Source organism: Blennius ocellaris (assembly GCF_963422515.1).
Source record: "Blennius ocellaris genome assembly, chromosome: 8".
In the NCBI taxonomy this organism is placed as follows: Eukaryota; Metazoa; Chordata; class Actinopteri; order Blenniiformes; family Blenniidae; genus Blennius; species Blennius ocellaris.
In genome coordinates, this window is record NC_137657.1 from 13,974,690 (window position 1) to 14,035,637 (window position 60,948).

At 41.7% G+C, this 60,948-nt stretch overlaps 1 protein-coding gene across 2 annotated transcripts; it reads left to right on the plus strand.

The window, feature by feature from the left end:
* Positions 1-13,578: 13,578 nt before the first annotated feature.
* On the plus strand, positions 13,579-60,723 carry grik5 (glutamate receptor, ionotropic, kainate 5; the record flags this gene model as incomplete). Of its 2 annotated transcripts, none has more annotated exons than XM_080500671.1 (19): positions 13,579-13,705; positions 15,430-15,594; positions 20,062-20,159; positions 21,466-21,631; positions 28,729-28,907; positions 30,019-30,072; positions 30,889-31,047; positions 31,455-31,607; positions 35,439-35,543; positions 38,316-38,423; positions 43,230-43,433; positions 44,372-44,485; positions 45,075-45,184; positions 45,431-45,604; positions 48,329-48,494; positions 50,198-50,423; positions 55,419-55,547; positions 58,533-58,699; positions 60,097-60,723. In XM_080500671.1, the coding sequence occupies exons 1-19, from the start codon at positions 13,594-13,596 to the stop codon at positions 60,721-60,723; spliced, it is 3,216 nt and encodes a 1,071-aa protein (XP_080356797.1). In that variant the 5' UTR covers positions 13,579-13,593. The 2 variants fall into 2 exon arrangements, with proteins under 2 accessions (XP_080356797.1, XP_080356798.1); XM_080500672.1 differs by having other exon boundaries at positions 58,533-58,654.
* Between the last annotated feature and the right edge of the window lie 225 nt (positions 60,724-60,948).

Consider the following 60,948-nt stretch of genomic DNA (forward strand, 5'->3'; position numbering starts at 1 on the left):
GACGTGTTCAAGAAGTACTCAGGAAAGGTTGTTGCTGATGTACCAAATGTAAGATTTAAGTGAAGCTGACTGGTGCCAGCTTAAGGTCAACATTGATGGGCTCAACTCCTGTTTGCAGGGGCTTTTCCCAGCATGCATTTGCTCGTGTCGTAATTTTTAATTCCATGACTCTCTCTTCTGCTTTATTCTACTCAGAGTCAAGGAGTGTGTCTCTGTAGTCCAATCAGTGCACACACACACCTATTGGTCATTTTATTAAATAAATACAAAAACAACATACGTGTATATATTGGTATATAAGTGCATTTATTATATATACATGATACGTGAGCTACGCCCTTGTGGGGTAAATACTACTATATGACACGAGTTCCCTTCATAATGTTGTCATGACTTACTTACTTACACACACGTAAGCTCAGCGTTATCTCAGGTCTGCTACGGTAAAATCGGGCCTGTGTGGTGTTACGTATTTCACCCATTTTCCATGTATGTGTAGTTGATATACGATGGCCCCTCCTCCTTCTTATAAATGTCCGTTGTGATGTCAATCCACGTATTTACAGTGCGCCCTGCCTGTGAAACCAGATTTCATGAGAGCCTTTTTGCCTGCCTCCAGCAAAGTATTTAACAAGTATATTTGCTTTCCGACCAGCCGTCAGGCCTGAATGCAAAAAGAAATGTTTTGCAACGCAGAGACACGGGAGGGTTGTGAAATGAGTATTATTATTATTATTATTATTATTATTATTATTATTATTATTATTATTATTATTATTATTATTATTATTATTATTATTATTATTATTATTATTATTATTATTATTATCATTATTGTTATCATCATCAGAATCAGAATCAGATAATGCTTTTTAAAGATATAAAAGATGACGAGTTCCATCTGTATCTTGGTTTTTTCATTTCCAGGTTATTAAATTAAAACTTCCTACTGTACCTTTAAACACTGTTATCGTTCTAGTGTTTCATTTGAAGGTCATCACCCTGTCTGATCTGTTCAATATTAAATCTAATCTCTGCTTTTCAACTAAATGTGTCTATGTGACATTTAACACGTTACACGTTTTTTAAAATTTTATTTAATATTGTCTCACTGACTCTGAATGTCTTTCATAACACCTGCAGCGATCATCCAACGTCGAGATGATTCAAGTCTTGTTCATTTATTACAAATCCATGCACACCTTCCTTTTTCTCTGAAGCGGAGAAAGAAGGAAATTCTCAACAATTTCTCTGTAAAATCGCTCAAAAAAAAGAGCTGGTAGAAATAATCTGAAGGCATGATGTAAGAGTCTGTGGTTTTTCACCAGGATTTTAACCCCGGCCTTCTATCATAATACCTTCCAGTTTAGCTCTACAGGACCGCATGATGGTTCTTCCCCTGAATCAGAAACTGTGGCTTGGCCCACATAAACTGGTCTTTGCAGATTTACTTTGCATAGATGCAAGTGAATCCTTTTCTGATGTTGAACCAAGTCTGAGAAGTGCAGTCAGAGAGAATTTGTCTCTTGCCCGGGGCAGCTGAAAACAAACCAAATTTGAGCATGCTGCTTTCTGCAGAGCAAATTAGTACAGACGAAAACACAAACCAGAAGCCCCACATGCAAACTTGAATCAAAAGAGCACTTTCACACCCTTCAGTTGTCTCTTCAACTTCATGGTTTTGCCTCGCTGCTCCTTGTTTACCCCCCCCCCCCCACCGCACACACACACACACACACACACACTCCAGGTTTCTCTCTATCAGCACTGATAGTGTGATGGCTCCTCCTGATCTCACATGACCAGTTTTAGATCGTGGTTGTGGGAGACAACATTACGCAACAACCTCAGTGGACACGCAACATGTCCTCGTCGAGGAGTGTGCACGCCCGAGTCATTTTCAGTGTGCACACTTGTTCCCAGTCACGTAACAGTCTTTCTGTTTCTGCCTCTCACTACTAGAGCTCAGTCTAACACACACACACACACACACACACACACACACACACACACACACACACACACACACACACACACACACACACACACACACACACACACACACACACACACACACTGCAGTCATGATGAAGCCTCGCTTCACATGACCACTGAGCTCTGACTCCCCGATCTCTCATTTACCTGTTCCATCACCGGCTCCTCTTCTCTTCTGCTCTCTGTCTCTCCCTCCATCTCCCTCGCACTCCTCCCTGCTCCCACTCCCTCCTCCTCTCATCCTCAACTCTGTTGCCACGGCAGCAAAGCCTGACAATGAGAGAGGGAGAGCGAGAGACAGAGAGACATAGGGAGCAAATGGCATCTGAGTCATTTCATCCCCAACCTGTATATGAAGGTGAATATGTTGGATGTGTTTGTGTAAACCTCAGTTTATCAGTGTGTTTGCGTGTGTGTGTGAGAGCGGGGCACGTGGGCGTCTAAGTGGGAGAGCTGTGTGGAGTCGGTTCATCGGTTCAACACAGAGCTCCGGTAGCGCAAAGGCAACCGCGCAACCTTTGTCTGTCTCGCTGCATGCAGCCGGGCTGCTTCCGCTTTCTGTTTCATGTTCAGTGTAAATATGTAGTAAATTTAAAGCAGCGCTCGCTCAGCTGCTTCAGGTGATTCACATTATCTGGGTGCCGTGAAGATTTCTGTGCTCTGACTGATACAACAAACAAGACTTCCTCCTCTCTCAAATGCTTTTATGATGTAACAAAGCTGCTCTTGCTGAAAAATGACAGAAATAATTTAAATGTTGTGCATTGAGATCTCTTGCGTTAATATGAGTTCCCGGGGCCACCGCATCAGGTCACGTCAAGTCATATTAAGTCATATTACATTTTTTTTTTTTTGTATAGAAGAATACAACATACAAATATTCTCAATGGACTTTAAAGGCAGACAACACTGGTGCGACTCTCTAAGAAGAAAAAAAAAATACTATTCACACAGGGAAAAAAAAATCTGGAAAAAGCAACAAGAAGTAACCTCAGGAGAAGCTATTCAAGAAGACATCCCTTCTCGGCTGGCCGGCTGTGCAGGAGAAGCAGCAGTTGGGGAAAAAGGCAACTTAGAAAAGAGTGAAAAAAAACCCCCACAAACTTATAACAGTAAATATTCAAAAGAAAAGACATTCACAGACCAACACAGGGACATAATTCTTCCAAAGACTGCAGTATATACTCGTGCGGTTATATAAAATTGTGTGTCCAAACACAGACCATCCGTTTATGATGAAAGTGAAAACAATTCATATCAACTGTGACATCCACCTCATAGCTGAGGCTGATATAAACTGACAGCGCTCTATTCTTACTCAGACATTGTTCTCTTCACAGCACCATGTGCAATAATATCACCCTTATATTTCCAAGGCTTTGTTCGGAATGCAAATTTTAGCTCTCCAAACAAGCCAGGGGGCGAGTGAGTTCAAGGAGAGCTTCCTAATTGTGATTAAACTGCCGTGCTTACATAAGCCACAGCTGCAACAAGTGGAACCGGCATTGACAGCTAGAGACACCGAACAGCGCATCTTTTTTAAACAGTTCCCGGGGAAAGCGGTGCACCGAGCATCACCCCCGCTCAACCCAACACTCCTTGTGCACTGATCTGCACAGCAGGTGGTACATATGCATGTAGCAAGGCTGAAATGCAAACACACTGTTGGCACGTACAAACAAATGACACGCTGGCATGCATCGGGGTGCAGACGTAGAGAAAACAAAAAGGCGCACTCTTGCGCAGCGCACGTGCGCGCGCGCACACACACACACAGTGTGTGTAGCTTGTGGATGCCTGTGTGCGTGTTTGTGCGTGACATAGTCGGATGTGACAGTGTCACAGGAGCACGAAGGTTCCCCAAGCAGGCGGTGTCACTGACTGAGGGCCTCTTTGTCAAGGAGAACACTGGGAAGAATTTATCCATGTTCAATGAACAGAGAGAGAGGAGGGGACGGAGATGGGGGGGAGGGAGCGAGGGGAGAGGGGACTGTAACAGAGAAAGTGCACTGTCGAGATTGAAGAGACCGCTGAGAGCTAAGATAGGGAGAGAGAAGAGAGAGGTCAGTAAAGAGACAGGGGTATAGAGTGTTCCTGAGGAGAAGAGACAAAATAGGCTGCGGGAGACGTGATACAGGGGGGAGAGAGGAAGGGGGGGAGAGGCCGAGAAAGAACGAGCGAGAGGAGATGGTGAGAATGAGAGATCAAAGTGTTTGCAGCCCAGCTGAGGAAGGAGAAGGTGAAGATGTATAGGAGGTGGATGTGAACGCAAGACATGAGACTTCTGTTGGATACAGTCGCGTTAACACCTGATGCTCGCACCGGTATTATAAATAGGCTGCAGTGGGGAATGCGGTGAAGGTGATTGTTAAAGTTTGTTTTCCCCCTTTATTTAGAAAAAAATATATTTGCTTTGTGAAATGTATGAAAAGTTAATCATCAGAATTGAAAGATGTATTTAGTTTGCAGATTCCAAGGTCACATCTTTGTCTTTGACCGGCAGCTCAGATTCAGCTTACGGTGTGGTGTGGTTGAAGTTAATATACACTTTTGTTTCATATTACTGGCAGAGATGAGAGGTAACAAAGTAAAAATACTAATATAGCTACTGTGCCATATTATATATATTAATTTATATTTATTTATTAAGTCACCAGTCCCTGACAGGTGAAACACAAAGAGACAGACAGCCAAAACACAAGTTAGAATCAGTTTGCCTCACATGTATGACATGCCCAACCTGGACTCAATCAAGTGGCCTTTTTGCTATTAGATGACAGTGCTAAACACTACACCACTATGAGGCTCTGTATCGGTATTTCACTTTTAAATGTCTTCTTTCCCAATGGCTATATAGTCCTTACATTTATCGAAACTGGCTCTTTACTTGGATGAGATTGTGATACACAATCACCAGCCAAGATACAGAAGAACTTTTTGTGTTTCACAATGAAAAGAGATTTGTTTCAACGGAGTTGGATCATGTTGTGGTGTTGAATGAAAATTCATAATGGTTGCCTCTCCAGCAGTGGGAACTCTTCACAAGACTCTCACTGAAATATTTTGAAGTTAAAGAACTTCTACACTCTGGTGCTTTTTAAAGGATATTTTAAGATTTAGTTTTCCATGAAGCTATGACTTTTTAGAGTCAGGCATAAAAAAAAAAAAAATAACACACACAGCTAAATTTAATTTATATGTAATAAAAATCTGCTGGAAAGTGTAAAACTGATCAAAGTGACATTGTATTTTTCTCAACTTCTAGTTAAAAATTCTCTGGACGTCTACAAAAGCTTAGGCAATCCCATTGTCTCATTCTAACCCCTGTATTACTTGTGTCCTGCAGAAATGTGTTTTTAACAGAAACGTGATATACTCTATATTTATTATTAACTTATAACAGTAAATTTGTAAAGCAGCAAGAAAAAGCTGGAAGTGACCATAAATTTACTCCATAAGCGGTTTAATCTGTATTTATTACTTAAGTGTCTTGTCCATTACACATATAGTATTGCACCATAGTCTGTTTTATTGCTTTTAAGCTGTCCTCACTTCATCCATTATATACTGTGCTGCGGGTTCGCCAGCGCTCAAAATAGTGAGTCGTTCGCCGGTTTGAGTCCAGGTTGTGCTCATGGGCCGTTCTCTGTGTTTTTCTATACTTTGTGTGCCTGCACGAGTTTTCCCCGAGTGAACTGTGCCTCGTGACACTGAACGGCGAAAAGTCGCAAAGCCAATTGATGAAGGGAGATTTATTATTTGACCTAAACCAATCAATTGTGAAACAGTTTGTCTCATCAAGAATGATTGATCTTTTATCCATCTCCTATTACCGTTTTGCTGTGATTCCGTCTCAAAAACTACAATGAAGAAGGCGTGCTGGGAAATGTTAATTTGTTTCTCCAATCAATTTCCTCCCTTTTCACCTTCAAGCACCTCTCTTCTGCTTGAGAGACCTTATACCTTAAAATATTTTGTTTTCCTGTCACTGGTAAATTATTTCAGCAAGATTCTTTCTTGAATACTAAGATAGGACATCTCAAACGCAAACTGAATGTTTTACTTTCTGAGTACATTTCCTTAAAGGTATTTATTACTTTTACTGAAGTATAATAATGGAATCAATATTGCTTTCCCAAGGGTGGGTTTTTTTATGGTTCTTTTTTTTAACACACGTGTCTTTACTTGCGAGAATTTGAGGACTTTTGGTCAAGGTCAAGGTGAACTTGATGTTAGAGGGGCAAATTGTGGTGCAGAGCAACAGTTAACCATGAATAATAGAGACGACGTACATATAACATGCACATATACAAATTTGAAGTTCTTAGTCTGTTTGATCCACCTGAAAAAAAGATGGTGGCCAGAGTCAGCAAGGGCCTTTTCAGGGTTCTGGTCCTTAGTTTTTGATAAAAGAACAGGTTCTAGTTTTGCTCATCAACAGAGTGTTCTCAGGCCAGTGTGTTGTCTATGTTACATTGTGCCAAAGTCCTTACTGTATATTTTGTAGGGCCACTACAGTCTGATTGCCTGTGATGACAGGAGAGAAAGCACTCTGCATTTCCTTTTTTGAATCCTGAGGAAGGACTCACTGCACCACTGACTGACGTCTTCCACTACAGGATGGTTGTCTTTCTGCAAGTACAGTGACCCTGCTGAGAGCTGTGTGACTTTCCATGTTGCACAAGGTCCCATGGTCCATTTAAAGTTTGTACATCCAACTGAAGGCACCTGGTGCATCACAGAATGTTTTTTGTTTTTTTGTTTTTTTAAAGGCTGTCATTTAATATGGGGTGGCTGTGGCTGTGATGGGTGGTCTTCCAGTCACAATGTATGGAGTGCAATTCCCCATTCAGCCCCTTTCATATGTTAAAGTGTCCTTGAGCAAAACACTGAACCCTGGATTGCTCAGATTGGAGGATGAACACCTGGCATAAATCACCATGATTGTGACTAACACTGTAAAGCACCTTGAGATCGCTGAAGCGGTGACAAACTGCACTACATAAGAGAAGTCAATTTACCATACTTAAACCAGTTTTTTTTAAGTTGTGTTGCTCTACCCGAGTAGAGAGACGTTGCACCGAATGTTAATGCCTGTTAGTGGATGTAGTTTAGGGTTTTGCAGACTCGCTGTGTCCATGCTCACTCTAATGATAGGGTTGGTGTAAGAGCGGTTGATTTAACTCAATTTTGAGTCTGCAGTTTGTCATATTTGTGTGTTGCATGAACCAATCTATAAGCTGCACGGGTTATATTTGTTTGTGTACCACTGTACTGGATTGCATTATTTACCATGGCTGTTCATGTTGCTGTGTCCTCTCCTTTTACATAGCTTACTTTGCATTTAGAGTAGTTTTGAAGATATGGAGCCCTTCCTCTCCTTATTCTATATTGTCAAGCCGATATAACCTTTTACCCAACATTCTCCCAGTCAAGTAAACATTTTCAAAAATCAAATTTAAGATATACATAGCAGCTTACTGGGAGGCGACAACATATGAATAAATCATATTTGCTGAAAATGTGAGACTTCACCTTGAAGTCTGTCAGAGCTCAAATCCAAATACTTAAAAGTCTGTAACAGCAAGAATGGCATTCATAATAAAACAAGAAGGACACAGGAGGTTAAAATCCTCAAAATGGAGATGTGCTCAAAAGACAAAAGGACTAAGAGAAAGATAGACATGGTGTATAGGGGAGGACAAATGTGGGGAAGGAAAGTCAGTGATGGGGAGATTAGAGGTGTGTGCAAAGTGAAAATGCTGAGTCAATGCGACCGGGAGCATGTGCAGCTGGTTTGATATTAGATGCAGACGCAAAGTACTAAACACTTAATCCCACAAAAAGCCAAAAGGGGTGAGCGCAGGGGTCGGCGGTATTTTTCCACTCAGGCCAACACTTCACTTACACACACACACACACGCACGCACGCACGCACGCACGCACGCACGCACGCACGCACGCACGCACGCACGCACGCACGCACGCACGCACGCACGCACACACACACACACACACACACACACACACACACACACACACACACACACATACACACACCCTCTCAGTTCATCCACTCTGTCTATACCTGGCAAAAAAACGGAATCTGATTCTAATTGTGAAGCGGCCTGACCGGTCCAGACCCGGCGCTCCGCAACAAACAGGCCCTCTCTGGTCAGTACTGACTGCTAATTGTGAGAAGAATGAGCAAAATAGCACTCATGTCCTATAATGGCTGGCGGTACAGCCTCCTTAAATCCACAACCACTGGAGCTGTTCCACTTGCAAATTCAATTATAGGAATGATTCATCCTTCCATTATGATAACTGTCAGGTTTTCTTGTGTCATACAATAAGGCAGGATGGAGAAAACAAACAATTTGCCAGCTCCCCCACGGACACCTTTCGCCTCTCCTCCTCTTCATCCCTCCCTCAAGCTGCTTTTCTCCATCAGACATCTTTTTGTCTTTCCCTGAGTCCCTCTGTTTTTCCAGTCCTCCCTCGCTATCGCTCATCCCGCTTCCACTGCCATGGTTTCCATTCATTCTCTCCTCATCTGCCTGGGGGTGCCAGGCAAGATAGCATTCCCTCGTTTTCTGATTTTCTCCAGACCCTCTTCCCCCACCACCACCACCACCACCACCTCCCCTCATTCTCTCTCTCCCTCCAACTCTGGCCATCCCTCCGCTTGCTCGCCTAACGTACAACCCACCCCCACCTCCATCCTCATGCCGCTCTCTAGATAATTAAGATCTCTGATTTTACGGTTTTCTCTTTTATAATAGGCTCTGTAGACGCTGTGAACAAGCCGCCAAGTCTTCAGCATTCACACACACTGAAACAAAACAGCGTACACACAGAGTAATATGCATATGTTTTCATATACAGACGCACACACTAAGATGAATGCATGCGCCAAACAACTAAATCTCCAAATAGGATGAATGTTCCCTCTCTAACTCTCAATTCCTGCCTTTTTTTATACACACACACGCACGAACGCACGCACGCACGCACGCACGCACGCACGCACGCACGCACGCACACACACACACTGAGTCAGGATATTTATGTATTTTAGCTTTTGTCTATATCTCAGTGGTGCCAGCATGTGGGGTGACTTACAGCTGGGTGCAGAATGAAAGTGAGGCAGGGGAGTTAGGAGCGGTGTTTTCCATGCAGCTCGCACTATCCTGGTTCTGTCCGGCCCTCTCGCTGCTCAAGCTCCCAGCAGACTGACGTCCGACTGCTACAGGGAGGCAGCCATACATTACTACAGCAAGCAAGCTCGTACAGCAGCCAGGAACTGCTTTCGCAAATTAAACACAGCAACAGTGTCTCTGGTTTTGCTCTCGAGTTCTTTCTCACTGTGTCTTTTTCACCTCAATTCCCTTCAACAGTATTCCGCCACGTATCAGCTGCCTATTTTCTCTCTGACTCTCTCCTCTGCAGTCAGGAAAAAGGTACTGAGACACAAAATAAAATATGGTATATTCATTGCGGTTGAAGTCATCATGCTTTTTTTATGATAGTCAGACACAGACACTCTTTTCTCCCCATGACTTAATAATTGAAAACCACACATTCTCTTAAAATCAAATTTGCATGTTGAATTATTGCTTCAATATTTTGTTTTGACACATTTTTTAAACATTCATGTTTTCTATTGTATTCTATTCACAGTAATAGTAAAACATTGACCACTCACACACATATTGACACTGATTTCATGTGTTTGTCATAGACCTGTTGAACAAAGTACGAGCATCAAATGCAGTTTAAACAATGTAGACAGAAACAGCATGGAAATAAAAGTTTAAGATAGTGAAGTTTTTCTGCTGGGCATTGAGAGTTTAATAAGTTTAAATCATTTAGAATTGCAAGATGTTACCAATCTGCAGACATAAACTAACTTTGCACTGATGTAGCAAGGAAGAGTGAATAGAGTCGGTCTCACTTTAAGTGTCATTCTTGGGCTGTTTTGTGTCTGTCTGCTTCTGATTGATGAGGAAAAAGGTCCCTTGTGGCTAAAACAATGTAAAACTGCCAATAAAGACATGAGCACAGGATGCCCTCACAAAATGTGGTAATCCCAGTAATGACGATAATAAGGTTTGTTGGCAGTAATGCTGCTATCAAAAGGTGTCACCATGCTTTGTTATTGAGGAAGTATAATGTAAAATCGCAATAAAGTAACAAAAATAATGCTACTCATAATGCAAAAAGGGCCCCTTTGAGACACCATAAAACATCAGTAATGACAACTCACACAAAAACAAACATATGAAACCAACAACTGGCCATCAAGTGACATATTCCTCCCCAAAAAACAATGACTGAAGCCATAAATGCGTCTGCTTTTAGAGCCTTTAAAATTTTAGCTTTGGGGGGGTTTGCAGTTCTTTCCATTAAATCTATTAAAACCCGAGGCAAAACATGTGTCTCTTTATGGTCGAAGTAAAGGTTGGTGCTCTTTTCCCTTTAAAAGGAGATGTAATGTGGTTTCACCTATGTATGGAAAACGTGATGCTTTTCATTTCTTTAAAAAGATCACGTCACTGAAGATGTACTAGAGTTGCTGAAAGATTGCCTGCATTTCACTCAAAACCCTAATGGGTTAAAATGTGTTTGGATTACTCATGCCACAAATAGATATGATTTGTACTTAGAAAGAAGAGATGTGAGGTTGAAGATGATTATTTTCTTGTTGTAGAGTGGTTTTGAGTACAGCGCATTTGTCATTAGTGATAAGCTCAACCCACTGTCACCACCAGGGTTTAATGCTGAGCTAATAATGGGACACTGTAAAAGTACAAAATGTCCTTCCTTATGTTTTCTTATACTTTGTGTCTAGGTTTAGTGATTATTCCATGTAACACAGAGTGCATGCAGAATTGTAATGTGACAGCTAGGTAAGCTAATTATAACTAGTGGCATTATCTACAGTGAATCCTATGGTATAATTTGATTTATGTTTTGTAATTTTGCTTTTTATAACTACGTGTAACAAGCTAAACAATGGCTGCAAAATATGAAGAATACTATTTCCTTTGAAATGCAGCTCAAGTATTAAATAGCATGAAATCAAAAATACCCATGGACAGCACAAGTATTTCAAATTTATACCTGAGCTTGGTCCTTGAGTGAATTCACTTCATCGCCACTGCTCCTCTGGCTTTCTATCTCTATCCTGCTCTGCGACTCTTTCTGCAGAGACACTTTCCAATCTCTTCTCTCTGTATTCAATTTTGTTCTTTTATTCCCTCATCGTCACAAGCCCATTCCCTGTGCTTCTTTTTTTTCTCATTCTCCTTACTTCTATCACAGCTTTCCATCTCCCCACACCCTCCCTCCCTCACTCCTCCCCTTCTCCTTGGAGTATAGATACTATAATCTTCCCTGTCTAATGCTGTCAATAGCTCTCAATAACAATGAAATAGCACCGGTTCCATCCCATCATTGATGAAGGCATAGTCTCAGTTAGGATCTTATTCGTCATCATGGCAATCTGCTTCTTGGTAATAGCCAATCAGATGGCTCCTGTGAAATGCACCGCTCCCACGATAGGTTCCCCATTGTTTTGATTGACTGCACCTGAGGGCCCGCCACTTCTGCTGGACTCGATCAATACCCTATCACACGCACGAGGCAGGCACGTGCTCATACATGCCCTGGAATAAACACACACACACACACACAGACACACACACACACACACACGCGCGCGTGCACATGCACACGCACATACACTTTGAGGAAGAGTAAATTGAGAAAGAGACCGGTGGCGTTGGGAGCACACAGAATCCAGTGGCAACAGGCAGCAAAAAAGGAGCAAGGTGCAGCATAATGCACAGCTGTGTGACAGCAGTGGCGCCATAGAGATCTCGCCGTGTGGTCAGAATAATCAGCTGTTGCGTAACCTTTGTACACACGCACACAAATGTGACAGCGGCATGTGACTTCAACTTGCCAGTGCTGTAATTATTAGCCGGCAGATTTGCTTTGGCGTACTGTTTTAAACAAGGACGATTTACTGTAAACAAAGAGGGCGAAAACAACTCCCACTGAGGGCCTGTTCATTCTATGTTGTGTCACACATACAGATGGCCTCGCGTACGCCCTGCCTTGGTTCGCTTTGAACTGCGGTGAAGCGGTAATGAGAGCTATACAGCCATCTGCACAGTATGGTGTGTGCTATTAGTATTACAAACATGTTGGCGCACATGTTTGCCCACCCCTCGAATGAGAGACACGTGGAAGTCAGATAGGAAGAAAGGGAGGTCAAGTAATTGCACAGAGGGTGAAAGAGGAAAAAGACAGGAGAGGCTTATGAAAAGCGGAGAAGGATTCAAAGCACAGGGTTGGAGATATTTTTGATGTGCTTTAGACATCAAAGCCAAGCGAATGTTGAAAAGGTGAATGAAGATCGCAAAGTGATAATGTGTGTTAAAAAAAAAAAAAAAAAGCACGACTTGGAGGGTGGAGAATGCCTACTCAAGAAAGTGACCGACAATCCGAATCATCACAGTCTTTGATGTGCTCACAAGTGTATGCACAAAGAGACAATGCCAACTCACTTCCGCCCCCACATTCACATGACAGTGCTCCAGTTCCTCCTCCTACATCTCCAGTGCATCGTCGTCTGTAGCTGCAAGGGTCAACTGAAGGTCCTGAACTGAGCGTTTGAACTGTCTGTCAGACCAATGTAAAGCTCAGACCGGTGAACCAGACGTTCGAAGCATTCCCAGGTCACCATCGCCGACCGCCATTGCTCCTTCACTAACACCCCCAACCCACCCCTCCTCTCTCAGCCGCCCCCCTGTCTGCCTGTCACACTCTTTCTCCTCTCCTCTGTCTTCTTCCCTCTCTTCATCTCTCCATCTTTTCACACCGCCTTGTCATGTTGTCAGTCAGAGTGAGAATTTGTCACCGCTGGAGAGGGTTGCTTAGCACCACTGGAGCTCAGCTGAGCTCTATTTGTGTTTATTTTTCTGTGTTTGCGTGTTGGTTTGAAGGTGTGGGTGGAGGACAGGTTGCAGAAAATGTGTACAGACGTGTTGCTTATAGTGGGCGGCGCACTGTATCTGACTGTGTTTATATTGATTACAATTGTCTTTGTACTTTGTCTTTTTGGTGTGGGCCTGTTTGTTTATCTGTGTGCAGGCATGTTCATGAAAATGTGCAGACGTGTGTCAGTTTTGATGTTTTCTTTGAACTTCCTCTGGAGACCTCTTCAAGGCTGAATCTTGTCACTTCTAAATGGCTGACTTTGCACAGGGGACATGAAGAGACTTTTGTGTAATGTATTTCATTATGACACAGGCTGCATGAATGGGACTGCGCTGCTGCGCTGATAGATGACAGTGAACATCTTCATAGAAGCGCATGGGCCGACAAATTACAGGTGTTTCCTCGACATAGAAAAACGAGAGTGCAAACTGAAGATAAGCCGCATGATGGGAATTTAAAGAAGCACGTCTTGTGCCGGGGAAGTAGTATTTTGTCCAGTTACATGCTTTGTTAACGTCCCCGCTCTCCATCCCTGCAGGTGGCGGTACAGGCAGCCAGCAGACCATTCTCCATGAGGAGCAGTAGAAGATGCCGGCTCTGCCAGCACTGCTGCTGTCAATACACTTCCTCTCCTTCCTGCTAGTCACCATGCCACCTCGCTCCCTCAGTCAGGCCCCCCTGCTCTCCTCCGTCCGCATGGGTAAGTCTCCATTATGCCACTGATCTCCTTCCGGGTCCCATACCGAGTAAAACAATAGCTGGTATAAGTATTGAAAAGTCACCAAAGTGAACCATATTCTGTCTTAATGTTTATCTCAGTTATGAATATGACTGTGTTTGCTGTCAGAAATCATTTGAAAACACCTCAACGTCACCTCAGCGTTTATAACATGGAAGCAGATGTAGTCATAACAACTCGCTGCAAGTAGGACTTAAATAACGTGATAACATTAAAAACAGTAACTGACTACAATCTAACTATTGATAATTTAACACAAGAAATTGGTACAAAATTGGTACAAAAACCAACATACATTGTAATAGATTTCACTTATTTAATGCTTTTCCACTGCTTGAGCGATCTCCAAAAAACTTTACATCCTTAATCACATTCACCCATTCACACACATATTCACACACCAATGGAGGCGGCTGCCATGCAAGACACTCTGTCCATCCATTGAGAGCAATTTGTGGTTCGGTGACTGGTTCAAGGACACGTCAACATGTGGGCAGATAGGGTATTAAACCTATAACATTCTGACTGTGAGACGACCCGCTCTACCAACCCCACCTTGATGTGCAAATGGTGTTCATTTGCACAAGTTCTCTTTGCCTTGGTTAAAAAGTTCTGTTTTCTGTCTTCAAAGAAGGACAAACCTCTGTAAGGACACAGATTGATAATCAAACCTTCAAAAGCCAAACCTGCATGCAAAACATTGTGAAATTTTTCGAGAAAAGGTTTTCTACAGCTACACTTGGCAGAGAATCTCCTGTCGTTTTCGATCTAACACAAAATCTTCTCATGTTCAATTTTTGTCTGGCTGAGACAGCCCTTGTACCCAGATGATAAAATAACACTTTTGAAATAAGTAACCGTCACGGATTCTGTCAGAGAGCTGTGTGATATTCTGCTCAGTGCCACTTAGACACAATTGTCAGATATTCAATGGATCAGGCAATCAGCACTTTGAACCAGAGGTGCATGAAATTTAAATGATGTGTTTCCACAACTCTTGATATGTCGGTGTAAATTCTGCTTGAGATCTGTGGCAACAAAGACTTGAATATGTATCAAAGTTTGACTGCTTGAAAAAGGTGAATCCCATCTTTGCAGTGGTGAACCGTCATCCACTATGTGTAATAGCACATTTCACAATCTTGTTATTGATTGAATTTTAAACCATGTACTAATCTGAAAGAAGGAAATTGCTTCAGGTCTTTAAAAGTCACATGCAAGGACCACATAGTTAACCCTGTATTTCTTTACTTTACTAACAGGATTTGCCATCCCAGTTGTAATGCCATCACTGTATCTACTAGACTGTTCATGATATCGAGGATGATCTCAAGAAATAGGAGTTTTCGCCCATGTGCAAATCCTGGTAGCCTCCAGGACGTCTACCACACGATGGTTCAACCAATTTGTAACTCGACGACTGTCAAAACACACATTAATATTGAATAACAGCCATATATCAAGAGCTGGAGTTATCTTCGAGGAAAAAAGACAAAAAAAACACTCACTCACATTTTTTTTGACAGTTCTCCAGCCATGAAGTGAAAACAAGTCCAGGCTTCCTCACGAGATGTCCACTTCTGTTAGCCATCATGTTTTTACCTTCATTCACTGTCACTGCCCGGCATCTTCATCCACTATCCCTCTCTCCTCACCTCTGTCTCGCTCACTCTCTGCCTCTCTAGCGGCAATCCTGGATGACCAGTCAGTGTGTGGGCGTGGGGAGCGACTGGCACTGGCCTTGGCCAGGGAGAACATCAACAGTGTGATGGAGGGCCCGTCCCGAGCCCGAGTGGAGGTGGACATATACGAACTGCAAAAGGACTCCCAGTACGACACTACTGACACCAGTGAGTGGAGTTGCACTTGATACACTTCAAAGACGACCAGATTTATGGAAGTCATCCGAGAATCACTCGGTCTAGTAAATGCCTTTTTTCAAGCACAGTGTTTCATTAAGCACCGGCAGAACGGCGGCACTTATTATACCCATCGATATTATTAGTAATCTTGGAAATTAATATTAATCGTGACCAATGCATGAACAGAAGAGAGCAGAAGCATACACTGCAGTGCCGCAGTTTTAGTCCCAAACATTTCAGAAGGCTGCTGATTTATAAATATATTTCTAAAAAAAGATAATTCCATTTTTTTTTAAAGCTGCCTTTTACAAGCAAAAATCTCAAATGATGACTGGAATGATAAAACACCACCACTTTCATGCGATTAGGAGCCAGCAAAGGCTTTTGCTGATTAGTTTACATGTCATTGGAGACCAGTAATGGGCCACTAAGACGGTCTCATTAAAAACAGTGGACCCGTGCCCTCCAGTAACAGCTGGTGCTGTGTACTGTGTGGGACATGATAAAAACAAATCATCAAATACTAATACAGATCAGCAGTACAGCCAACAGAAGGGAGCAGCATACCACAGAGGCTGCACCATGAAATTTGTATTGATACAGAGTTAAAACAGAATGTTGGGAGTCTGCAGAGACAGAAGATGCACTGCTGAATTCAACCACTGAGGAGACAGAGACTCCCTGCCCCTCTTTGAATAGGTCACTGACCCTGCCACAAGCTACTGGCAAAATGTCTATGTGTGCTTGAGAAGGGTTGTGTACATATATGCATGCTTGAGTTGCAAGCCTGTGTGTGCGTGCGTGTGTGTGTGTGTGTGTGTGTGTGTGTGTGTGTGTGTGTGTGTGTGTGTGTGTGTGTGTGTGTGTGTGTGTGTGTGTGTGTGTGTGTGTGTGTGTGTGTGTGTGTGTGTGTGTGTGTCCGTCCTTGACCGATGGGCAGGAGACTCTGACAGGCGTGTTTGCTCACAGCACTTTTTGGTCCCTGGATCAGAGAGAGCTCATCATCTTACAGCTACAGCTGACTGCAGCACGCACACACACACACACACACACACACACACACACACACACACACACACACACACACACACACACACACACACACGCACACACACGCACACACACGCACGCACACACACGCACACACACGCACACACTCGCACACACTCGCACGCACGCATGCATTTACACATGCATGCACCCACATCCCTTTCTGCACGAGAGCACAATACGTGCACGCACTCACACATGCAGGCACGCTTCCGCACAATCACAGACACTGGCAGATACCAAGGAGGACTAATTGGGCTGAATTAAAATACCAACCAAATAAACCAAAGTGAAAAAGAGGCTCATGTTAAATTTATACAGTCAGGTTACCAGGTTTATATTTGCTGTGTCCGTGAAATACTGTTTCAAGTAGGTACACAGAAAGCCAGGGAATAAAAATGGACATGAAGAGATAAAAAACAAAAAAAAACACATTCACTGACCACTTTATTGCAAATTCTTGTCCAGTTTGAAACGATCGAGTCCAACATCTCTGCCTTAACCGAGGTAAAAATGTTCTGTTTTTACAGATCATCAAAGGGAATTAATTTCAACTATATACGTATATTATTTTTGTGGTTGTAGTTGGATGAGCTGGACTTGACTGCATTAAGAGAAGTTTTAGATTTTTTTTTTTCCACCACTCACATATAGTAAGTTATCATAGTGGCCAAATATCATAGAGGACGCTTTAAATGTATTGCTGAAATTCACTGAAAAATCCAAAATATACATGGAAAGAAATCCAAGCCTTACTGAAAATATTACGTAAGCTTGATTGAACATTATGACCTTAATAAAGGCTTAATTTATGGCACAGCTGTTGTGCTGGATCATATTAGGTTTGGACAAGTGTACCCGATAAAGTAGCCAGTGTATACTAGTGAAGTATTTCTTGACATTGAAGAGCTGAGCCCTTGTGTGCCCCACTACTGTCTGCTATTGCAAATGTTTGATTTTCAAAAGAACATTTGAGAAATGTTGTGACACGCGCCAATCTATTTCTGTCTTTTCTTCTCATTGGTTCAATACAAATCTACAGCTTTTCTCCGCATAAAGACAAGAAACAAACAAGCCTCAATGTGTCCTAACTAATTACACATACCGGTCCTTATAAAGCGTATTTATTGACATAATTTGTTAAATCCTTATGAAAGCAGGAATAAATTGAACACAATTTGGCTGCTTTTCGAGGGGTTTATGTGGAGGATTATCCTCAAAGAAAAGCCAGTCGCCTTACTGTATTCACAAAAAGGTAAATTGTAGTTCTGCCATGCACATTGATGTCATGTGTTAATGTATCCATTTTATTTTTTAACCTGTTGAAAATGACTTCACCTGACTGACCTGAGCTTCCATTTGATGGAAAGGAGCGTCAGATCAGGCGCCATCCCAACCATATCATGAGTCACAACTTCTGTTTTATGGTGTTACTTATTACAGATATTGTATATCACATAAACCTTCATTCATTCATTAAAAAAAAAAAAAAGTTCATTCAGGCTACTATGTGTTTTGTACTTTGATGCTTTAAGTACCCAAACTTTTCTTTTTTGTCTCTGTGATTGTGATTTGTCTTTTAGTCTTTTTTCATTTTCTCCCCTCAAACGGCTGCCAATAGACTTTCCCTTGGGGATGAAAATAGTTATTGAATATTGAATCTCAAGAAACAGTTAAAAAGCAACAAAAAAAATGAACAAATAACTCGAAAGTGATCAAACATATTTTCAACAATTTTTCCTTTCAGAGACACCTACATTCATTAAATTGCCTTTGGCATTGAGGCACGTGATTCTGTTACGGCTGTCAGTAACAATTTCAGCCAGTTCCTCAAGTCAAGAGTAGGACAGGCAGCAAATATAACCTGTCCTGCTCTTTCATGTTTTTAATCAGTCATGTATCTGCCCGGCGGATTGAAAGCAGCAAACTGAAAAGGAGCAATATGTTTTTATCAAATAAAATGTATGATTATCTCACAGTCATTGACCATGTTCGTTCACTGCTATATTAAAAAATATATTTTTTTCTTCCACATTGAGAACTTTAAATGTTTCAGAGTCACTGGAAACACGATTGAATGGATAAGCTCCACCAGGTGTGCCCAAATGTCTTTTATTATTATTCAAAATATATCAATGGCAGAGCCAATTACTAGTGAAGCATAGTTTCACTATATTCTATAATTTGGAAATGATTGTGAGCCAGTAATAAATGAACCAGGGGCCACTGTTGGCCTACAGGCCTCAGTTTGGACACCTCTGTCCTCAACACTGTTATGGGGTTCTCTTTTTTGCCATTGGTTAAGCTAGACGTGCTCACATCAGGTATCAAATTTGTTGTTTTATATTTCTAGACAGTTTCCAATGTGTATACATTTGAGCCTTTAAAGTATTGAAGCCTTTAATTGTTCTGTGAAAAAGGAATTAACATTTTTTTGATAAGTGAACTCATTGTGGTCCATTTTGATGAGCTAAAACTAAAAGAACTATTACAGGGAGAAATAATAATAATGAAATTAAACATCATAATGTGAGAAAATGAAATAAAAACAAAAATGTCCTTATTTGATAAGCAGTGAAAAGGAGTATAACTCTTCAACAGGTTAATTTATTCCTACTGATATGTAAAGAGAAGTGAGATCTGTTGGGGTCTTAAAAAGTGGGACCCTTTGTGTGCGTGTGCTTCACGCTAAATCACAGAGACACAAAAGACATAATTGAGGTAATGGTCCCATAATTTCATGATGTGTTGATGTGACAGACAAATGTGAAAACGATTTCTCCCACATCAACATTTGCATCCCAATAAAGGTAATCAAGAAACTTGGCATTTGTAAACTGAAAGAAAGCACCAGTCTTTTAGCATTGTTGTGATTGCAGAGATATAATTAGAGCAACATGTGTTAAAAATCACTAAAGTCATTCAGAGCGACTTTTCAAACAAGTGAATAATAGCAGCGGGGAACTTATGTGCCGGGCCTGCGTGTCCTCTGAGTATTTTTTTTTTCAGAATCAATCAGATTGTAATGAGATAGATTGTGCCACGACAATGAAGCCAGCAGTTAAACTGGAATCGTAATGCATCCTCTGAGCTTTCACTGCCCTTTGTATTCTTGCAGTTTTCTTTCTGACTGCTGCTTCTGCTGTCTGCTAACTCAGTGCTGCTGTGAAAAGAAACACACACACACACACACACACACACACACACACACACACACACACACACACACACACACACACACACACACACACACACACACACACACACACACACACACACACACACACACACACACACACACACACACACACACACACACACACACACACACACAAATGGTGGAGGAGAAAGGTGTGTGTGTGTGTGTCTGCACACTCAGGGTTTGTTTTTCTTTCTGCCTTTCAGTGTGTCAGATTCTGCCCAAAGGCGTCGTCTCGGTGATAGGTCCCGCCTCCAGCCCCGCCTCTGGCTCCACTGTCAGTCACATATGTGGGGAGAAGGAGGTGAGTGCAGAAGATAAACGCACACATGCACAGTGAACACACATCACTGCATATTCAGAATCTTCTCCCTTCCTGCCCACAAACACGCCATGATGAATGTTTCTGAGATTCGTCTCGCATATTGAATTTCTTGGACCAGCATCCACTTCTCCAGCTGTTTTCTTCCTTCTCCTGAAAGCATTTTATTCAAAGGTCTCTCTCTCTGTTTTCTGCCGATGCTACCTTTCTTATCTTTTTCACCCTCCAGCCACTTAAATGGATCTTCTTCATGTGCAATTCTTCCTGTGGTGTGTGTTTTGGGAGAAGAAAGCAAATCATAACATATTTGCTTTTTCTTGCTGATGCTGTTGTTTTTCCTTTTCTTCTCTCGTCTCCCGGTTTGTGCTTTTTTTTTGGTCTGGAGTAGAGTGTTTGGAAGAAAAGTGTCCACACACTGACAAACAAAGCATGTATGGAAGAGGAAATGTTCTATAAGGAAGTATTTTGAAATACCATTAAAATAGTATTTTTGTGCAACCAGTGATGTTGTACTTATCATTTTTACATTATGGCTAAAGTGTCCTCAGTCCTCAAAACAATGTATTGGAGTTTGTGTTGGTTTTTTTTTAAACTCTACATATCGACAGTGGGTGTGAATGTGAGTGTGTTTGTCCTGTGATGGATCGGCGACCTGTCCAGGATTTACTCTCAGCCAACTGAGATCAGCTCCAGTCCTGCAACAAAAATTGTAGGCATAAAAGATGTGATGGATTATATGCTTGTACGTACAGCATATAGTATTAGATTAAATATTGGCCAACGCTGGCATACCTGCCAGAAATGTTTTTTCCATTTTGACTTTTAAAAAAGAGAGCAAACAATATAATAACTTGCCAATAGTGTAAGAAAAAAGCAAAATACTCTTTGAAACCATGGGTGTATTTCTTGGATGATATTTTATACTTTGAAACTAGAAATCACAGTGTTGGCAGTGTGAAGCTGGTGCTGGTCTTCTTGAAGGCTTTTATTTATGTGTTGATCATTTCTATATTATTCAATTGTAACAACCATTGTCGGTGAGTTTAAAATGTTTAACCCGAGCCCTTCTTTTATTCCAGCCTTGTATTTACACTTCTTCTGTCTTTAGCGGGTTTGTCTTGTTATCACTTTCTCAAGCGACTCATAAGCACCTAGAATTGTGTTCATCTGCATGAAGAGTGTTTAATAAAGGAAGTTTGGCTGATTGAGTGCCTTTTGACTGTTTGGTAAATATGGGCTGTTTCCTGGCTCTGGTTTTGTTGAAAGCTACCTTCTCGTCTCCCTGCAGATTCCTCATGTGAAAATCGGTCCAGAGGAAACCCCCCGTTTGCCATACCTGCGGTTCGCCTCTGTCACTCTGTATCCCAGCAATGAAGACCTGAGCCTGGCCATCGGAGCCATCCTGCGTTCCTTCAGTTACCCGTCAGCCAGCCTGGTCTGCGCCAAGGCCGAGTGTGAGTGGCCTGTCCTCGAGCCAAATAGTGCTCAACTCCTCAACTTTATTGTCTATCCAGCCATTTCTGCAGGACAGATGGAGAATCGAGATCACGCTGTTTTCTCCGACATTGGAGATCAAAACAAATGATGAACAGAAATTTAAGAGTCTAACAATTACAAATACATACATGTGCATATAACATCAGCATCAGTTCATCAGTTCATGAAATGTACCAGAGCTTGGAGTTAAATAAGAAAACGCTGATAAAATACAACCCTAATGAACCAGATATTTATATAGCTTTCAACATTTTAGAGATTTATCCGTTTTTTTTAGGTGCATTTGCATTGTTGTATTTCTTTTTACGTGGGTGTAAATACTCATCTATCTCACCTATGTGTGTTTGAAAGTGTGAATGCCTCTGTGGGAGTGTTTGCACATTAACATTGTTTGGCTGCTTGTCGCCATCAGACTCTCGTTTTTGACTGTCTGGTCGTGAAGTTGCGTCTGTTGTCCGGGTTCAGTGGCTCAAGCTGTAGCCGTTCCTATTTATTACTCATGCGCTCACACACTGTCTCTTATCCACCTCAGAGGGTTGTTAGGCCAAACCAATTTAATAAATATTCATGTCTGAAATGCTTTCCAGTATTGGAAGAACTTAGGGGACATTTGATTTAACTTGCCAGGCACTCAGAGAGCTTTAACATCATAGGGGATTCAGGGCTTAGTCACTAGCCCTCTTTATTTTCATTTTGAAAGAGTGTGTTATTGATTTATTATGCACTCCCCTATCGAGAGTCACAGGAATTAAAGGGCTTGGTTGGATGGTGGCTGTCGTATTCAAACAGAGCTTTGTGAATATGTGACAGAACATGCTATGTACTGTAGGAGGTGGTAAAATCCAGATTTTCTTTTCTTTTTTTTTGTCACTGAACAATCACTTGACTTTTTGTCCACTTCTGAGTGAAACTAAGCTGCGATGTCTTGTTGTACAGCTGTTGCCTGCTCACACCAGCCAACCAAGCAGAACCGGCAAAGAGCTGAAGGGCACTTGCATAAAGAGTTGGTGGGACCAGCGAAGTCTGCACGCCTCCCGTGGCAGAGCGAAAAGGGTGGATTTTTGACAAACAAAAAGCTGTGACATTATGGAAGCTTGATTCCATCATTGCAAGGCTTTCATTATCACCCCAGTAGTTAGCAGGCGTCCCGCGGTTTCCTGAAAGTAAGCTGAATTCCTTGTGGACTTGTCATTTCATTGAACTAAAAGAGCTTTGAAATGGCATCAGACATCTTTTCAGGTTTGATCATCAACTGAATGGTTAGATAAGAGCCTTGTCTTTCAACAGGCTTTTTCCTCTCCGAAGAATTAGAGGCAACTCACTGCCTGATTGTTGCCGTGTGGGCCAACAAATGCAAGCTTTTACTGGTGGAGAAACTGAGAAGTGCATTTGTGTGTAATATATTTGCCTTGAAGGTGATCTTTGCAAGGTTATCGCGCTCACAGACTCTGACCCACTTGGCTGCGCTATCTATCGCCGTGGAGCTGGTTGCCATGGCTGCCGAATAGGTGCTAACTGCCACTCAACAGGCTTGTTCCACACTCCGAACAACTGTGTAGGTGTGTGTGTGTGTGTGTGTGTGTGTGTGTGTGTGTGTGTGTGTGTGTGTGTGTGTGTGTGTGTGTGTGTGTGTGTGTGTGTGTGTGTGTGTGTGTGTGTGTGTGTGTGTGTGTGTCGTCTGTCTGATGCTTTTTATTCCTGTTTGAATTGTCCATACGTGCTTGTGTTCAAGTGTGTGTATGTGCATGCGTGTTTGTGCACGTCAGCAATGCCACGACTCACATGTTGGGTGTGAAATCCCAACAAATCCCAATATAAACGCATCATCTTATCAAAAACTGAACTCCATGGCCATGTCGACAAGGGAGACATGCAGTTTGGTAGAATAACACGTGTTTCATTAATTAAACCAAGGGAAACTGCAGAGACCATGCAAATACAGTACATTAATGAAACCGTATACTGTACAATTAAACAAATCATCCACCCATTTTATATATATCACTGGTTGACAGTCCACCAGAAATAAACAGTCTCCAGTAAGCTAAAATACATGGAGCTGGAGTCGCTGATGAAAACCTATGCAAACTCCGGGATAACATGCAACCTTGATTCGAAAGGCCCACCAAGCTCAGACTCAAACCAGCGATTTCATTGTGTGGTGCAATCGCTAAAAACTATATGATACAGCCCCAAAACAAACCAAACATCAACCAAGCCCAAGGGTTGTGTCAGCAGGAGGGAGAACAAACACTTAGATTGAACAGAGTTTTAAAGGAGCCCTCACACACTGCACTCAGGTATTGTCAGTCCTGCTGAAGAGTCCTTAATCCGGTAATGACACTTTGCTCCAAATCCACCTTCAGGACTTGCAATAGAAGCAGTTCCAACTTAACATGCAGAGTGGGCTCAACCCCCTCTTCAGAGCACGACCTGTCAATAACGCATGCAACAGGTCTACCACTCTAAATTAGTTGTTGAAATAATTCTGGAAACAGTCAAATTGAAAGGGGGCTGCAATGGGAAAATGACAAGACATTTCAGCCCCATTATTAAGATAACCAGAGTGCAAGAAGAAGAAAAAAAAAATCACCTTACCAGCCTCTGGTTGGAAAAACATGAAGCGCTTAAATGTCAGTGGATTATGGTAATAATATGAACACCTTTTGTTAGTTAATGCTTTGCTATTCAGTGAATACAACTCTCCTACTTATCACGTCCACATCATTTTATACGATATCAGGTCGTGGGACACTGGGTCGGATCCCAGCAGAGTACACCGTGTACAGGTCGCCAGTAAATCACAGAGCGACCACAGACAGACAGAAAATCACATTCACACATTCAAGTCTGCAACAATTTTAGAGACAGTGACATGTTCTTGGATTGCGTTCGTCTCACTGCAGTGCAGCCCTACTTACACTTTTTACATCATATTTTCTAGCTTTTGATTCATTCTTTAATTACAACATTCACTCATGAAACAGCATGTTTTATTAAACATGTTTATTTGATCTTCTCTCGATGTTTTTCTCGTTTAAAATGATTTACTCTCTAAATCACAAGGGAGAAGTGATGGTTGGATTTTTCCTTCTTGTTAACCCCCTACCACCTTTCTTCCTGCTTTAACCTGCACCAGTACCTTAAATCCAATGAATCTTCCTTCATCTGTTAACTTTTTTAGAAAGATGGTGTCATCCTGAATGCTAAATATGCATTCTTCAAGCACAATGCTTCACTTAATATGACTAAAAGCGAAGCAAGGTGCCGTGTTTATTTTCGAGGTAAAGTGTGTAGGTTGAACTTGTAATGCGTTATTTAATTTCTACGTAGAAGTCCTTTTGTTTGACAGCATTTGCTGGAGAAATCATAACATGAAAGGTAAATATGGGAACGGAAGGTGGTATTTATTCTATTCAACATGCAATTTCAGAACCAAATGTGATGTCAACGTGAAGACACACTGAAAATAGAAGCTATTGTGCCAAACCATGATAAAACACATGTGTGACCATTGCAGGCTATAACTAAACAGTCATAGTAAATACAAGTTTCAGACTAGCACACCAGTAACTTACTGCCTGGCATGAGAACAAAGGATGTCTGTTCCATGAGCGAGCCAGTTTGGAGTAAATTGTGTGACTTTTATTTTGGATGCATTAGAGTTGGCTGCTCTGCTTTACTTTGATTTTTAGAAATACATTAATTTGAGGTGTTTGTTCAGCCTGCTGGTGAAGTAGCTTTGGAGGATACAGTTGATTTTAGCGCCTCTGAGCAACTGAAGTAATTCTGAAAAATAACAGATATGTAGATCAGACCTGGGGCAAATCGCACCCTGTGCATAACTGTGTATGAGTCTGTCTTCCTGATTGAGTGTATGATGTCTGTGCGTGTGTGTGTGTGAATGAAGTGTGTGTAGATAAATGTGTATAACTGTGCGTGCGGCTCCACTGCGGTGCTGCAGAAGTTCCACATCAGACAATATTTACCACCAGTCCACTGGTTTTATTCATCTTGTTTACCCCGGTGTGGAAAACAAGTGGTGCGTTCAAATGCACCCCACATTCTGTCTTTCTTCTGCGAGTAATGTGTGAACTCACCCACTTCATTGACACCCACTGAACATGAATACAAAGTAAGTATCGTAGATAGAAAATGGTCATTTTGCTGGGCGACATGCTTCAATGGCCATATCATTTTTTTTTTGCCCTCCTTCCTTTTAGCTACCTGTTGTGTTAAATGAACATGAGTCAGAGATGTGGGGTCATTTCCAATGTATGCATCCCATTTCTGTCTTTGCCTGGGTCACAGCTATCAGAGCGTAATTCCATTATGCAGTCTTCATGAGATGGATGAGGTTAAGGACAGCGAGAGGGAGAGACTGAGAATAATGAGAAGGAGACGACGGCACTGTAAGTGTGAGATGGATAAAGACAGAGAGAGGTAGCTGGAGCACGGGGCGAGGACAAGACAGATAGAGAGGTTAGAGCTTATGTGTGTGACGTAGGGAATATTTGAACGAGGGGAGAGTGAGAGAGGGGAGGAGAGGTAGCTGTAAAGTGCATTGATTTTCTTCTTTCCCCCCCTCCTTCCTCAAACTAATTAAAGTTTTGGCCTGGTTCAGTGATTACCCCACTGCTTACTGAGGCTTTCTCCTGCTGAAGGGCTCTGTGTGCCACCCCCACCCCCTCTCCGCTTCCCCACAGCCCCCCAGATGCCTGCCCCACCACTTATTTACATAGCTAGGGGTGCTTTACTATGGAATTACAATTAGGAGGCAGCAGAGTAGACTTTCTAGTAAAGGCTTATTTCACACAGGATGTCAAGTGAGTCTTGACTGCCATTGGTTACTAATTTTCAAGAGGAATTTGCTTGAAGTGGGCAAATTGTCTGAAGTGCTACATTTCAAACTTTCTGCTCTTCTGTTATCCTCAGGTTCTCAGTTCATTTTATTTATTTATTATTATTATTATTATTATTATTATTATTATTTTTTTTTTTTTTTTTTGGGGGGGGGTGCTTTAATTTACACTACATTCATGAATTCTTCCACAGTATGTGCCACCTGACAAAATGTTGATCTTTCAAAACACCACCACAATGACAAAACTGAAGACACAGTAGTGGAGGAGTACCTGATTCACAATGAGACTTCCTTACATATAATTTTTTTGCTAGCCCCACATTCATAAATAATAATGTTCCAAGTATTCTCAAACTAAGTGAACTGGACACCTCAAGCTAATATTGAAACACTAATAGTTTAGGAATTAATATCATTCCATCCATCAAATTATCTTCATCCGTGCTGTTTTACTACCCACCCTTCCTACTATTATCAAAACTGCACAAAATGTTATAATCACAGAACATACTACACATTCATCATCACCAATCTCACCAACATACAAAAGCAGGATTCAGGATTAAAGCAATGATCAGATAAGCAGATCTCTTTCACATTCTAGATCCTCACTCTGGTTTTCTTTGAACTGTGTAAATCTATATTTAAAAACACACACGCACACTCAACCTCATTACGGTCAGCCATGAATGTCCCCTGCATGTCCTTTCGTTGTCGAAGGAAACCAGCGACGTCCTAGGACCAAGGAGGACATGCAAACTCCACACACAAAAACATACTTGTTGGGAGGTGGCCGTGATCCCAGTACATAACTCAAAGAGCGAACAAGCAATAACTGAAGGTTGAGACATCAAAGAGCATTACAAAGTACTCGGAGAGTGCTTACCTCGGCTAAGGCTGCACAACCTTTAAGATTTATTCTTCTATTCAAGTGTAGAAACTTGTCATGTTGATTGATTGATGACAGCCATGGATTTTGGAGCGTATTTTATGACTTTGTGCAAAGATGAATTCGAGTTGAGTCACACTCATGAGCACTGTGCCCGGTGAATTATTTTTGGCCAAGTTGCTGTACCACTAAAATGTCATCATATTTTTCTGTACTACTTGCTGTTGTGTTCAGATTCATACACTTGTTATCTGGAGGCAATAACACGGTGAATTCAAATGTCAAGGTAGGTTGGACTTATAAGTAAAACATGCACCTATGAGCACTGGAAAAAGCAGCAGAGAGCAGTCATGGATCAACTTGCAGTTTACACAAGCATACACAGACTCTGAGTGTATAGTACATCAGTACATCTTGTGAAAGTTTTACCAGGTATTTGAGCTTTTTCTTTTTTCTTTTTCTTTTTTTTTTTCTTTTCTTGGGAATGCCGCAGCAGACACCAGCATAGTATTTTGTGTTGAAAGACAGATGGTATCTCTCACCTTTTTTCAGTTGGCCCAAATATTTTCATCTACCCAAAGCTGTGAAGACCCATGCATATGATGTGAAATCTAAAATCTAACAGGAGCCTCTCAAATGGAAGCTGAAAAAAAAAATGCTGATATATATGGACTCAGCTCTATAAAATCACAACAGTGTAGAGGTGTATCTCTGCCTTTGCCTATGTGCCTGTGGGAGGAATTATTAAAAGAGCTGCTCTGCTGAAACATAGTGCAGAATATGTCAGTGTGTAAATGGATGTAACACAAAGTGAAAGATACACAAGTCGTAAAATCAATCGAAAACAAATTTTGCTGCTGTGAATCACAGTCAAGGTGTTATGGGTAAAATGTAAAGTGCCGTTAAACAGCTACACGGTGACTCTTGCTATATCGAAGAGTAATAACTTGATTCTGTGATCATAGCTTCATTACTTTTCATATTTCTATATGTGACTGTATGGCACATCGATAATGAGACATCCTGTTCACAGACACACAAGCAAACATGTGTGTACTGAATATAAAGCATCAGAACAGATTACAAAAGCGATCTGGCTAATGCACACGCACTGTGAATTCCTTTAAAAAACGTTTTATTTCCTGGTGATCTGAAGAAGCCATCAATCATGGTCGGCAAAATGACACAAATATGGGACCATCCTACATAAATCAATATTTTAATGGGTCCTGGAAAGATGAGCTGTGTGGCCTCATGCAGACTGTGACATGCGGCTTTTCTCTGCTGTGGTTCTCCCTCAGGCCTGCTGAGATTGGAAGAACTGGTCCGCCGCTTCCTCATCTCTCGGGAGACGCTGTCAGTCAGGATGCTGGATGACAACATGGACCCGACGCCCCTGCTGAAGGAGATCCGCGACGACAAAGTGGCCACCATCATCATCGATGCCAACGCTTCTGTCTCTTATCTCATCTTGAAGAAGGTCAGTTAGAAAACATCAAAACATTTTTGAGAGCCGCTCACACTTTACGTTCCTCGTCTGTACAGTACAAATGGTGAGACTCCAGGGGATCTATGTGTTCTTGGGTGTGCTGAGAAAAAAAACAAAATCATGAAAATAAAATTTTTCTTTTTTTTTTCTTCTTTGTTATCAACGAATAAGATTCAACAGACAAGAAATCAATAATATACTTTCAAAATAGCTACTTCTGAAAGCACTGCATGGGGAGCATGTTACAATCTCTTCTCGCACATGTAATCACAGATTGCGTGAATAAAGGAGGCCTTATTTCCTTCTGTCCCCTCATGTGATCCCAGTTATTTTGAAATGCTCCCCAGCATTACTCCTTGAACTCGTAGCTCTTCTTCACAATGAAGACAGTTCTTGTTTTGTTTTAGCCAATCAGATGCCTCATTGCATGGTGGATTAGTAGCATTTTTTCCCCCCAAGCTTGCCTCAAACCTTTTCACGGTACTGTGTTTTCCCTGTTGGTAAATCCGGGTTATAGCGATGAAGGGGCATGTAGATCTTGCAATCTGTAAAATAATAAAACAACTTCCTCAAACTACCTAGGGCTGAACATTTGTTGAAGAGGAACTAACTTCTATTTTTACCTTCTCTGCCCGGTAGAGCAGTGCAGGGAACAATATCTATGCATGTCTGCCAGCAACGATCACTTACACTCTTCTGAAAGTATTTGACAAAAGAACATCTTTTGCTCGGATGCAGTGCAGATGTTACCCAGGCTTGTTCTGATTCATGGTACAGGCTGTAATGCCGATAGCCAGCGCAGTGACTCACAGTTTGAAAGCGTACGGGATGTTTTCACTGGGCACATCGGGAGCGGCTGTCCGCCCTCAGCCAAATGTCCTAGTGTTAGCCTGATGATGTAAAACTGTGATTAACGTATGCTCCCTCTCCCTCCCTTTCTCCTCCTCTTTTATTTTGTCCCCCAACTGTCTCCTTTGCTCAATAACTACCCTCTTTTTCCCTTCCTCTCTCACTCCATCTATCTCTCTCTGTATGCGCCGCATCTCACCTGCCTCCTCTTTACTTTTATGTTCATCGCATTCTCTTTCTCTTTGTCCTACAGGCGTCAGAGCTGGGGATGACGTCGGCTTTTTATAAGTACATCCTCACCACCATGGTAAGAGCACACCAGTCCCACTCCTCTTTCCTCTCTGCTGTCCTTTACTTGCTCCTCCTCCGCCTCTGTCCCTTTATCAAGCAAGCAAAGGTGCAATGGCAGGGAAAGTATTCAATAAGGGGAGGTAGGGAGAGGTGACAGGGAAAAAAGCCAGTGCGGATGAAAGATGGGATGAGAGAAGGAGAGACGGAGAGAGATCTGAGAAACTACCTGTACTGTACAAAGATGTGGATCTGCAGAGGGAGACGGCTGAAAATAAAGGGAAAAGGGGGTTTGAGGTGAAGGAGATGACAGGTGTGAAGTGCCCTTCTTCTCTTGCCACCCGCCACCTTTTCTGTGCCTTCACTGTTTTCATCTGCCCCCTTGATATACTCTCCTCCCCTTCTAATGTTTGAATTAATGTGTCATTTTATCTCATGCGTCTGATCTTTTTTCCCCCCTCTTTTCTCTGTATTTCCCCTCTCCTCTCTGCCCTCTGTACGTGATTTGCTCTCACGCTTTAGATGCTCTTGTATGTATATCACTTTGAAAAGCCAGTCGAGTCATTTCCATCAACCTCTCTCTCGCTCTCTCTTTTTTCCTGTATCACTGTTTTCCATTCTTCCCCTGGTTGTCTCCATCACCTTTTCGCTCTCCATCAGAGATTAGATGCTGTTACTCCTTGTACCCTTATTCTCTATCAGCCTTTTCTTTGCTCAGTATTTTTCCTCCGAGATGAGATTTGATACACTGTCAACATTGTCACTCACCTGGATTTTCTATCCCACTGTGCAAACACCCTTTCTTCCTTGTCCTCCCCGTCTCCCTCCTTTGCAGGACTTCCCCCTGCTGAAGCTGGATGACATAGTGGATGAGCAGTCCAACATTGTGGGTTTCTCCATGTTTAACACCACACATCCCTTCTATTTGGAGTTCATCAGGAGCCTCAACCTCTCTTGGAGGGAGGGGTGCGACTTGACCTACCCTGGTCCTGCGGTCAGTATCATGGCCTATGAGTGTGTCAGCATGCACACCATTTTTTTCCTTTTTTTTTTTCCCCTTTTAGGACTTATTTCTAAGCTTGTGTGATTATATGTTACCGAACATTAGACCACTTTATTTCTCACGCTGATTCATAGAGCAGTTAAAGAGATTCAGACAGTCTTTTGCTTGTATTTAATGGGTATTGATGAATCCATCTTTGTGTCCTCCCTCGTGGTTTACTTGTACCTCACATCGTTTCTCTTTCCCATTCCTCCATCCCTGTTAACTCCTCCACCATCTCCGCTCTGCTTTCACCTCCTTCATTACTGTGTCTATTCTCTTGACTTCCACCCATTCATCTCTCTCCCGGCTTTCTCTCCGTCTGTATCTCTCTCGTGTGTCCTCTCCAACTTCCACAGCTCTCGTCAGCTCTGATGTTTGACGCGGTGCACGTGGTGGTGGGGGCGGTGCGGGAGTTGAATCGCAGTCAGGAGATTGGAGTGAAGCCACTCAGCTGCACCTCACCTCAGATCTGGCAACATGGGACCAGTCTTATGAACTACCTGCGCATGGTAAATGCTTCATCAATCTGCAAGCCTGCAAGATGTGTTGTCATCCACTGATGTGGAAGCTCCCATCCGTGAGCTTGAATTCATTTTCACATGAAGAGAGTCACTGAGACGTGACATTTCATGCCACTTCTCAGTTTCATTTGTCATCATGTTCCCATAAACATGTCAGAAATAAAATGAAAGTATATTGTTAGTAATGTATTCATATGCCAAAAGTAGATTTACATTTCTCAAAAAACAAAACAACCTTGCTGAAAGTCAAGTCTTGGAAATGTACAAAAATCTATTATGAAAAAAAAAATATATATATGTATATATATTTTTTTAGCTCTTATTCTGTTCCTGATATCCGGAAAATTCAGAAGCTACCACAAAGTGAACTTTTTGCCCATACATTAATTGCAACATTTGATCCAAGGTCTTCCACAGGACAGCCAAGCTGTCGTAGACAAGATTCACCAGCATGTCACGTCTTTGTAACATGAGCTTCTCGGCATAAAACATACTTCACCTATAGCGTTCATTTACCCTTCCCCAGCAATCTCAAAGTAATTTAAAGTGTTTCTTACAATCACCATTGGGAGCAATTTGGGGATCAGTGTCTTGCTCAAGGACACTGCGACACATGGACAGGGCGGGAGGGAGGGATTAAACCCCTAACCTTGGGATTGGAAGACAATCTCCTATACCAACTGAGCCACAGCCGCTCCAGTGGCACCACATCAATATCAAATAACTGCCAGATATTACAGGTTGAAGTGATCTTGGAAAAATAGGCAGAAGCAGTCACTCAATACATTTTTTTTTGTCAATTCTAAAACCATAAAATCAAATACAATTCAGGCTTCCTGAATATAATAATATTCAGAAGTGAGTGAGATGAAAAACGAGGTGATTTTCATAAGTAAATCATGATCAGTGAGGAGTGAAAAACTTGATTGCACTGAATATTAATTATTATAAACTGAGCTAAAGATAATAATTATGAAGAGAAACATTTTCTGCTTTGGGTTGCGTAAACATGCACTGATTGAGTCTGACTCAGGTGAATTCCTCGGCAGGATTAAACTTTACATCATGTAGACTTCCACACTTGAGCTGACAATAAATAGTGCAAAAGTTTTTTAATTAAATACTATTAGATAGATTATTTCTCCGTGTTTAACCCATACTTTTCAGTCTTAACGACACATACGAGGAGGAGCAGCACCTGGGGTCAAGGGTTTTGCTCAGACAGCCACAGAATTGACCTGTCAGCAGCGGGATTCAAACCGGCTATCCTCCAAACACAAGAGTGCGTGACTATCCTTCAGGCCACTGCACCCCCTAATGCTAGTTTCTATCAGTCTTCTATTGTAGAACATTGAAGAAAAAAGTTGCTGTTTTTTTTCTTCATGTAATCAATACAATTTCAGAAAAAAGTAGAAATCTTTGTATTTACCAGAGCTGGAGGTGACATTTTCAAATTAGATCTGAAACAATTGCTTGAATAATTGAGTAGTAATTATGCTTGCCTTATTATGCCAATCGATGAAATGAGGAAATCATTGTATATTAAAGCAAATGAGGCCAAATATGTGCTGGTGCCGGCTTCTACTATTGAGAGATTTTCCACTGGAAACAATAAATCCAAACCTTTGTATTTTGGGTTGGATGATTTGAACCTTTTCATGACTAGGGATTACCTGAATTTGATTTGATTTGATTTTATGAATGTGGAATTGTCAAAAATTGTGCTGAGTGAGAGCTTCTGCTTCTTCCAAGAAAACCTCTGACTATTTGGCTGTTCTTCGGTATCTTTGCGTGCTTGATATTGGGAAGCTTGTATTACAATATATGTGGCACGTTGGTCAATCTTCAATCAATGTGATTGTACAGTCTTACAGTGAAAGTAGGCCCTGAAGGCCACTGTAGTAACTGGTTTTAGACTGTATTCATCCGCATTTTAGTTGTCTCCAATTTTCTAGCTGTCATTAAACGGTCTGAAGTTGTTGTTATGGGAACACATTGTGCATCAATCAGATATTATCAATTTTAATTTGACTAAAATGGCTCAAATGATCAATTGATGACTATAATCGTGTTCTATCCATTCTCCTGCTATTGGCTCATCGATACCTCCTGACAGTACACTTCCACTCGGTATCATCCTCATCTCATGTTGCATGTAACCTCTGTCTCTTGCTGTTTTTTGTCATCTACCATGTCTGGTCGTCTGTTTCTTTCATCAACGACCTGTTGTCACGGCAGCCGGAGTCCCATCCCTCACTGCCTCTGCCCCACCGAACCGACATCTGTCTTTGTTAGTCAACATCATGCTGCGCTCCATCTTCAGCACTGAGCCATTCATCATCGTTCTCGCTAACTGTGCCACCACCTGGGTTTTTGGGAGAGGCAGAGCTGAGCCGTGAGGTGCAGGTTTGGATCTTGTTAGAGAGCTGCCCCCCCCCCCCCCCCAACCCTCTCCACTGCTCTGTCTGAGCCCCTCAATCACCCAGTTTCTCCTAGTTGATCCAAAACTGATCATCCCTGTCTAGTCCAGTCTTAGACCTTTTTTTTACCTAGTCTGTCTCACTCTGTCTTTTCTCTTGATCTGGGTGTCTGCAACCTGCGTCTCTTTAGTCTCCCTGTGGAAACTGCCTGTAAGCTTTGGCAAAATTACATGTAAATAAATGGGATTGTGATTTATTTTTCCTCCTTTTGCACAGAAAATAATGTTTCAAAGGGGCTCTTATCTTGCAGTTAGAGGTGACAAATGTGACACTCGAATAAAAAAAACAAACCTTTCAGTGTTTCTTCAACAGGAATGTGTGTCACCTGTCTCACTCCTTTCACTGTCAATGACAAATGTTGATTTTCAGCACCCGGAAACTCTTTAAACCCAAGTGCGGATGAATCCAAGAAACCATCATTATTATTTGCTTTATTCAGCTAAGAGCTTGGTGTTTTTTTTTTTATGTATTTATTACCAGCTAAAATACTCATAAAATGTCAGCTATTCTTGAAGCTTGTATCTCACGGAGCTGCAGCAACTCACAAGTTGGTCATAACCAAAAACATGTGGGAAAATCTTCAGTTGAAATCACACCGAATTTGTACTTGCTATGAACAAGATAATGACATCCAATTAAGAATTTTTAACCATATAAAATATGGGTTCTCTCCCAGTACATCAATCAATTTATCATCAGCAAATGGATCTCAGTGAATTGCAGAAGCTTGCAAGACCTGGAGAAGGATAAGTCTGGCATCCTTGCATGTTTTTTTTTTATTCCCAGTGGCTTAGCTGATTGCCTTGAAATAGGTTTGTGACTATAAATTTAAATCTTTGCACATTTTCAAAAATCAAAGCCACATGTTTTCAACATCAAATGCCGGATTCTAGAAAATGATGAACCACTCTGAGTGTTTGGATATATTTTACAAACTCTTTCATAATTTCCATTCAGACATTTTCACAGTTTAATGAGACAGGTTTAATCTTATTACACTTATTAATGAATGCAACATAAACTACAGTTTGGGTATATATGCATGTATAGTATATTCTATCTGTTGTCAACTTTCAAACTTTGAAGGTTAAATAAAGGTTTATAGAGTGGGAAGAAGTAGTTTTTTTTTTATGTTAGAGGTTGCAGACCCCATTCTAATCACACCTGATACTATCTAGCCTTTGGTAGTCAATAAAAGCAGAGTGGCTATTATATTTTTGGTTCCATATCTTTTTTTCATTCTCCTCACCTCATCTACCTTCATTTTCTCATTTTTTTGCCTCCTTTGTTTTCACACCTCTGTCACACTCCTTCACCCCTCTCTCCGTCTGCCTGCCAGGTGGAGTATGATGGTCTGACAGGGCGAGTGGAGTTCAACAGCAAAGGTCAGAGGACCAACTACACCCTGCGGATCCTGGAGAAACACAGGGGAGGTCACAAAGAGGTCAGGAGCAACCTGTTATCGTGTAGCAGCCAGGTCACTTTGCCCTTAGGGTTCGGGTCAGTTACAGGACGCCCATCTGGTTTCACAGAGCCGAGAGAGGCGTTTAACACCAAGGTCGGCGTCATCACCGCCTCCCCTGATCACTGGCAAATCTTTGCTTTGAGGAGTGGGTGTTTCTTTCTCCCCGTGAAGCAGAACTGTAACTGCCACCAAACAAGGGAGGGTCATATTTCAGCTACAAATATGTGTTAACATATTATTTTTATCACCTGAAGGCTACTAAAACACATTAGCTGCTTGTCGAGTGTTCCGTTGCTTTTAAACGGCTGCTTAACTTTCCTACAGATCTGTTATGTAACTTTAAGTGTGCCGTTTGTGTGCACACGTTCACCACTGCGGACTGTCCTTCTCCCGAGTGTTCACTATTGCTATTTTCTCAGCCACTACTGGATGTTGACGTAATATTTTCTGATCTGAAAACACAAAAATTATATTTCATCAGTGATTTGTGTATTTTCTTCCGATGCCGACAAACTGCAGTTTGACATTAATTTGGTGAAATCAGTGTGTGTTGCCTCCAGCTCTGCACAGACTGTATGTGCAGACGTAGCTGCATCTCTGCTCATCGAATATGTAATGTATAGCAGTTTTATGCTTTTTGTAGGGTTTATTTTCCTCTTTGTTGCATATTGAACTGGATTTGCTGCAGGCATAGTGTTGATTCACATCGTTTCTTTCTTTCTTTCTTTCTTTCTTTCTTTCTTTCTTTCTTTCTTTCTTTCTTTCTTTCTTTCTTTCTTTCTTTCTTTCTTTCTTTCTTTCTTTCTTTCTTTCTATCATTTTGCCTGTACTTGTTCTCAGCTGAATACAGTCCTCCATGCACACAGCCTTACATGAAAGAAGTGCTCATGATTGTTATTTCTAAGATTCCGCACACTGGCCTGATTTGTTAAGCTCAGCAAGACATCAAGATAAATAATATCAGCGCAACTGTATGTTTTATTATGCTGCTTATGTTAATAGTTATAATCACACTTAAGATATAAGTACTAAAAGCTAATATAATTTCACTTGTCAATTAGACAATAAGAAATACTGAGAAGTAGAAGCATGCAGGTATAAAACAATCAAATCTGAAATTCAGCAAATATTAGCTGCAATAAGACACTGGATGCACCAGAAAATTAAAAGCTGCAGCAGCAGAGCCCAGAGCGGAGTGAAAAAGGCTTATATTTATTAATTTCTGTGGATCGGCTCCCAATAGTTGCTTTTGCGGTTGGATCTTCATGGTAGATAGCAATAGCTGGACATCCATCTATCTTCTGTTGTTCAGGATTGAGGGTCGGGGCTGAACTGGATCCCAGCTGACTGGGTGAATCCCGAGCACACTCTGGGCAGCCTGTCTCACACACACACACGCACGCACGCACGCACACACACATACCCACACACACACTCTCGTTCACACCCACGGCCAATTTTGAAACACCAAACTATCTAACACACGTCTCAGGACTGAGGTTGAAAACTCATGCATGCCCCAGGGTGAACATGCAACATCTACACAGAAAGGCCTGAAAATGAACCAGGAATTTCCTCCCTGTGAGGTGAGACTGCTAACAGTATCTGAAATATACAGACAATTTACAAAATAAACTGTTGGGAGATCGTTGAGGTAAAAGAAAACCCAATTTTTTGTTGCATTTACGCATTGTGTCGGTTCACCCTCCTCCAGGTAAGACCTGCAGGAAGGTGAAAATCAAAATGCAATTCACCTGCATTTCAAAGGCAATGTTAAATGAACCGCTCGCACACACCTCACTGCAGATCCAGATTGGGGGGAATTGCGTTGCAGCTCATTGACCGGAGGAAACACTTTCTGTTCACCTCCTGCTAATATGTCATCCCAGTCTCTCCTCCCGGCCAGCTGTCTCCCATGTGAACACAAAATGCCACCTGCTAAGTGTACTTAAAGCTAGACTTTGACTTAGTGGAGAGTTGGATTGTGGTAATTAACATTTTAACTCTGCCCACCTCATTGCAGACTGACGCCTGTGCTGCTGCCAAGCAGTGATGGTTCACAGGAAAAAAGGTCACTCTTAAATGTCAGGGCAGGATAAAGAGTGTCACAGAAAAACTGTGATTCTGTCTGAGGTGTCATTACCTCTACTTTGACCTATTGAAAGAGGTACAGTAATATCTGCCAAAGAAATGATTTCTGCAAGCTGCTGTTCCTCCCTGCGCGACAGCTAGGATATAATTACACACTGTACCACTTATGTTCTTACGTGAGCTTACCGTCTTCATAAAAAGGAAAAAAATGGGAACTGTTTTTTATATAATTTAAAAGAAGCTGTGAGTGTGAAAAGAAAAAGAGACATGACAATGAAACTGCTGATCGTGAATGCTTTTCATTACCGTCTTTGCCGTCTTGTCTCAGCTCATTGCTCTGCTTGTAAACAGCGGGGCTTTTTTTCTTTTTTTCTACAATGGTACATCGTAATGTAAGTACGTCTATGACTCCACTGGGAACAATCAAATCAGTATGCACATACAGTACGCAGATATATGGAAACACAAGTAAAGCAGAAAATAGAGAGTATGAAAAGGTGTTTTGCACTTTAAATCAGGCCAACGGGGTGAATGTACTTTTTGAAATAATACCAACAGATGATGTGTCGCCAGTTGCGATACATTTGCAGTGGAGCCTAACAGTGCGTTCTTTATTCCTCTATAGCCATTGATTTTCTCCTGCTTTTTTCTCTTTGTTAGATTGGGATCTGGTACTCCAACAACACTTTGGCAATGAACTCTACCAGTCTGGACATTAACGTCTCGGAGACGCTGGCAAACAAGACCCTCATTGTTACCACCATACTGGTAAGGTCACAGTTACCCTCTGAACTTCCCCGCTGGAGGGACCCGTGTTGATTCTGTGTAGCGGGCGAGCCGTGCTGGAGCTCATGCTGTGTTGTGGTCTGTTTCTGCTAATTCTGCTGTCGCTCCAACTGTCATAGAAACTGACAGAAAGATGCGTAACTCAAGTCCGACTGCCAAAATCCTGGTGTCCTGATGTCAAAAGCCTGCAAGTTGTCTCATTCTGGTGTTTATATGAGTAGTGCCATATCACATAATCAATAGATATGCTGCTCCATCATTTTCATATTGATGTAGAAAAACAGCTGATAGACTGAAGTAACTCCACTGAAGTTTATTTTCCTAAAATAAAGTGACTTATGTGTGGGAGTACAGTAGGAATTGTAAAACTACAATGCATTGTACTGTCCTCAGTCAAACACAGAAATCATTGTGTTAAGCTTTACAAGACAAAGAAATGATTATGTGGCTACCGAGAGGATCAAGTAAGCTGTGAAGAAGAAGGTGCTGGTCACCATGTTCCATAATGTTTTTGTGTTTCACACAATGCAAAAGGTGGTGTTTTTGTCATCAAAGTGCTTTTGAGATTCAACAAGAATATGTAGATGAACTGTAGAGACAGAATTAGCTCAATTCCAAGGAAGTGGAAATTAATGCCTCCCAACTGTAAACCCCCCCCCCCCTCCCCAGGCTGGGTAATTTATACCCATGGGTCATATTATAAATAGCTCATTGGGCTATCAGAGCCCTCGTAGCTTGAACTTGTGTAATATGTGAGGCAGTTGTTGGAGTTGCTTTCACCCCACACTCAGAGCACATGACCTCCTCTTCTGGCTGGTCTTGATGCTCATGTAAGTGTCGCTCTTACCCCTACACAGCATTTACTCACTCCCAAGACTCAACAGGGTCACATTAAAAATGTTGTGAAAGCACCCAAGGGTACCCCTATGCGCCTGATCTGTGTCAACTGGGATAATGACTTTACTGCCTCATATGGGGTCAACACTATAGCGATGTAGCTGGAGGTTGGGCTCTGACATGATTTAGTAAAAATTATGAATCCTATCTGAGCCAATGCAGAGACGCTCAGAAAGCTGTAGACTCCGGAAGAAACAAATATCCTGCTTGTAGTCATCTCGGTCGTCCAGAAGAAGTGAGCAGCAATTACAACTTGGAGATTGACATCAAGGAGCATGAATAGCTTCAATCATTCCGATTTGAAGGCTAATAATGGACTCAAAATGGCAGGAGCTGCAATGTGGTGCAAGAGTTGTAAAGAACCAATGTAGGCAGCCATTGTTGTTCCAGAGTATATTGTTCTCCTTCTCTTTTGTCGCAGAAGTAGGCGGGATATGGTTTCAGACAACTGCTGCTGTTGAAAGTTAAAAGGTAAATCAACCCATTTCTATGAAGGTTGCCAGGAACAACTAACTGAGAGCCAGCCCAGTGGTAGCAACACCTTCTTTCTGATCTGAAAGGTGTCAAAGAGCTCTGGTAATTGAGAGATGAAAAATATCCTTTGAATCAGTGTCATAGATTCAAGGGGGACTCAAGGGGCAGCCTCCATGCAGCCCCCAGGGTTTGCAAGCCCTTGAAACCTTTTGGCCTTTATGGTATGACATGAAAAGACTGTGAGCTGATTAAGGCAACTACACACCGAGTGGTTTTGTCTCAGGATAGTCTTGTGTTCAATAGTGAGAGGGGTTAGTGGATGGCAGTCATTACAGTGTGACTGATGCTACGTGGTCCAGCAACACGCCAAAAATAGAAATGTAGCAGAATATTTGCAGGTAAGTGAAAATGCTGGACCACGTCCTCAATGTTGACATGCAGGATAAAGTTGTAAGTCTCAGCAGTGGATTCAGTCAAACTTACAAATCATTCTATTTTTATGAAATCCTCCTCACACAGTGTATAGAGGAATAAACTCACAAGACTTATGAAATTCCACAGTCTAGGGGCCTTTAGGCTTTCACTGTGTTTGTTGTGTCAGCCAGCAAGACGGTTGGTTTCAAGTTATTGATGCAAAAACCATTAAATACAACTAAAATATCATTTTGCAGGTGTAGCTTGTTGATTTTCAATTAAACATAATGATGTTCCAATAATGTCTCAAATCAGCAAACATGTGGCCCGTGGGCCAAGACCTGCACGCAGGAATGTTAAATCTGGCCCAGAATCTCCTAACAAAAGGAACATTGTCTGTATTTTTCAAGAAAGGTGAACTTTCAGTGCACTAGTACAATTGTATGTTCCTATTGTTCATAACAGATTTTATGAAAATTGCATTGTGAGACAAATATCTTAAAGTGTGCTTGGTTTGGGAACCTTAACTAAAAGAAAAAAATGGAGCTGTTGGGATTTAGAGGCCCAGAAGCCCTGAGGTGTGTAAAATTGTATCGCATAATTAGCAAATCAAATATGTGGCTCTCTTTTTCGAAATTGAATAATATTGTCATGACTTTTGGTGTTACGTAACTACAGAGGTTAAATTACGTAATGTAGAGTTTATTGAAAGAATAAAAAAAGTCATGGCAGGATAAAATAAATGTTCAATAATGGCTAAGCACAAAACTCTGAACATGTTCAAAAGAAGAAGTCTTGTAGTTTTTTTTTTGATTTTTGGCTGCTTCTCCCACGTTGTTGCCGAACTTTGCTTTGTTTCTGTGTTTGGGGATTCTGAATGTACAAGGCTTTCTTTATTAATCATTTTCATGTTGATGTATTTGTTGTTAGTGAGGAGATGAAACTCAGAGCAGGAAAAGCACAGCCCGAGTTTCCAGGTTCATTTGTGTCGATTTGTTTCAAGGGGCCAGGCTGTGCCTGTCTGTTGTTCTCTCTCTCTCTCACCAGTGTCTGCAGCTGCCTTTCTCAGTCCAAATTATGTCTTTAAAAGCAATTTAATATTGGAACACCATAACGGCAGGGTGTTCACAAGAGACAGATATAAATTCATCTAATTGATTCTATTGAGGCCCAGATATCTTGGCTTTTAGTCGGTAGTATTGGTCAAGCTCTAAGAAAGCTTTTCCATTCCCATGATGTGTATTGTCATTTTGCCAGGCTTTAATTTAATGTCAGTAATACCAGCTCTGAAGCTTTCCGGCCTGTTCAGCTTTTTTTCAGTTTTGACAGACATAAACAAGTTTGAACCCTCAAACTTTGTCAGATATGCTTAAAGTAAAGGACATTTCCTGTCACTAAAAACAAACCTGTTTGTATTGTTGCTTAGCAATGCATAGAATCCAAACAGTCTGGAGGAATTAAAAATGATATAACATGATTAATATACTGAACTACACCAAACAAAAGTCAAACTCTTGTGCAGTGACGAAAAATCTCTATTGCATTGACAGTGAAAATTGTTGGAACCTGGATACTTACCTTTGTTACTCATCCCACAAATGTTGCTTACAAATGTGGAACCATTTAAAACTGAAAATAATCAAGCAAACGTTTGTTTGTTTGGTTTTTTGCAAAGTTCTTACATTGGGATTACAAACAGAAGCAATATTTAGAGGTCTTGCACAAGTGACATACATAACTTGATATAGAGCCTATTTGGCACACAAGCAGGGAAACATCAATGGAGAGAAGGCGGTTAAGTACAGACTGAATTTATGATGCGTTTTCTGATTCACATGGGCACAGAGACTCAGATACAATATATTGGAATTGTGTTTGATGGGGTTTGAACTTGTGTCTTTCATATAATGCTGCCAAAGTGTGTAAGTACAAATAATTCCAGTCGAAATGACGCACATCAGGTCGTAGAGGTTGTGAGCATCCGGGCTGAGCTTTTGGACGCCATAACAGCTTTTAACCTGTCAATAATTGTTGATTGAGATCCTGCACTCTCACGTTGTCTCAATGCTTTCGTGATGTTTGATGTTTTACTGGATGCACGCGAGACAGTTTGTTGAGTTATAATAATGCAGTCCAGGGAAAGCAGTATGATGTCTTCCTGACTGAGCGAAGTGTTAACACATGGAGGGTAGTGTACCCAGTTATCTCGACTCTGTGTGTGGGTGTAATTCCTCTGTGACATCACACGTTGTGTGTTTACTACTGGCCTCTGGTTAAAAGGGAAAAAAGGAAAAAACATAAGCTGTCTTGACATATTTCAAGGTTTTGATCTCTATTACTGAAAAATACTTCAAATTTTTCAGTTTATGGGCAATGACGAAACTTTTTTTTTTTTAAATGTATAAAAAATACATTGGCTGCACAGTGAGACAGTGGTTAGCATTCTCGCCTCACAGGGAGAAGGTTTGGGTTCTCCCCGCATTCATTTAAGTTTCCTCCCACAGTCCAAAAGCATATAAAACATTAAGAACATTTTGTCCACATGCATTTATATGCATGAACGGTTCAGATATGTCATCATCCAAGGACCAAACCCATTAGATATTGGGAGCGAACAGATCCTGTTGAGGTAAGATATTTACTCCATTGTAGACACACTGGAGCTCCACAATGCGCCATCACTCAGGGCTGACGCTGCCATTGGCCATCTGCTTGCACACTGCTAACTCCGCTCCCCGCCCCCCTTCTCCACTCTCAGCCAATCACATGCCAAGTCACTCTAACGGTTCGTTCAAGTAAACAGAACATAATCAACCCTTAATGTTGCAACAACCTAAAGCAATTCAAACAACAATGACAAATGATGGAAGGATGTGGTGTGGTGGAACACATTGGTAATCCATTGGTTTCCTTGATGACAAATGTGGCGTTGGCAAAGATATGCACTCTGATGAGTGCCCATTCTAGTTTTAAACTGTTTTTATGTGTGTCCCCCGTGTTCAGGAGAACCCGTATGTGATGCGCAAAGACAACTACCAGGACTTCCAGGGCAACGACCAGTACGAGGGCTTCTGTGTCGACATGCTGAGGGAGCTGGCAGACATCTTGAAATTCTCCTTCAAGATTAAACTGGTGGATGATGGGCTATATGGGGCTCCAGAGCCCAATGGCTCTTGGACTGGAATGGTCGGAGAGTTAATCAACAGGGTGAGTACTCATCCTCAATCCCCCACATTTAATACCCCCCCCCTCTCTCTCTCTCTCTCTCTCTCTCTCTCTCTCTCTCGCTCTCTCTCTCTCTCATACACGCACATCAGAATCACAGAAACTTGCACAAATGTTTTAACCAGTGTTTCTTGTGCTGTAGCCCCAAAGCACAACTCTGCTGTAACTTCCCGTGTCTCAAATTGCCCTCAGAGCGGAGTAAGACTCTTATCTAGGACAAAAGCTGACTTGATAATTCCCCAAAAGAGAATTGGTAGCATTGCCTAAAATGTTCTGTGCCATTTTTCCTCACAGTCACCTGCGTCTATGCCTCCCCGTTCCTCCTTTCTCCCTGTCTCGGCCCGGGCCGAGTGCGCCTCTGACAGACACTCTGGTTGAAGCAGGCTAATGAGAGCCCCTCTCTGCTTAATTACCATAAGGTATACTTCAATTACCAGACTGTGGTCCCTGTGTGGGGGGCTGCCACATTGGTGCTCCCCCAGCTCTCCACGCTTCCTCTCCCTTCCTGCCCTCCCCACAGCCTGATCACTCAGTTCTAATTAGCGGCCCATGTTCATCAATTAGCTTTTAATGGAATAGATGGAGAGGAGGCGAAGCGACCAGAGACCTGCAAGGTTTTATGCAGGTGGAAAGACCAACCACCCAGTGCTTACTTGCAATTAGCTTCATTTCGACTGTTGCTAATGTGCTCGAGACAGAGTGCCCATTTGTATGTTTTTGCAAATGTGTTTTCAAGTGCACAGTCAAACTTTTCATCTTTCATCTGGGAAATCAACAAACCGCGAGCAGCATCAGAGTTCCTTTCTATTTTTGCATAGCCATCTGACCACCTGTCGGTTTCTCTCTCCTTTGCTACTTCTGTCTGTTTCTCCCGCCCCCGCTACTATCCTTCCACCTATTTTTCTTTGTCAATCTTCTAGAAAGCAGATCTGGCCGTGGCGGGCTTCACCATCACATCAGAAAGAGAGAAAGTTATCGACTTCTCTAAGCCGTTCATGACCCTGGGGATCAGCATCTTGTACAGAGTTCAACTGGTGAGGGTGTTATCTCGGGCTGAAGGGTGCCTGCTGGGTGATACTCAACACAGATCTTGTACTGGATTTAATTTCTTTTGCGGGCACTGTTTTAAAGCCAAGAGGGTCACGCAGAAAATGACAGCCTGCGTGTGTAAGATGAAGCTTAAAGATTCTAACTGCTCAAAGTCTAAAGGTTGATCTTTGAAGCTGATGATTGTATTTCTGCCATATCCCCGTGTGCTGCATTCACTGAGTCCACACCGAAGCGTATAGGTGTAATTTATATTGCTCAATGAGTCAGTGCTCTGTAACTGGGAAACAGTGGCAGGTTTACATTGCTAATGAGGCTTGGAGTCCGAGCCAAGTGAGCTTCAGCAGTAGGCATTGTGAAAAGGAGCATTTATGGATTGTAGCATTAGCGTATCAGAGCACTGCAGACGTAGTATCAAAGTGCAGTGAAGGACACTGCCCTCCTGTGGTGCAGACGGGACATTCGCTGACAACCGAAGCCTTCACACCTTTTTTTGAACCTTTCTGTCTGTCCATCAGTCACTGTCCAGCTTTGGTTCTTTTCATCTCTCCTTTTCATTTTGTTTCTTGGTACCAGGGTCGGAAGCCAGGTTACTTCTCCTTCCTGGACCCCTTCTCTCCAGCCGTCTGGCTCTTCATGTTACTCGCCTATCTGGCAGTCAGCTGCGTGCTCTTCCTTGCTGCAAGGTCAATACATTACATCACACACACTGATTGTCTCCAGCTCACATCTGCGCGCTGTCGCCATTTATCTTGTTGAACACGAGTCTCCTGTCACTTATTGAAATTTTTTGCCTTATACAACCTCCTGCAGACAGTTTGACAGGGGTCAAATGACTGATTGCTAATGACTTGAATGATATGACAGAAGTAGATTACAGCGTTGGAGTTTATCCTTAAGGTTGCTTTGCTGCACCTGTGTTTGCCCACCAGGTTGAGCCCCTACGAGTGGTACAACCCCCACCCCTGTCTGCGAGAGCGCAGAGACATGCTGGAGAACCAGTACACCCTGGGGAACAGCTTGTGGTTTCCTGTCGGGGGCTTCATGCAGCAGGGATCAGAGATAATGCCAAGAGCCTTGTCCACCAGATGTGTCAGCGGGGTGTGGTGAGTAGCGTTTGTATGTCTTTATGTCTTGTCTTTGCTACTGGGTTCAGTCATAACCAAATCTTAGATGAACATAAAAATACTATAAATGACGCCAACCCAAAATCCCAAATACAAACAAGCCCTTTTCAAAAGGTTGCTGGTTGGATTATAAAGGCGATGGAAGTCCGCTTTGTACTGGCCGCTGCCATCTTGGCATCTTTCATGTCTCCCCACTTCAGGCCAAGCCCAATCAGCTCTAACAAGTGGACCTGTCACGCCAAGCTCTGAGCCAGGCCAACACACACAAAAAAACTGTTGGCAGTGATGTCTGCGCTTCACAGGAGGCTTTCTTCCTATTTTGAAAAGAAAACCATGATAAAAAGGGAATGCATGGGTAGCAAAGCAAATCATGTTTTGAAAACACACAATTTTCATACTGAGTGTACTATTGAGGTAACACAGACAAATCAAAAATATTAAATACTCTCATGTGCAAAACAAAAAGTGTGACAATTGAGATATTTCAGGTTAATATATACTCCTAGCTCACATTTAAAGAAGAAGATCCTAAAAGTCGCTCACGTAAGAAAATCATCGTCTGTTGAGCCCAACAGATCAATATTGTGATTACCCAGTCGTGGCTTCTCGCTAAGTAAATAAAACACACTCTGCAGATGTCACACACACTCGCAAATGTGCACAAATACACACTTCTACTGTGCCAATATGCCAACCAGTTTAAAAGCTTTTTTGAATCAGTTTTTACTTTACTTTGATGTTTGACCTTCACTGTGCAGAAAGAAGTCTGAGCAGTGTGACACGAGAAGGCTGGTTTTGCCTTTATCTGTTGAAGGAGAAACTTTCACAGTTTGTGTCTGAAATATGAGTTTGAGACATGAATCTGCAAGCAGGGAATGGACCTGGCAGCCACTGCTCCCAACACGTTTCTGGATGGATATATAAATACATACATATATATATATAATTTATATTTTAAACTGTCACACATGATTTAGACACCTTGGTGTGTGGTTTGTATTGTAAGTAAGTTTTTAAAACGTGGACAGAAGTAGTGGTGCAGATTGGAAATGGTGGAGGCAGGACGACAATACAAAAGCAATAAAATAGTGATTAAAGAAAAACGAACTGAATTACATTAAAATGGTTGAAGGTAATTAAAATTGGAGAGGCGATAAATAACGTTTATGACTGGAGACACCAGAAGTCCAAACAATATAAATGCATCTCGAAACAACTTTTGAATATATTAGCTGTGAGAGCGATTTTGACAATATGTCCTAAATTGATACGATGAACCAGATTTAGTTTCTCTTCCTTTTAAAGGTGCACTTGGGTTACTTTCTTCTTCTTTTTTTAATTTTAAATACAATAACTTGCATTTTTCTTCAGGCTTTTTTTAAGCACAATCTGCTCTGTAAGATAATGACATTTACATTTTAAATTTCAGGCATATAGCTGACTTGTAGTGCACAACTTTCAGTCCCTGAGCAGCAACATTTTATGCAAACAAAGAAAAAAAATGCTAAGCTCACAGAAATACTAGCCTGATCCCACTCCCGTGGCAAAAGAGTGACTCTGAAAGAGACACATGCTGAGAAAGAAATAATTATTGCTGAGAGCTAAGAAGATAAAGTGGAGAGGGAGACAGGAACAGCAAATTACAGCGTTGAATATGATGAGGGATATTATTAGGCATCGTTAAGCACATGAGGCTGTTTTTGAATAAAGTTTTTAGATGTACAAGAATATAATGCTACATCAGTTCAACAGTTCATCCCGGGTGTGAATCAATGATAACACAGTATTTGTCTATATTCACACTTCATTTGGGAGTTGAAAAGCTTTGCTGTGATGTTCTGTTCTTCTCATTTTACAGATATATGGATTTTTGTATTTTTTTTTTTAACTTCATGATTCCCGGTTTAAATCCCCTGTGGTGTTCGGATCAATTCAATCAGTTTTTAAAAGCTAACACGTCATCACTTTGGTTTTCTTCTATATAATAAATAACCTGACTTTGTTGAATTATGTGTGTTTTATCAATATTCAGAGTGTGTTTTCTGCCATTAAAATAAATGATATAAAACACAGAATCTGAACTAAATATGATGGTATTACAGTTTGTGTTATACTGTCAATGTGTCTTCCTCTGATCAGAACAATGTAAAGATAATTCGACATTTCTGCTTATAGCCATTAAAAATGAAGTAGAATATTATTTAAATGTGGTCTGTCAAACCACACATTAAAAAAATAAGGTTAGTTAAAGTGTTAGAAACATGTGCACATGAGTTTTGTGATGATATGTCACATTTTTCAAAAGCAGCCAAAACAGGGTGAAATGGTGAGAAGGAAGACAATACAAAGGTTAAAAAACTACCTTGATCTGAGACTTGTTTCTGTTGCATGAGCCTGAAGCATCTTTATTATATATTTAGTATGCGAAAAATCTTTATATTGATATTGTAAGACATTGATTAGTTTGGTCACGTACAAATTTGTCTTTGAAGAACTTCATGCGCTACATTGGGTTAATCGGTGTGTTTAAATCGCTCGTCGGTGTGAGTGTGTGTGATTGAATGTCCTTTAGTGTTGGCTCAGTGATGGACTGGCTGGGATTGGCTCCAGCTCCCTGCGACTCCACGTTGGATAAAATGTACATAGAAGAAGATGGATGATAGAAATTTTCATCCGTCTCTTTTTCCCGTTGCCTCTGGACAGGTGGGCATTCACCTTGATCATCATTTCCTCCTACACGGCCAACCTGGCTGCCTTTCTGACCGTCCAGAGGATGGAGGTCCCCATCGAGTCCCCAGACGACTTGGCTGACCAGACCAACATCGAATACGGGACCATACACGGAGGGAGCACCATGACCTTCTTCATGGTACGGCCTGTTACAGCAGCTGCACGTGGATTTTTATATATTGAATTCATAAACCATGAATGTTTCGTGTGTGTAATCAGGTAAAATAATACATATCAAGTACAGTGCAGGGAGAGGGTTTTGAAGCCAGAGCCATTTCGAACTCAAAATTACAGAATAATTACTGAAAATACCTAAAAAGGAGAAAATGACAATATACTACTAATGCATGCTTGATTATACATGAAAAGACAGTAATAGCAGGTTTTTTTTTTTTTTTTTTTAAATGGCACAATATGGGAGCTTGTGACACATGGCATCTAGCAGGTGTTTAATGCGTGCGTGTGTGAGATAATGGTTCATACTAAGTTGTCCATTGTATGATAGTAAAAATGAATTACAATGAGATATACAATTTTAAGCATCCACAGTAAAGCCTGAGAAAAATCTACTACAAAACGGCAGCGGAATGTTTTTTCGGGCATCTTTATGGAGTTGCAGATTTCTGGTAGATAAAGTCACCACTGAGTTCCCTTCCCCATTATTTACTTTAGCTGTTGGAAATTGACCTCTATGGTTATCATATTTTCACACATGAGGCGCTGATGATTAATGGGTTATATAGGTATATACAAAGGCATGCATTGTTTTCTGATACCTGTTTGATTCGCTGATATCTTGAATCACCTTTATCACATTACAGGAAATAGCGAAGTGTTTGTCCTGGATAGATTTACCGATTTTGCCTTCACTGCTATGAATGGAGTGAATTATTATTGTAGTACTTACCACTATATCTCTTGAGTTTTCTTTATGCGTTTGTGATAAGTGGCTGACTGCCTTTGTTTGCCTTTTAGAACGTTTATGGCATCTGTGTCGACATCTGTGTTTGTCGTCGCTGGCACGTGTGTGCGTGCACGCGCACGTGTGTGTCTTGTGTTTGTTTTGCAGGTGTGTTTTAGCACGGGGGTGTGTGTGGGGGTGACTGTTTGAAGGATGCATTTGTTTATTTGTGTGCGTGCGCTGGAAATGGCAACATGCCAATATGCAAGCACGTGCTATTCATTCTCCAGTGTTTGTTGGTGTTACTCAGGATGTGAGGAGGAGTGGCCTGTGTTTGCTGACATAAACCACTTTCATTGCTACAGTTCGTTACTCTCAGTGCTCAATGCACGCACGCACGCACACACACACACCTACACACACAAAACATTCGATCATTATAACACACAAATGCCTCCTCCTCTACTCCTTACCTTTCTTCTCTTACACAGGCATGCAACATATAATTGTATACATTAAACACTTAATCCTGTTTTCAGGCTTGCCATATTTTGTTAAGTGCTAAGCCACCGTCTCTGTGCCGATTTGCCTCCTTTATAAAGGGTGATGCATCTGCTACGGTACGAGCAAATAATCTGTTACCTCGGCTCACCTTGCTTCACCCCCCCCCCCCACCCACCCCACCCCATTCTGCTTTCCTCGCTGCTTTTTCTGTTTGTCTCCTGTTGATGTTTTACTCTGCTTGCCATTGTTGACATCAGATTTTCTGCTCCGTGTCTGCTCTCTTTCTTGCGTATTTCGGATGCACCTGATTCATTTTTCCCCCCCTTCCTATTTTCACTCCCCTTCAAAGGCAGACCTGCGCGGATGTTGGGGAAACTCGAACAAGTGGGTGCCTTTGCTGAATCCACGATTGTCTCATGTTTCTCATTTCTGCGCAGAACTCCCGGTATCAGACCTACCAGCGCATGTGGAACTACATGAACTCCAAGCAGCCCAGTGTGTTTGTGAAAAGCACAGAGGAGGGTATTGCCCGTGTGCTCAACTCCAAGTATGCCTTCCTGATGGAGAGCACCATGAACGAGTACCACCGCGGCCTCAACTGTAATCTCACAAAGATCGGAGGCCTGCTGGACACCAAGGGCTACGGCATCGGCATGCCACTGGGTAATGACATTATATATATATGTTATTGCGCATTTTGTTTGTTGATCTCGGCATATGTCCTCCACTTCTACTTCCTGTTAAAAGAGACTCTTTCTCCCTGCTTGCCCTTTGGGATTCATAGTGTTTTTTTTCTCTTTAGTTTATTTGATCGTTAAGTCTGGTAAGATGACTGTGTTGTAAGTAGTGTTGTAGTGTCAGTATATGCAGAGTTGCACAAAGGTTTCAGACCGCTGTAATAGACTTCCACTAATCCATCATGCAATACAAACAGGGCGTCATCTGATTAGCTCCAAATATATTCTGCAGCAAAGGAAAACAAACTCACAGGTTCACTCGGCCTTTATTAAGAAATACCTTAAGCAGAAAGAACAACAATGGATCCTGGAAGCGATAGTGTGTTCCCCACAGAGCCCTGATCGCAACAGGATCTGAACCAGACTCCACAACAGGTTTTTGTTTTGATCCCCACGTTGGCGTGAAAACAACCTCCGTGTAAGTTCCTTCAGAAGCTGTGTGCAGTGTTCTGAAAAGAACTGACACTGCTTTAAAGGCAGAGTGGTCGCACCAAATACTGACTCATCTCCGGCTAATTGACTTTGCACTTTACATGAAGGGATAAAAATAAACTACTCTCCCATAGTTTTACACATATAGTAACTTTGATTCTTTTTTTTCTTTGTCACATCAACATGTTACACTCGCCTATCAGCCATCACAAGTACTAAAATCATTACAGCATCGACTAACTAAAGAGATTTTATATATTGTCTCATTTGAGGACTGAATTTTATGGCCTCATCGTTATATAATAGCCTTTTATTTTCTGCTGTGCTTTTGAACAAGTGAAACATTTAACAAATATAAACACAGTAACATAAAAAAAAAAAAGTAGGCCTGACAAATTATGAGTGAAAATAATTTTGTCGTAAGAAATTTTGTGAGAAAAGTGGTGTGAACATCAATAGTGATTGAGTGGTTTCCTCAAGCTTTAGAAGCCTTTGTTCTCTACGGCAAAAACCCTCGATCTCTCTGTGTCTTTTGCTTCCGACATGCCTGAAGGAATCATTTGGCCTTATCAGGGTTACAGGTCGTGAATACAGCTGTCGTATCTTTGATTGGAGCCTCGATTTATCAATAAGGTTTTCAAATCGGTTGTAAAATGACCAGCAGGCTCGGGTGATGCCAGTAAGAATGTCACACGCTTAATTTTTTTTGTCTTGTTATAACAACGCTAACTGAGAGCCGGTGAACTAACAGAACAAGTGTTCTGGTAATCAAGACAAGTTTATCAATTATGTATGCTTCTCTTAAAGGATGCAATGGATTTAGTCAGCTGTTCAACAAGCAAACGATACACAGAGAAGAAAATCCATTTTAGTGGAGCCTTAAACAGAAACAAGTTGTTTTCAATGCATCACAATAAAGCAGCTCCCGATCTGTTGAGGTTTTTCTAATGATAGGAAACACCTTCACTACTTCTGACTCTTTGCCACAGGGTCCATGCATTTATAATGATAACGATAAAATCATGTGAAGAGGAGCTTTCAAGACAGTGCCTCAAAGTGACTCTGAAAATGAAATACAATGCAGCAATCAAAGAAAAGGCAAGACAAAGCAGAAAATAGTGAAGGAATCAAAAAGCAGTTACATCCCCTCATAAAGTAATAACATTGCTTTCTGATAAAATGACGGGTTTTTTTTTCTTCTGTTGAAGCAGCTCACTGACTCGGTTAATATTTGTGTTTGAATTGTGAGCAATCATAGAGCGACTCTGTTTGATTACAATATTTAATTTTGGTGCTTTTTAGAGGCACAAAGATACACATTTTATTACAGTTCACTATTTAATGAGTGAAAAAAACTGATAAGAGAAACATTAGAAAATGTAGTATAACAGAGTACTCTGAATTCTTTTAATTACCTTCATTTTCCATTTTTAATTATCTCACAGCCTCTTGTAGAGAACTTTGTCTGTACGTCGAGATCCACTGAGCCGAAGGAGCGGGCAAGACAGACATCGCACCTTGAACATCAACTAACCGATACTGCGTTTTAACAATACTAATTTGATCTTTTAACAATGCACATGTAAAAAAAGAAAAAAAACACATTCAAGATTTAATAGCTTCATTCATCCCAAGGGGCCTTATTAGTTTAATTTAACAGTCATGTTAAAAAAGAGAAGTCCTAAATATAATGGCAAATACAGTTGAAGAAACGTTGGTCAAAGTCATAGACAAAATTACCTTTCAAAACGAGAGCAGTCCATGCAGCAAATACGGAGTTTGCAAAAAAAAAAAAAAGCAACTATTTTCAAAGGAATTCACTTTTTCCAAATCAGGGTTTCAGGTTTGAATCTGATCGCACTTCAACGTGCACAAACACAGACAGGTCACATACATCACACACGAGCAATTTGGAGTCATACGTTCAATGTAATGTCTGTGGATTTTGTGTGGGACGCCCGAAGAAAACGCTCACAATCACAAGAAGAGCATGCAAATACATGCAGGAAGGCTGTGCAGCTGGGAATTGAACCAGTGGTGACAAGTTGTGAGATGAGGGTGCAAACCACTGCACCCAAACTACAGTATGCAGGTGTTAAATTAATAAGTACATCAATTCAAAACTGTATAACACCCAATGGTCTCAGTAGCACCAGGAAGCCTGATGGCGGAAGGAATAAATTAAACTTCAACCCTTTCAATCTATTAGAAATGAATAAATGAATGAATGAATGAACGTTATGCAGGTAGATTGTTATGCAGGTTGATAAATCAACACAAAAACCACATTAGATAGGTATCAATAGTTTCCACTGTATTTAGTGGATTTAATGTACATAGAAAAAACACCCACATTAAAAAATCCTTAATTTCTGATGTCAAAAGACGATATTAAATTTCAAGGTGAGATTTCTTAAGCTACATTCTTTCTATCCCAAAATAGCAGCATCATTAGTTAGGAGCTGTTTACAGACGAGAGTGAAGTGGGTCACCTATAGCCCCAGTGACCTCTTTGGGGACAACAGTCTAACAACAGTCTAACAGACGATGAACACTCTCTCTGTCGGCCCGGCTGAGGAGGAGGAGGAGGAGGAGGAGGCCCATCGTGGCTGTGCATGTCAGACGGCGAGGAAGAAGGGTGAACGAGTGATCTGAGGTGTAAAAATGTAAACTCAATCAACAAAAAAGACTGGAAACTCATTAATTGTCAGTGGGAGCAGCAAAAACACCTGCACGAGATCAATTATGCTAAATAGACACGTGTAACTGTGCCTGAGCTCTCAGATTAGATCTGAAAAATGTCTTGTAAGTGGTTGATTTATTTTTTATCAGTGGCATTAGTTCCCATTTCTACTGGAATTAACAAACATGGAGATAATTGCTTGTCTACGAATCCTTTCCAAGGCATTGAGAAGATGTCACGAAATCACAGTGATCTGCACTAATGAAGCAGTCAGTCATGGCTACACTTGTTCTTATTGACCAGCAGTGTGAAAGAAAAGACAGCTCAGGCCAAGCAGGCCAACGTGTTGTAAATGAGCCTTGTCAGAAACTGAAAAAGGATGAAAATCCATAAATACACTCTTTCGATATTCTTTCCCCCCATACATATTGTCATGCAGATATTATATGGATAATTCAGTTTACATGAATAGTTTACGAAAATAATCCTATATAAATATAAATCCCGTTGCTTATGAACTTCTGGCTGTTGAGCATAATCTAAAGAGCTTAGTTTTGCAAAGTGTGAGAAAAAAAGGAGTTTTAAAGGACTTTGTAATCTTATCTGAGCAGCGACTTTCTGAAGACAACCAGGAAATAATTGGAAATATGCTGCATTTATCCTGCTCTGAACTGAGAGAGCTACCAGCTGGAAAGGTCCAATTTCACAGTTTACAGGGTTGAAATGACAATAACAAATAAGTAACATGGCCGTGCCGCTTTATTGCTGCTGACAGGGTTAAGAAAAAAGAAGACAAACCAGCTCATCATCACACACGTCAATCAAGAGGGGGATGAAAGTGATACTTATTTGCTGTACAGATGTTGTCAACCTTTAATTTAACGATGGTTTTAACAGGTCCTGTAAAACTTTGTTATAGATGACCTGTCTATTTACTGTATGTGAAACTATCAAAAGGAATGTCCTAATATATGCCGGTAAATACTGGCAAAAATATAATGGATGGATGGATGGATGCAATGAGCCCTGTTAAGACACACCAATATAAAACGGCCTTGCCTATTTGTTATTGCTCATGAAGAATTTAGCAGAAGGAATAACAAATGTTTTTTTTTTTCTTGAAGGTTTATAATTGATGTTTGCAGTTGTTGCTGAACAAATTCCCTTTTTTGAGCTGTTGTTTATTGTTGTGCCTGTTTTGAAAATATTTTCATTTTCAAAGCATTCCCCTTGTTTTGATTGTCCTCTGATAGCCCATCCCTCCTGTATGTTGGTGTGATACTTTCTTTCTCTTGTCTTTGATTTTGACTAATCTCCTCTAAGAAGCACCATCACCCTTTCCTCTGATAATCCTCTGAACAGCTGTCCACACTTCCCATAGTGAATGCTTCTCTGACAAGCACTGTCTCTTGGTTATCATTCAGATTAGATATCACCATGGTTGCTGATGAAATCTATGTATAATTTCTCATTAAACACCTTGTCAAACCTGTTCCTGTGCTGTTGAAGGGGATCCTTTTGGTAACCTACTTTGTATGCCGTCTGACCAGCAGCTGTACCATTGTCTCTGTCTGGTTGTAATCTCGCTGTTTATCTCACACTAATCCTTGCTTTGTAGTCACCACAAGTTCACTTGTAGCCAGATTCAAAGCTGCTCCAGCCTTTCTCTCTCTTTATGCTACTGTATCCTCTCTTCTCCTCTCCATGTTTTTCCCCTCTTTTGAAATCTTCCTCTCTATTGTCGGAGCTCTTGCACTGCATCTTGTCCACCACTTGCTCTCATCCCGCTTTCCCGTCACTTGCCAGGATCTCCGTTCAGAGATGAGATCACGCTGGCCATTCTCCAGCTGCAGGAGAATAACCGTCTGGAGATACTGAAGAGGAGGTGGTGGGAGGGAGGCCAATGTCCCAAAGAGGAGGACCACCGTGCCAAGGGTGAGTCGACCGCAGCTGTGCCGCTCCTCTCCCTCCTTCTCTATAATGTCCACACTAATAGTCTCCTCACTCTCCACTACAGTCCAACTAATGGCTAATGCCTAACCTAATGTCCTTGTGAAGGGTGCTTTGCACAATCCACTTTCAGAAATGTCTTTTCTTTGTCTCAGGTGGTGGGTAATGTGAATTTTATTGCAGAGACTTGTCTGTTTACACGTGTGTGTTAAATGAGCACGAGTGCTGAAAGTCTGCGACTGTATGACCGGCAGAGATCATAAAAATGAAACTGTGTTGATGCCGTTGCTGTCAGATGTGTTTCAAAGTCTCATAATTCTGTTACTCGTTCAGCCACTTCATCCCGGGCCATTTGAATTTTTTAATTCAATTGAAAGAGCACTCAAGCGAGTTAATATTGCACTTACATAGAGCTGAGGTACTTGCAGGAGACATGCTTGAAAAAACACCGGTCAGAAGTGAAGCCACAACTCAAGCTTCGAAAATACTGAGTGTCATATTTTGCTTAATGCAGCATGACAGCATTTTTTTTTGTTGGAGTCTCCCTGAGTGGTGACGGCCATTCGCTCTGTCAACTCCCCGCCGATTGTTCCACAGGCCGGCCTGTGACCACGGAAGACCAAAGATCAGGACAGGGAAGTCATTAGAGGTCTTATGCTAAACCCAAAGGAAGAAATTCAGACTATCAACAAAAGGCGCATATATATTACTTGGTTTTCTTAACTAAACATAAGTACTAAGTACGTGGTAACCTCTGTATTTCTTTTTGTCCAAAAACAAACACCTCACATTATGTTGTCAGACCACAGCAATTAGTAACGTATTAAGTGTGAACAAAGGGTTATATAACACTTTTTGGGGAGGGGGGTTTAGTTACACTCAGTGTGAGTATGTTTTATACTCACACTGACATTTTAAACGTCACACATAAAGATATAAAAAGTGCATGTTTTACAGCCGCTTCTGCAGCACATGTTTCACAACAATGTTGTGTATGAGGATAAACGTTATAAAACACATGTTGTCGTATTTTGCGGTGCTGGATGTAGCAGTTAGGGACTCATTCCACAAACGAAACAGATTTTTAGAAAAAAAATAGTTTTTTCCAATAAAAGATCTAGCTGTTAGAATCCTCCACTTCAACCCAAACCATGAGTCAAACCGTCCGTGAAAGTGACTCTGCACCCGGAGTTATTCTGTACTGATGACGTTAATGAGTGACAGGGATGGATCATTTCAATCTTATTCAGACTGCTGAACTGGCAAAATGTGCTGTATAAGCAAAGTGAATTTACCACTTGAAGGCAGCTCCCAAATTGTATAAAGACAGTTGCAGGAATTCTTCTGTTGCGCACAAGAATCTGCTATGAGATAATATGTTACCTCTGAAAACTGTCACAGGAAAATCTTGGAGCTGCTTTTCAAATAGTCTCGGTGTGCTTCTTAGACTTGGGAATACGGTTTGGACAGCAGTGACACAACATTAGAACCAGAATGTATGATAATCAGTCAGAGCTATGAACAGTTATACAGTTACACAGTCGTTAGAGTTGCGCTGCAACAAAAAGGACAAAGGTCTACATGTATCCGGTTTGCTTCATGCTCATTGTAACAGTTTTGACATCAGTCCAAAAGATGTTTTAAAAAAAGAAAGTCCTGCTGTACAGCTAAGGTTACGTGTATTTTCTGATGTAACTTCAACAACAATTTTGTGTGCTTATATAAATGCCACGTAATGTATGTTGGGTTATGGAGGGATGATTTGTACAAGAACTCACCCACAGCCTATTAAATGTATAAAGTAGTGAAATCGGCTGCAGGAACTTCTCGGTTATGTCCATCAACTATGATAAACTGTGAATATACAGAACCCGTGGAGTGTGTCACATCCTGTGTCTGGTCCTCCTACAGCTCTTTGGTCTGTGCTGCATTCATGCTCTAACTTTAACTGAAGTGCACATTAGTTGCTTTGCAAACATGCCTTCTTTTGGTTTGTTTGTTTGTTTGTTTGATGTGAATCAGGCTGCAGATGAAAACATTTATACTTCCACAGATGGACAGAATTAACTGCAATTATATATTGTATTTTAACCGGATCAAACGTGACAAGTGTGAACACAGCCCCAGAGAAAGATTCCACTTCAACTTTATTATTTGTCCCTTGAAGGGCGATTTTATATGTGCAGCAGTTATGAGAACGTAAAAACAGTAAAAATGGTAAACAGCAAAAACAGTAAAAGCAAAATAAAACAATAAAAACATAGTGAAAGCAGTAAAAGATTGCATTTTCTGAAGGAAATGCTTTTCCATTAGAAACCATGATGCAGAAAAGTTTAACAATCTCCTACATGCACATGGATGTACAGCACGAGCAGCCGTAACATCATGACTTGTATAAATAGCGTTGACGTAAGAGATGCAAGAGAGACTATTTTGTGCACCACTTGTTATTTTCTCTTTCTCCACCGGTTGTCTGGCAGAGGAGCCAGATTTAGTGACATTTTTAAAGAGTTTCCAATTCATCTAGCCGTTTGTCATCCTGATTGTTTCTCCTATAATTTTACTGTTTGCTCGTTGTTCAGACAACAACATTTATCACAAACCTGTGTGTCCTGCAAGACTCATCCCTTCTCTGTTAAACATATTCATATTTTTTTATCCTCTTTTTTTTTTAATAGTTTTGGGACTTTGTCATTGTAATTATCTGCAGGAAAAGGCCAAGGACAGGACGGAGTGTGTTTTATGTGGTGTCGATTTTAAAATCTCAATTTTATGATTCGTGATGCTGGAAGACTGTCGGTCTCTAATTCTCTGTGGGGCAGAAAAAGAACAAAAAAACAATCGTTTAACCCCACAGAGGACTTTGTAAAACAATTTCCTCAGACTGCCCTGTTCATCCTGTTACTAGTGAACCGGTGTTGGTTTGTTTGTGCAATTCTATAACATTTGTCTCCTGTGGCACACTCCCAGGTCTGGGCATGGAGAACATTGGGGGCATCTTTGTGGTGCTGATCTGTGGCCTCATCATTGCCGTGTTTGTGGCCATTATGGAGTTTGTGTGGTCGACACGCCGCTCGGCAGAGACAGATGAGGTATGCCCCCATACCTGCCCTCGCCGACCCCACAGACACACCCCAGTAGGTTCCCATGGCATCCCGCCAACCCTTCTGATTATGTTGTTTTGTGTGTGTGTGTGTGTGTGTGTGTGTGTGTGTGTGTGTGTGTGTGTGTGTGTGTGTGTGTGTGTGTGTGTGTGTGTGTCTGTGTGTGTGTGTGTGTGTCTGAGAGAGAGAGACAATGAGTAGATTTCTTTGTCGTCAGCTTTTACCTCCATTTGGTGTTTTGTGCGTGCAACAACATTTGAAGTTACCTGCATGTGAGCTGAGACGTGCGCAGCGCTGAACTGCAACTGTGTTCAAAACTTTGAGAGGAAATGGAGAACTCGATTGCATGTCCTGCCTGGTTTGATGTCACTGTGCTCTTTTTAGTGTTCAGTGTTTTAACAGTATGGCAGCAAGTGTTTGTGAACTAAACATGATAGTACGAGTAAGCAATATTGAGAAGTGCCAATATTTGCTTGCATAAAGAAGGAGTGTGATCTTTTCTCCCTGGCATTAAATGTCACGATGTATCTTCTTTTACATGCCTCACATGTACGCTGGTATTCTTCGTTTCCATTGTTGGATTTCCTCTCACCCATTTCACTGTGCGTCTCCCTCTTATCTCTTCTTCTCTAACACACACCTCCTGCCATTCGGCCATCAGTGTCTGTTCTCCAAAAACGAGTACTGTTTCTGTTTGTGTGAGCACATGACTCTTTGACTTTATTCTTTTCAATCATAATTTCAATGGGAATGTTTATTTGTAGTGGACATGCCGGTGCATTTTGTTCATCATGTGTGCAAATTACAGTAGACACGCTGTTGGAATGATAAAAAAAAACACTTATGGTTGTGTCTTAATGTGTGTGTGTCTGTGTGTGTGTGAGGGTTTGCATTGTTGCTGTACGACTGATGGCTTTTGTAAATGTGCTGCTGAGTTTGCAGGCCTGCCTGTTTGTTCATAGTGCCATAATGAAGTGCCCGTAAACTAAGCAACATTTTGGTGTCCTCTGTGTTTGAATTGTAATAACTATCTCTGCTCCTTGGATATTCTCCCATCTCTATCCATATCCACATCCTTCCCGTCTCCTCCTCATTTCTATGTTCAAACCATCTCTCCATTTGTTGTTTTCTGTGACCTCGCTTCTCCTGCAACTCCTTTTGTTTAAACCATGCCTACTGTGTCTTTCTTCTGCCTTGTTGCCGCCTCGTTCTTTTTCTTTGTTTTTTTTGTTGGTTTTTTTTACTTTCCTTTTCAATCTTCCTGTATCCCCTCTGCCCTCCTATTTATGTACTGCGTTTCCACTTTCTTGTTCTGCTGCCTGCCTACTCTGTGTCTGTGGCGTCCCTCCTACCTTTGCCTTCTTTCCTTTTCCTCCCCTTCCGTCTTTCCGTCTTTCCGTCTTTCCTCCCTCCTCCCTTCTCCTCTCCAGGTGTCTGTCTGTCAGGAGATGATCACAGAGTTCAGAAACGCCGTCTCCTGTAAGAAGAGCTCCCGGATGCGCCGCCGTCGGCCCCTGAACAGCTCAGCAGCCCTTCGCCACCCCACCCGCATTGCCCTGGGGGCCCCGCGGCCGCTGCGCCTGGTCCGGGAGATGCGACTCAGCAATGGCAAGCTGTACAGCGGAGCTGGTCCCCTGACAGGTGGAGCTGGAGGTGGAGCAGGAGGGACGGGGCCTCCCGATCTGGGTCCCGGGCCCCAACGGATACTCGACGATCCGCTGGGAGCCAACACCACCCCGCCTCCACCTGCCCCCACCCCTGTGATGCTGCCTGCCCGGAGCTGCACCCACGTGAGGATTTGCCAGGAGTGCCGGCGGATCCAGAGCCTGAGGTCGGGCAGCAGTATAGGGTCGGCCTCGACAAGAATACCCCCTTCATCCGCTCCCTTGCCCCGGCTACCTCCGCCCCCGCCCCCATCAACCTCCAACACAGACAGTGAGGGCGGAGGTGGGCCCAGCCCGAGACGACAGAATCACAGCCCCCCGCCTCACACTCCTCGACCCATTCCACCTCCACAGAGCAGCAACGCCACAGACCTGCTGGGGGATCAGGACTGAGACCGGGGGCATCTGGGGGAGGGGTGAGAGCCAGTGAAGGGACACTTTTGCTGCTGAGAGAAACACTGTGGTCAAAGTTGAAATTCATCTGAGGACAAAAACGTGATGGATGAGAGAGAAGGAGTTAAAAAAAAACTGTAAGGAGTCAAACGCAGCCGAGAGGAAGTGAGATGACCTTCATGTGGAGAATAATCGTGAAAAACTCTTTTTTCCAGCAGAGATTGA